Source organism: Haliotis cracherodii, unplaced genomic scaffold (assembly GCF_022045235.1).
Source record: "Haliotis cracherodii isolate W230 unplaced genomic scaffold, xgHalCrac1.p SCAF_9, whole genome shotgun sequence".
Classification (NCBI taxonomy): Eukaryota; Metazoa; Mollusca; class Gastropoda; order Lepetellida; family Haliotidae; genus Haliotis; species Haliotis cracherodii.
Window position 1 is genome coordinate 37,307,072 of NW_027266343.1, and position 69,052 is coordinate 37,376,123.

At 40.2% G+C, this 69,052-nt stretch overlaps 1 protein-coding gene across 1 annotated transcript; it reads left to right on the plus strand.

Moving 5' to 3' along the window:
- Positions 1–20,647: 20,647 nt before the first annotated feature.
- On the plus strand, positions 20,648–55,976 carry LOC139451867 (A disintegrin and metalloproteinase with thrombospondin motifs like). The gene is made up of 14 exons (XM_071233162.1): positions 20,648–20,728; positions 27,176–27,233; positions 28,644–28,867; positions 29,948–30,040; positions 30,690–30,827; positions 33,518–33,709; positions 35,523–35,603; positions 37,610–37,761; positions 38,438–38,472; positions 39,947–40,061; positions 41,199–41,342; positions 46,586–46,721; positions 47,901–48,020; positions 55,692–55,976. The coding sequence occupies exons 1-14, from the start codon at positions 20,648–20,650 to the stop codon at positions 55,737–55,739; spliced, it is 1,617 nt and encodes a 538-aa protein (XP_071089263.1). The 3' UTR covers positions 55,740–55,976.
- The last annotated feature ends 13,076 nt before the right edge of the window (positions 55,977–69,052 follow it).

Consider the following 69,052-nt stretch of genomic DNA (forward strand, 5'->3'; position numbering starts at 1 on the left):
CTGTTCTGTGTAGTAATTTGAAATCTCTGGCTGACCAATCAAATCAGTGTTTGCCCAACACCGCGGTTAAAATTGACGGTGACATCCGGGTAATGTTCACGGGATACTGAAACAGGACAAAGACATCCCAACAGAGAAGAACAAGATCCATAGAAATTCATTTGAAACCATTCAGTGATGAATCAGATCTTGTTACTCGCCAAGCCAATCCTTTCTCCTTGTGAGAATACGGTACGAGGTACACGCCCAGGGAATATATGGTTACATTGTAAAACACGTCAATAAATGTTATTTTTTCGAGAAGTGTCAAGCCTACTTCATCAACCGATGTGTTGTACTTTGCCTATGCGCATGGTTATAAAAGCTATTATGAAACTTCATGTGGAGACCACACACCCAATCTATGACTGGGTGTAATTTTATTGCACCATGCCGATGTTAAACTACACTGCACTCACCCATACTGCAAGGGGTGGGTGGGGTTTAGTTTACGTTGAATGTGCAGTATGACAGCGATTGCCTTCAGGCTATAACAGAGAATTAATATAGGAGAAAAAGGGATACGACTGGCCCAGTTGCCGAGGCCGCCATAGTTCGCTGTATAGAGTTGCCTCCCTTGGTCTTGCCAGAATCCGCTGACAATAGACTCCAAAATTATATCCTGTGCTTCTGGGTTTCGCAAATGTTGTAAACAAGTCATTGTATTAACTCACTGAAAAGGAAATGGAGCTAATCATGTTACCATGAGATTCATGTTACGTACGCGTATCTCACACACTGACAGCAACTTTCTGAAAATACTAAAACATTATATTAATACTATATTGAAACCATTGAATATTATTAACTCTGAAAGATATATATACAGGACTGGTGTATTCGGATTTCTTTAAGTATCTCGCCATATTGACCTTCAATTCTATATGTTCCATATACATAATAATGCTCTTCCGTGCATACATTTTCACTAAGTTAAACACATTGTTTCAAAGTAGCCTGTCTGAACGTTGAATGCCAAATAGGCGGTTACGTTGTTGGCGCAAATGTGTGTTTTGAGTGGGTTGGTTGGAAAAACCGAACCCATGATTTAGTGGTATTTACCACAAACATGAATTTGTCAGTGTTATATCCTTATGAATCTCATGTATGCCTCAGTGCATTTAGGATAGGCTGGCCGTGCGGAACGAAGCACCTTTGTGGGACGTACAGAATCACTTCCAACGTCACGGATGTACTGACTACGTCAACCGTCGCCTAAGCGTGATTAGTAGCACAATTCTTCTTATCTCTTCCTCCCATATTAGTGAGGATGTCAAATTGGTTTAACGCTTTGAACAATATTCATGTTATATCACGACGTGTCGGCTTGATGTAAGAGGAAAGCACGAAGTGATGCAAGTCTTAGACGTTTACCACTTCGGTGAAACCCAAGAGCACGGGTATGGTGCTGACAAACCTCGAAACAGTCAGGATATCTTAAAAGATGTTTTCCATTACTTGATTATAATAATATAAAAGAGACGAAACACATTCCATAATCATACAAAATATCTGCTCAACAGAGTCCATTGAACGACTCCGACTACGTCATAAGCATCTATTTATGTTGCACTCTCAAATAGTCATGATGCCAGGTCTTCGCGAAAATAATTCATGATACATAAGTAATGTTATCTTAATCCATTTGAATATATGTAGCTTAATAGTTATATACTTTACCTTTTATACCTACATCGGATCATAAATCATTTGAGGTGAGTCTGAATATGTAAACAGCTGATGTAGAACTTTCTCTCATGTTTGCCTGATTACTTCCTCTATTTGACATCACCAAATTTCTATCATGTTTGTGGTGGTGTACGGCCCAGTGTCTAGATTTTTAAGCAGCGAAATGCACACGTACCACATGGTATGACAATGGTATGTGGCCCAGTGTCTAGACGTAAACAACAGTACAATGGACAAGCACCTTGTGGTATGACAATGGTATGTGGCCAAGTGTCCAGACGTTTACTGCAGTACAATGGACAAGCACCTTGTGGTATGACAATGGTATGTGGCACAGTGTCCAGACATTTACAGCAGTACAATGAACAAGCACCTTGTGGTATGACAATGGTATGTGGCACAGTGTCCAGACGTAAACAGCAGTACAATGAACAAGCACCTTGTGGTATCATGACAATGGTATGTGGCCAAGTGTCTAGACGTGTACAGCAGTACAATGGACAAGCACCTTGTGGTATGACAATGGTATGTGGCCCAGTGTCAAGACGTTTACAGCAGTACAATGGACAAGCACCTTGTGGTATGACAATGGTATGTGGCACACCCGGATTCTATTCGTCACATGGATAGCGAATGTGTATTGCTGAAACAATGCTAGCGGCTTAATTCCATATTCACTCACTCAGAAGTCCAATGTACAAGTACCACCTGGTATGACAATGGTATGTGTCTAGACTTCTGCTCATTTATCTTTTTTGCAAATTTCGCCCCAGGGTCGGTGACAGTTGGTGATAAGTAGTTTCGAAATAAATGTCATTTTAAATGCTGCAACTGATAAATGAGTTTTACTTCTGCATATAGTTCTCGAGGGAATCACAGCTTTTCCGCTCGAATAAATATTGATGTTTTTGACGATGTTTGAAACGCTTTGTTTTTCAACTGTTGCACATAGAGGAATGTTAATGAGTGTCAGTGAGCACAGGATAGTGGATAGAACAAAAGTGTGTTCTTAAGGGTGAGTTTTAATGTATATATGTGGTGATATTTAATACATACCTACACTTTTTTAGTGGAATGTGTAAAATAATATTCGCTGACTATTGGAATAACATATTGAAATTAGTTCCCCAATGATAATGAAATATAACTTGTTATATATCTCACCTAATCGACTGACATAACGCTACAATTGGATTGTACACACATCAATGATACCTGCCTCTAACATGAAAACTACACTACAATCGTTTTATTGTTATATGTCTCACAATTTTTTTCCAAATATCTGCCAGAAGCAGAGTCGATTTTACCATTCCGACTATATCATGAGCATGGGTTCGCGAAAAGGTGAGCATATCCTGCCCAACCGGTGGCACCGTCACAAACACATGCAAAGGCAAGTCAATTTCTCGTCCGAAAAACATGGGAACATATGGTACAAAATAGGGACATACACGTTACCAACATTTTACACCACTATATACAATAAGTTCTGACTAGAAATACAATATGAAACTTCCTACCTCAATCTCTATTTATGACAAAGACACCCACTTTGTGTCCTATACGAAACAAATATATATTATTATTTCAAATACCTCAAAACCCATCCTTAGTGACTCAAAACACATCATACAATCGTTTCCCTGTTTTCTTTTTCAAATACGTTGATTTCCATCCAGTGTTATGAGTCAACAAGTACAAGACATTCACCTGCTGTAGCATTTATGTTTTCATCAACTTCTTAAAGCAATATGTACTGCTTGAATCCTTCAAATCTTGATATTTGTTTTGTTTCAAGTAAAAAACCAATTGTTTTATTCGCTAATGCCTATCATTCATCATCAACAAGAGAGCCATACCCCTATAAACCTACGTCTCAGGTTGTCGTGTTTCATGAAGCGTGTTATAGTGTCAGCTGTATGTCTGTGTTACTTATTCAGTGGGTACTTCCTCGTGTACAGGGAAGTAAGAATTGTTCAAGGAGACATATATTATCTTTTAAATTGGGCGTAGTGGCGGATAATTTGTGTATTATGTTGGAGGTATGTGTAGGTACATGTATGAGTAGATAAAGTAAATTAGTTTTACTTAGCATAATGTATATCAGAAGTAAGAAAGAGATATAAGATGACATTTATTTTTGTGTCGCATTCTCAGCCCCTGACGGACAGTTGTGTGACAGTCACGGGATGCGTGGTGCAAACATGTCACAGGAATGCATGACAGCAGTGTTAACATGACAGAATTCACTCCCACCATGGTGCAACAGTTCATAAAGGAATAAATACTGATAAATATGACGTGTTAAAACATGGAAGGTATGTGAACAGACAGACAGACAGAATGACAGGAAGATAGACAGACAGAATGTTTGGAAGACTGACAGGCAGAATGACAGGAAGACAGACAGACATAATGACAGGAAGATAGACAGACAGAATGATAGGAAGACAGACAGACAGACAGAATGACAGGAAGGCAGTCAGACAGAATCACAGGAAGACAGACACAGACAGAATGAAAGGAAGACAGACGGACAGAATGACAGAAAGACAGACAGACAGAATGATAGGAAGACAGACAGACAGAATGACAGGAAGACAGACACATAGACAGAATGACAGGAAGACAGTCAGAATGATAGGAAGACAGACAGAATGACGGGAAGACAGACATACCGAAGGACAGGAAGACAGACAGACAGAATGACAGGAAGAAAGACAGACAGAATGATAGGAAGACAGACAGACCGAATGACAGGAAGACAGACAGACAGACCAAATGACAGGAAGACAGACAGAATGACAGGAAGACAGACAGACAGAGTGACAGGAAGACGGACACAGACAGAATGAAAGGAAGACAGACAGACAGAATGATAGGAAGACAGACAGACAGACAGAATGACAGGAAGGCAGTCAGACAGAATCACAGGAAGACAGACACAGACAGAATGAAAGGAAGACAGACGGACAGAATGACAGAAAGACAGACAGACAGAATGATAGGAAGACAGACAGACAGAATGACAGGAAGACAGACAGACAGAATGACAGGAAGACAGACACACAGACAGAATGACAGGAAGACAGTCAGAATGAAAGGAAAACAGACAGAATGACGGGAAGACAGACAGACCGAATGACAGGAAGACAGACAGACAGAATGACAGGAAGACAGACAGACAGAATGATAGGAAGACAGACAGACCGAATGACAGGAAGACAGACAGACAGACCGAATGACAGGAAGACAGACAGAATGACAGGAAGACAGACAGACAGAATGACAGGAAGACAGACACACAGACAGAATGGCGGGAAGACAGTCAGAATGATAGGAAGACAGACAGAATGATAGGAAGACAGACAGACAGAATGACAGGAAGACAGACACACAGACAGAATGACGGGAAGACAGTCAGAATGATAGGAAGACAGACAGAATAATAGGAAGACAGACAGACAGAATGACAGGAAGACAGACAGACAGAATGACAGGAAGACAGTCAGAATGACAGGAAGACAGACAGACAGAATGACAGGAAGACAGACAGACAGAATGACAGGAAGACAGACAGACAGAATGATAGGAAGACAGACAGACCGAATGACAGGAAGACAGACAGACAGACCGAATGACAGGAAGACAGACAGAATGACAGGAAGACAGACAGACAGAATGACAGGAAGACAGACACACAGACAGAATGATAGGAAGACAGTCAGAATGATAGAAAGACAGACAGAATGATAGGAAGACAGACAGACAGAATGACAGGAAGACAGACAGACAGAATGACAGGAAGACAGACAGACAGAATGATAGGAAGACAGACAGACCGAATGACAGGAAGACAGACAGACAGACCGAATGACAGGAAGACAGACAGACAGAATGACAGGAAGACAGACAGACAGAATGACGGGAAGACAGACACACAGACAGAATGACGGGAAGACAGTCAGAATGATAGGAAGACAGACAGAATGATAGGAAGACAGACAGACAGAATGACAGGAAGACAGACACACAGACAGAATGACGGGAAGACAGTCAGAATGATAGGAAGACAGACAGAATAATAGGAAGACAGACAGACAGAATGACAGGAAGACAGACAGACAGAATGACAGGAAGACAGTCAGAATGATAGGAAGACAGACAGACAGAATAATAGGAAGACAGACAGACAGAATGACAGGAAGACAGACAGACAGAATGACAGGAAGATAGACAGACAGAATGACAGGAAGACAGACAGACAGAATGACAGGGAGACAGACAGACGGAATGACAGGGAGACAGACAGACGGAATGACAGGGAGACAGACAGACAGAATGACAGGGAGACAGACAGAATGACAGGAAGTCAGACAGACAGAATGACAGGAAGACAGACAGACAGAATGACAGGGAGACAGACAGACAGAATGACAGGTGCGCAGTGTAAACAAGAGCAAAACAAACATATACATTTTTATGTGATACGTGTTAACTATTTTAACCCAACGGTAAATTCTGTATATAAAGAAGTAGTTTATAGCGCATATTCGGAAATATAAGTCTAGAGTGTGGTGATCAAAGTCTGTTGTTCAAGGCCCACTTCCACAAAGCTGTCTTAGCGCTCAGACAAGTTTGACCCCTATAGTTTAACACAGACCTGGACTTATCTTTTTGGAGAACACCTGGTATCTTCACTGATTTTCTATGAACCATTTATAAAATTATCCCGACTATTTTGCCTTATACGCCCAATAAAATCTGTTATTGGACAATAGAGACTGTTTATAATCTAGCGTTTACGTTTTATATTGCAAAACTTGTATTGCGTGAATGCTTTGTGCAGTTTAGCCCAGGTCAATAACGAACTTGTGATATAACGAACTTGTGATATAACGAATTGATTTTGCTCTTTTAGTACGTTATAACCGGAGCTAATTGTAATCACACATGCACAAAAGACACTAATGTCATAACACCATAGTCACCGAACTTTCCCTTATGTGGAAGACCGGAAGCGGTTTTAAATTATGAGCATATTATGGCGGTAACATTGCTTAAAGCGGCGTAAACCCCCAACACACTCACTCACTCTAGACGTAAATGACAACAGCTTGGTAAGTGGATGATTTAGGTATTCAAAAAGGCAATTTGTGACATATTTTCACAACGACACGATCTGTATCAGCATGTATATTGGTCTCGCATCAGATTCCAATCGGAGTCCTGACTCGACTTTGGACGTCGTGCATGTCGTACCCTTGTTTCACTGAGGTCAGGTCATAGTTGACCTCATTTGATTGATACATCTGGGTCACATGATCTATGTAGTATATGTCTTGTCTCTACTCTGTGCCCTGGGGCCATTTATGTCCATCCAGGCTGGATCTGTTTGTCACACCTTTAAATGCTGTATATTATCTGATAAAGGTGTCTCACAATGTGAGCAAAGGTGCACATTTTCGATATTTGTTTATCCCCTTTTGCTATTTAGGCATCATCGGTAAGTCACCCCCACCCTCCCCCAAATGTATACCATTGTTACATAATTTAAATATATATATATATATATATATATATATATATATATATATATATATATATATATATATATATATATATATATATATATATATTAATCATTATATAAAAAATTAACAAAGCTGCTTTTTTAATTCTTATAGATTCACAACATTGCAGATATAACGATATAATAACGTGTACATCATTTATGAGGAATTAAATATGCGAATGGTATAAAATGTTTGATTTTTTAAAATTGCGACTAAACCTTTCCGCTTGTGCAATGACATAAGAAATATAACATCATCCTTTTCAAAAACTTATTAGTCATTGTCCTAAACGCGCTAGCCCCACTCAAATCACGACTTGGGTTGAAAAATATCTAAGAGGCACGCAAACAGCCGACATGTTTTTAGCATGTGGAAACGATCCTCCCGGCACTGCAGCTCAGTGTGAAGTAAACCGGTAATAAACTAGATACAATAGACTGGTGAAAGATTGACAGCTTTGACAGACCGTCAATCAGCTGTTTTTGTACGGAATGCCTCCTCACCTGGTCGGGGTCACGAAGTAATCTTACCCACGTGTTTGGGCTTTTGGAATTAATCGTATTAATCGTCTCAACAAACAAGCTTCAACAAACACTCCGTGTTTGGATGAGCTGAATGTTCTTTATATGTGTACCATGTATGTATTCCGTGTATTAAAAGTCACAGATGAATGTGCCTAATCGGGCTTTCTGCAAGCGGATTTGCAAATCTTTGTCATGGTACATGCCAATTTATATATGTCCTCTTCAAGGTAAGACCACTTAATTACTTCAACCGCCATAAATTCTGTTTCAAGGATATGTCTTTTTATGAAGTTAAAAACTCTACATTAAGATGTTTGTGAAATTTAAGTGTAGTTATTACATTAGTAAATATGTCCATGTACCTGAACAAAACATACTTAGAGTTTGGTTTCTGTTTGTCAGTTTTGTCACTTTTATTGACACAAACCAGATTTATTTGTCTACTGGTGGTCATTTTGACTGTCACTAACTTGGCACCATTTAAGTATAAATGTTGAACAGACAAACTGTGTTTGTTTACAAGAGTGAGACTGTTTGGGTCAGTGCAGTGAAACTGTCCATGGGGGTGTCCCACGAGAAACTTTGCCACCATGAAACATCTCGACGGTCAAGCTAACTGTGTTTGTTTACAAAAGTGAAACTGTTTGGGCCAAGGCAGTAAAACTGTCCATGTACATGTATGTTGTAGACAGGCCTGCTGAAACATGTCGTGTGGTCCTTCGGTAAATTATGAACACTACCTATGTTCAACACAAGGCAGCTCCTTTTCCAAAACAAATACTCATTAACTAACTTCATTAAAACATGTTCGGTAAATTTGGAGGACATGTTTTTGGGCAATAGGTCTACATTCAGTATTATTTTCATCAAGAAATTGTGAAACTTGTCCTATAGTTACAACATATTCTGAATTCAGATCTAACTTTGATATGGCTAAAACGTAGTCCATTTGTGTATACCAACATTTCAGTTATACTATTCATCTGATAGCCTTGCATGTAGTCGACCTTGCAGGATGTCCGTTGAAGAATAATAGATTTGATGGTTGTGTTTAGCTGTGCCATAGCTGTAACGACAAAATGATAGACTTTGGCAGTCTTTCTAACTAACATGTATTGAGTGTGTTTCCTGCATCCCAAAGACGCAGCCATGGTAATAAGAAACCATGGTAATAAGAAGGCCAAATGATACCATTGATTTGGAAGATGTGTTTCCCCAATGGGACTGTACAGAGTACAGAGTAAGAAGAAAACTATACTTTTGCGTCGTTGAAAGAACATACGCGACTCCAGAAACGTTTGCTGATAGATGGGTCAAAAAACGGAAATCTGTCCATGGGGATGTCCCATGAGAAACTCTCCGATCATGGAAGCTAACTGTGTTTGTTTACAACTAGGGGAGGTAACTCTAAATGATACATTCAGTGGAGATTTGCCACGTTTACACTCGTCATTTTACGAGCGCCTCAGTCATTTGCTGCCTCTGATAATCACTACAAATAAACCCACAACAATCTCCACTGCCACAAAACCATGTGGATTCTCAAAGATTTAAAGGATTTGCTTGAATGCTTGCGATCACAGATTAGAAGTTGAATTTTGTCAAAACATTTGATTTTTAATTTTTTTAGCAAGAAAAACACAAGAGACCAACGAAACCGCATTATCTGTTTCATATTTAGATCTATGCTTAAAGATTCAGAGTGGCCAAAAAACCCTCATCAAGTCTGTATGACTAGACTCTTCAATAGTCAACTTTCCCTTCATGTCGAGCAATATACCAGCATCTCAAGCCTTTGGTGTCTACATTTTTTAACCGTCGTCGACAATTGATCACGATTTCAATGGGCGACATACGACACTTGCTCAAATTGTTTTTGCTCAGGGTTCGAACTTTCAAGGCCATAGTAAAGCTTTCAAAAGGCGTAAATGCTTATGGTAGGAGGCATGCTTATGTGGAAGATCTCCTTTTGCAATGTATCTATTTCTAACGTATATGTGAAACATTGACTTGCCCTTGCATGTGTTTGTGACAGGTGACACGTGCACCGAACCTCTGGTACCATCACTATTTAAAAGTAATTCATAACAACATTCTCGTAACAAACTCGGATTCAAATGTTAATATGCTAAACATGTAATAATGTACTTTCAATTCCACTGGATTGACTTGTAGAAGTGGCACATCCTTTTGTTGGTTAAGGACCGCCTCCGTGGTCTTGTGGTAGAGCGTCCGCCCGGAGAGCGGAAGGTCCAGGGTTCGATCCCGGGCCGCGTCATACAAAAAGACGTTAAAAGATTGTACTTGTTGTTTCCCTGTCTGGCGCTCGGCATTAAGGGGCTAAAACAAGGACTGGTCGGCTCGGAGTCAGTATACTGTGTCTGAGTGGGGTATTCATGTTAAACTGCGGCATGGTATCTCAGTGAGCTAGCACTATAAATCGGCATCAGTCCGGACTAGTACAAGCAGCCACACACACACATACACGTGCATGCACGTCGCTATATAAGTGCAATAATCTTGGACGCGACGTTAAACCCAATTTCACCTCACCTTTTGTTGGTTAAGACTGCCTCCGTGGTCTAGTGGTAGAGCGTCCGCCCGGAGAGCGGAAGGTCCGGGATTCGATCCCCGACCGCGTCATACCAAAAGACGTTAAAAGAAGGTACTTGTTGTTACCCTGTCTGGCGCTCGGCATTAGGGGTCTAAAACAAGGACTGGTCGGCTCGGAGTCAGTATACTGTGTCTGAGTGGGGTATTCATGTTAAACTGCGGCATGGTATCTCAGTGTGCTAGCACTATAAATCAGCATCAGTCCGGACTAGTACAAGCAACCACACACACACACACGTGCATGCACCTCGCTATTTAAGTGCAATAATCTTGGACGCGACGTTAAACCCAATTTCACCTCACCTCACCTCACCTCACCTCACCTCACCTCACCTCACCTCACCTCACCTCACCTCACTTCACTTGTTGGTTAACGACTCACATTCACGACGAAGTTTGAAAGTTCCTTTGACCAATCTGACTACATGTGCTACTTTGAACAATGAGAAATGTGGCGAGAGAACTCTGTGGCTACAGAAGTAAAAATGGAATAAAGTAAAACAACGTGTGAATATTGCGAAAGTGACAATTTGGCCAAATGTATCATTAACCACATTGTCATAATTTAACAAGGAAATGTAAAACACTAACAATGACACAATGATCTTCTGAAATAAGAATGTGTGTGACAGTAAGATAGTACCACACTAACACTGTATGCCCCGTAACATCGCTTCAGTGCAAGCACATATTGCTTCAAATATGACATGGGGGCACAGGTGGCCCAGTCGTCTAAGGCGCCGCGATTCGCTGTGCAGAGTTGCGTCCCTTGGCCCCGGTTCGCCCCGATTATGTTTCTAGGTTTGTCAGCACCATACCCGTGCTCGTGGGTTTCACCGAAGTGGTAAACGTCTGAGACCTGCATCATTTCGGGCTTTCCTCCCACATTAAGCTCACACGGCGCGATATGACTGGTATACTGTTAAAAGCGGCGTTAAACCCAACTCACTCACTCACTCACTCACTCACTCAAATATGAAAATGATTAGAGGAGGTTGGTGCTTTCAAACTGACACTGCGATCTTAACCAAAACTGGGCAATAAAGACAAATTAAAGGTCGAATTATTAGCAATAATAATCTTCAAATCCACATTATGCAGTTTCCATCCTCTCCATCATTATTTATTAAAATTGAAGTTATTCTTCTATAAAAACCACTGAACCATCTAAGATGGCTATACTAGTTCAAGGCTATTATAATCCACGTTTTTCTACATGTGCCCGTGAAAGCTACTTGTAGCTAACCACTGAAGTTTATATTACTGTATATATTATTGTATGCAATTCCTATAATGATTAGAAACGTATTTAATGTTAACCTGCACGGAATCGTTCCAAAATTATGTTATTTATACATGTATATCTTAAAGACTTAAATATCTAATCTAACTTCATTCAAGTGTGTTGTGGTAGATGAATAACCGAATAAATTGATAAGCCATACTGCACTTTATAGTATCGTGCATCGAATGTACACGGAATCGTTCCAAAATTATGTTATTAATAGATTACATGTATATCCTACAGACTTAAATATCTAATCTAACGTCATTCAAGTGTGTTGTGGTAGATGAATAACCGAATAAATTGATAAGCCATACTGCACTTTATAGTATCGTGTATCGAATGTACACGAAATCGTTCCAAAATTATGTTATTAATAGATTACATGTATATCTTACAGACTTAATTATCTAATCTAACGTCATTCAAGTGTGTTGTGGTAGATGAATAATCGAATAAATTGATAAGCCATACTGCACTTTATAGTATCGTGCATCGAATGTAGATCTCACGCTGAAATATTTCAATTTTTTTTTGTAAACGTAACCTAAGCTAGATGGACGTTTGTCTGACACAGCGGACAACGCTGCGTTGTCCATTCGTGACGACTCACTTGATCTGTAGCCATGACATCATAACACAAAGTACAGTACGGTGTAATAAATTTATAATGTAGTAGTGTCTTTTACATCCACATAGCAACAGTAGTAGCGTCTAGAACCATTTTAGGGGGCGGTCGGGTAGCCTAGTGGTTAAAGCGTTCGCTCGTCACGCCGAAGACCCGGGTTCGGTTCCCGACATGGGTACAATGTGTGAAGCCCATTTCTGGTGTCCCCCGCCGTGATATCGCTGGAATATTGCTAAAACCAGCGTAAAACATACTCACTCACTCACTCACTAGAACCATTTTAACGTTTTCAGATTGCAATCACGACATAACACGGTTACATAAAATTACCCCAAACGTTTGAAAATAATAAGATATCTATCCAAGAATGAACTTGACCCGAAAGAACATTTCTAAATATGTATTGTTCACATGTTGGAGTGAACCTCAACCAGGGAGCCTATAAAATGGGTGTTAACATGCCGAGACCGTCACTCCCTGGGGCAATGTCGGCACCATCCGACGGTGATTCATGACTTGGAAACACCCTCCCTTTAATTCACAACACCAGGGCAGATCCTTTAGGATACTGTAAAACATTTGCTTCAACGATCGTTCAAATACCCTGAAGGATATAGTTAATTCAAAACGTAACCGTCAAGAATAATCAGCGCTTTCCTATCAAATACGCAATCTACAGTCGAGCTTTCCTCGGCGATCAAATAATGATCTCTCATTTGAAAAGAGCCTAAATATATTACAAACATGTGATCATCTGTATGGCTGAATAGATGTCAATTGTGTTACTGCACTTTATTGTTATCGGTCTACTAGACATGTACATGTTGTTCTTTTCAGCATAAATATCAATTACAATAATTGACTGGGATAGCATAATGATTGGTAATCTCCTGCTCTGCATCAAAAGCTTGATTCTATTGCCCACACTGTCCCTTCATATAAATATACAACGTCAACTCCAGACAATAACCATCCTCGATTATCTGCTGAAACGAATTCCACTGGTCGTGAAAGGCAAAATAGTGATACAAATTATATGAATAGATCACTGAAAAGCAGTTATGAGTGAGTGAGTTAGTAGGGTTTAACGCCGCTTTTAACGGTATTCCAGTTATACCACGGCGTGTCAGCTTAATGTGGGTGAAAATCCCGAAGTGATGCAGGTCTCAGACGTTTACTACTACGGTGAAGCCCACGAGCACGGGTATGGTGCTGACAAACCTAGAAACATAATCGGGGCGAATCGGGATTCGAACCCACAATCATAGGTTTCTGGCGTGCCCAAGGAACGTAACTCTGCACAGCGAATCACGGCGCCTTAGGCGACTGGGCCACCCGTGTCCCCGAAAATCCGTTATGACACCAGGTGTTTGCGAAGGAGTAAGTATTTTTCAGCTCTATCAGTAGCAGCCATCACTCACATAACTTGCATAATAAAAGATATGTGTTTGTTTGTTGCCTGATACCAAGCATATGGCTGAAGGGACGTTCAAATACATTTAAGGATAAAGTCAAACATATAATTGAACGGTCGTTCAAATAAATTTTAAAATACTGTCAAACATATTTCTGAATGGTCGTTCAAGTACCTTTTAGGACATACTCAGACATACTTGAGTGTCCTTACAAATAGACTCTATCTAAACATCATTATGCTGTGGACGGCTCATGCGGAACCACTGTCATTGATATATTACCGTTGGCAAAATATAGCATGGGCCTATTAATGTTTATGTCCACAATAAAATCCGGAATCTGTCTGTTCATCATATGCTGACATGAACTCCATGTTTGAGTGCACATTCTATTCATGCTGTTTCGCCAGTACCTGGTGTATCCACACCTGCCTGACAACGTAGACTACTTCGTCTGATATACATACTACTACTGCTACTGCTACTACTACTGCTGCTGCTGCTGCTGCTGCTACTACCACTGCTACTGCTGTTGCTGCTGCTACTACTACTTCTACTACCACTGCTGCTTCTGTTACTACTACTGCTGCTGCTGTTGTTGCTGCTGCTACTACTTCTACTACCACTGCTGCTGCTGCTGTTACTACTACTGCTGCTGCTGCTGCTGCTACTACTTCTACTACCACTGCTGCTGCTGCTGTTACTACTACTGCTACAACTGCTGTTGTTGTTACTACTTCTGCTGCTACTACTGCTACATATGCTGTTGTTGTTACTACTTCTGCTGCTACTACTGCTACAGCTGCTGTTGTTGTTAATACTATTGCTGCTACTACTACTACTGATACTACTACTTCTACTGTTGTTGCTGCTGCTACTACTACTTCTACTACCACTGCTGCTGCTGCTGTTACTACTACTAGTGCTGCTGTTACTACTACGTCTACTACAACTACACTTACTGCTGTGGTTATTTAGTCTTTTCAAGAGAAAATACTGTCGCTTCTAGTGCTGTCAGCCACAGACGCTACTCAGTATTGATACATATTACTGAATATGGACACAATTAAGATTGTTTCATGCAAACAATTATATGCATATGATTTGTTACAATGTATTTACTTAGAGTTGTTCGTAAGTATTAGGTTATTAAAACTTGCGTCTGTGACAATACAGTCGTGTTAGCGTATTTCAAATGCATGACACTACCGATGACATCATACCTATGTTGCTGTTTTTTCTGGTATATGAGTCACATCAGGAGACGATAATGTATTTACAGCTGCCTTTTGGGGATTAAGTTTGATCAAATAACATTGAAATAACTAACATATCTGCTACAAGGGTCTCGTAAAGAGAAAGTTACATTCGGGACGTTCTCTGATCATCACAAACAACCATGGTATCATTCATCAGAACATGTACTTCATCAGAAAGAACCCGTAGGCATTGGAGTTGAGATCCTAACATTAAAAATGTAAAACATATTCCCAGGAATAGTTCGTGCTTGAGAATCTCCATGTTTACAGTTTCCCATAGAAACATGTACACTTTCATTAGATATAACGCGTCAACGTCAGGGCATCATTGGTCTCAATTACCGATCGAAGCAGAATCCATTGGGCGCAAAAGGCAACATGGTGATGGGAACTATATGGAAATTATATAATAATAATAACTTATATCTGCAAAACAATATCTTCTTCTCGTGTCTTTATTTATAAGTATGGTGCATACTTGGTTATCAATACATACCACTGACAATAACATCAATCAATAAAGACCAATGTGAATCATATTATTTACCTTCAATGGGATTCCTGAATTTCCCTTCAGTAAGGAGACAATGGTATAGGCTTCTGTCTGGTTTCTTGGTCCAATTATCCAATTATGAACGCCGGTATCCACACAGTTGTATACACCAGAAGAGGCGCCACGCTTCCACAAGGTAGGCTTGTCTTTAACTATGTAGACATACTCTAAGGTAAGGCTACAAGACATTACAAGATCTCTTTTTCTGCCTAAGGCCAAGGGCTTGTCATTCATTGACACTATAGGGGGCGGAGTTGGAACACCGCGCCGTTTTATTGTCTTTAGGCTGAATAAAAATATGCTTTTTTATCGTAAGTTCATATGAATATTGCCCAGAGCGAGATACACCGTAACATTGCTTGAATTATTTAGTAGTCTGTGTCGACCGGGGATGGTAATTGCTTGATATTCAAACAGGAATTTCTGTCACATCTTAACTGCTACAACAGGGCAGGGATCGTTACTCATCGGATAACACGAGAATGGGACATGTTTTATCAAAGGGTAACACGTTGTGGTTGAAGTAACCGACGTTCTTAACGTTCCTGTCAGCATTTAATAACGGGCGGCTGGGTAGTCAAGTGGTTGAAGCGTTCGCACGTCACGCCGAAGGCCCGGAGTTTGATTCCCCACATGGTTACAATGATGAGAAACCATTTCAGGTGTCCCAAGCACTGAGATAGCTAACAGCAGAATAAAACACTAATCACTTAACACTTAAAATTCTATATAGGAGCAGTTAGGACAGGAACGTTTGATTAACTCTATTTCTATTTACTACAGAGGTAAACTTTGCAGTATGTAATACATATATAACTCGGTTCGTTTTGGTCTTGAAGAAAACGCTTCCGAATTGTGCCAGTGAATGAAAATATTTGTTTTAGAATGAGTTCTTTTCTATTTTTTCTTTTGTTTTATTTTTTAGGTTTAATGTTATATTGCATGACGTTTAAGTGGGTTCTCTAAATCTTTAATAAATTTTGATCAAAATGTATGACTCCATCTTGACGACCCCATTTTGCATATAAGCATTTTGGGGATGGTATAACATACACATAAGTGTAACACTGTGTTGCTCTATATGTAAAAAAGATACAAAATATGAGTAATTAATAATAAAACGTCATAATAGTAGTATGTCTTTGACTTTGGCGATACATGCCTTGACTACCACTTTGGTACACGTACACTTTACTATATGTCTAGGGGCGGCCGGGTAGCCGTGGTTAAAGCGCTCGCCTGTCACGCCGAAGACCCGGGTTCGATTCCCGACATGGGTACAATGTTTGAAGCCCATTTCTGGTGTCCCCCGCCGTGATATTGCTGAAATGTTGATAAAATCGGCGTCAAACCATACTCACTCACTTCTAAATGTCTAAGTCGATGCATGTGGGGTAGCTGGCACACACTGTCTAAACATGCGCTAGCGTGCCATAAAAAGGATTAAAGTGTTTACAGGAGGATTAGGAAGATCCACAGACTGATAAACGGATATGTGAGGTAGCTATAGTGTGGAAAGGTTAGCTGCTCGCATACAAATTCTACTTGTGTTCCGTCGCCCGTTATGTCATCACCCGACGTCGCCAAGACGTGGGAATGTGGTCGGCCACAGATTACCAGAAATAGTTATTTCTTGTTTCCACAAGTTATGATCAACTTGGGGGCACGGGTGGCCCAGTCGTCTAAGGTGCCGCGATTCGCTGTGCAGAGTTGCGTCCCTTGGGCACGCCAGAAACCTATGATTGTGGGTTCGAATCCCGGTTCGCCCCAATTATGTTTCTAGGTTTGTCAGCACCATACCCGTGTTTGTGGTTTTCACCGAAGTGGTAAACGTCTGAGACCTGCATCATTTCGGGCTTTCCTCCCACATTAAGCTGACACGCCGTGGTATAACTGGAATACTGTTAAAAGCGGCGTTAAACCCAACTATGATCAACTTTGTAATAAACTCGACCTTCACTTACCAAGATATTTTAGTTAGAGCTGAATATGGTGTTATCAGTTTTATTTTACAGTGAACCATTACATGGAATGTTGTCGGTTTATCGTTTTCATTTGTTTGGACTGTTGCAAATATCAGTGGATATACCAATCGAGCATTGAAAATTTGGTCTCTCATAACTAAAATCCATCAATCCTTTCCAAAGCCTCACCTGAGGTGGGGTCAGGTGAGATGAGACGTCGCATTCAATACTACTACACTTATATCATGTGTTATGGGGTTTAACGCCACTTTCCAGGAGACAACTTTTACCTCAGGTTGCAAACAAAACTGTATTGTGAAATAAATTAAGACTTGGGCTTTCATAGCAGTGGACGAAACCATATCCTCTCTTTAACAAACTCGTTAAAGAATAAATTAACACCAGAGAAAAGATTGTTTGAAAGTAGAAAGCAAGTTAAACAAACAAAATTGAAATTGGAGTGCATTATTTTTATGAGACTTAAGGATTTAGGCCTAAATTATATATGTCACTGTAAACGAAGACAGATTGTCCCCTATCTCAACACATCCAGGCACTGAGCAAGTGACTGGACAGGAACACACCTCTCATAAAAAAAAGAAGGAATTTCCCCCCAACACAGGACAGGTCGTGAGATTGACAGATGACAGCGCTGGTGAAGTCTGGTCCGAAGTGCCGATTTGATTCATGTGCCTTCACTTTTGGCCTTCAGGACCTGCTTGCCCTCTTCGCGAACACCTGGTGTCATCACGGATTGTCAGTTATACATTCATATAATTTCACCCCTATTTTGCCCTTTACTCCCGATGGAATCTGTTTTGCCGGATAATCGAGACTGGTTATTCTCAGGCGTTGACGTTTTGCATTTGCTACCAGTCTCATATGTCTCAAAACAGGTATACCGTATTTCCTGGAAAAATTATTTAATTACATCTAGCCATGACAATGAAATCGTCCTTACTTTTATACATAATGATTACAGCCTAATATTATGTCATATACTTCTATTATATGTATGGAATATGGAGGAACATCGACTATGCATCTAACATCTATTACAAAAACCTATCACCTATTACAAAAACCTATAACCTATTACAAAAACCTATCACCTATTACAAAAACCTATTACCTGTTACAAAAACCTATAACCTATTACAAAAACCTATAACCTATTACAAAAACCTATCACCTATTACAAAAACCTATCACCTATTACAAAAACCTATCACCTATTACAAACAGACCTATCACCTATTACAAAAACCTATCACCTATTACAAAAAGACCTATCACCTTTGGTTTGTTACGTGTTCATTGAGACAACAGGTTATATCTACGTAAAAGAATTTAGTGTGAAACCAAAAACAGCAAACAAATGGTATACACGCAACAATTGCATTACATACTTAACTAGGTTTACAAATCAATACAAATTACTGGCAACAATTACAATGGCAGTACACAGTAGAGTGGTAGTGCAATATGCAATGGCGGTATACATTGTGAGAGTAGTGGAAATGATAATAGCAAGACTAATAATGACATCGCACCAACAGTTGTCAAGTTTCCGAGAAATGCCAAGGCTAAGAAACCAGGATGAAATATTATCTTCACACAAATATTGGTCTTCATGTAATATTAGATGAAATGTGAGATGAGACAGGGACACGCCCGCAGCAACAGTGGTCAAGCTTCCGAGAAAGGCCAAGGCTAGGAATCCAGGATGAAATGGGATCTTGAAACAAAAACTGGTCTTCGTGTAATATCAGATGAAATGTGAGATGAGACAGCGACGCGCCCGCTCCACTTTTATAGTGTAACCCGCTTCCCTTACTTTCTACACAGTACCAGACCAGTCCAGTGTCTCTTGGACTTCACAGAATATTCCATGCTTGACATCTATCCATACTATTCCGAACGTTTACAGATGATTCGAGCTTCTAAATATAATAACTTCCTCACCACTACTGACATTAAGTAGTACCACATTCCTGACAACTAATCATCGTCCAAACACAATGCAATAAACTTCAAGTGAATCTCAACAGAAACAATGTAATACAGTTACAATCATTGCTTAGCAATAAATTACACTGCCATATATATGGTTCTAATCACATGTTTATGTTTCTAGATTTGTCAGCGCCATATATGTGCTCATGGACATCACCAAAGTAAAGGGCTTTCCTCCCACACCGAACTGCTGTGATATAACTCTACCACTGTTCAAAGCCCTGTGAAACGAAATTTCACTCAGTCTGTCCAGTATACCAGCATAGTAGCAAACAGTCTTCTGTTGCACGCCACTTCAACGTCCATCACAGCACCATTTGCCGCCTGAACACACAGTTCAATTCCACTGTAGACCGGCAGACCAAAAGTTACCACCCCTGCACAGGATCGCTACATTCGACTTTTCCACCTACGTCATGGCCATAGCTACGGAGACTGCAGGACGCATCCCTGGTTTGAGGAGGATACTGCACCAGACTGTCAGGGACCATCTTCGAGAGGCTTGAATCCGACCCAGAAGACAAGTTATCTTCTCTGTTTTGCAACAGATCCATTGACAGCAACGCTTGCTTTGGTGCCATATCTCACAGCCTTGGAATTTGAGAAACTGGAGACGAGTGTGGTTTAGCGATGAATCACTATTTCTTCTTCACTGGTGAGATGGAAGACAACGTGTTTATCGTCGTCGAAATGAGCGTTGTGCCCCAAATTGTGTACGTGAATTCAAGAATTTTGCCGGCGGTAGTCTCATGATGTGGGGGGTCATATCCTACACCAGGAAATCTGACAAGATTATGGTTCAGAGAAATTTGACAGCAAATCGCTACAAATTCTTCAATCTCACCTTCTTCCAATCATTGACCGCCAGAGGGAGCTGTTTCAACACGACAATGGTCCATGCACACCGCTCGTGTCACGGAAGACTACCATTCGTAATGCCAACATCAACGCCTTGCCCTGCCCGTCAAGATCTCCAGATCTCAACCCAATCGAACAACTCTGGGATGAACTCGATCGGCGTGTACGTCAACGTCAGAATACGACGCAGACACTCCCACAACAGGCCAACGCGTTACAAGCAGAATGGCGCAGAATTTTGCAGAACAGAATTCGTACACTTATCCAGTCAGTGCCGAGAAGATGAGGAGCCCTGATTGCTGCCCGGTGTGGTCACACAAGTTGAGCACAACTGTGTGGCCTTATGTGACATGACAACGAACAGTTTTTAATGCCTTTGAACAACGACAACATGTGACCAAAGAGTTCCAAAATTTGTATCTTTGATATTAAATTAAAATATATCGACTTTATTAGATACAATAAATTTACTAAAAATCTACCTGTGCGTTTCTTTTTTATTGACGAGTGTAAAAGATTAACTGCCAAATTTTATAGAAGCATTCATCCTACAATCATTATAAGCTATCGGTCAAAGTTCAGGTATATACACATACTCACGTAAAAAAACAAATGTGTTTCAGATAAACTTGTGTAAATGTTATGTTTTTTTAATATAACAACATAATACTTGGTCATTCGTCTGATCAATGTTTTATCAGAACAAATTCATTGACAAATCCCATACCTGGTCGCTGGATACAGGGCGACCTGCCCTAAAAGAGGGGTGTGTAACAACTCAATTAACAATGTCAACACGGGCGTGACTACCATTTGCACTTTGATACAGGCGAGGCAGATGTGGTTCATTGCAGACACCAGATGATTAATTATAACCTCGGGGAAGTAGAGATGTCTTTATGAATATGTATTGAAACATGCATTATTTAATTTCAGAATAATTTTACTTTTGTTTAGCTTTATGGTATGCATGTTTACTTTTTCCGTTTGGGTATATATTTCTGAACTTTAACAGATTTTTATATTTGCCCACATAGGTATAAAGCCTGCATAACCTGAAAAGTATGATATTTGTATTACCGATTTAGATATTACAATTTGTATCTCCTCCAGAACAGTCCTAGAATGTTCCATACAAAACTACATGCACTGCAAATTAAGTCTGCCTCATGTCGCTACTCAAAGTGCATGTGCAGTTCCTTCAATCAACAAACCTGAAACATAGCTGCTTGATTTGTTTACCTACAATTGTGTAAGTCCTGCGTGGTAATGGTTATTAATGTCGTGTGTTGATATAGTTGAGTCTCCGATAGTCGCATATGAATCTAGTGTTACCCCCAAGGACTAACGGCATATATATATGATATAGTGCATGGATACCTAAGACCTCATTTCCATGCAATCTGACCAAAGGGCGAAAAAGGGGCGGGGTACAGGGGACATATAAATGTACAATGTGCATATCGTTTGTAAAATGAATAAAATGTCGATGGTACTGATTAATGTAAAAAAGTCTTTTCAATGCTCCTGTAATCATTCAATCGCCACAAAATACACCACAGTTATATAATCTATTAATGAGAATCAATACTCTGACAATTTATTAAATAAATATGAGAGAATGATTTATAATTAATAATGTACAAAGGTAATTATCAGCACAAGGGACATGTTCCTATTAACAGTGACTGGTTATACTTACATATGTCTACGCTGACTCATGTCTGTTCAAGAAAAATAATGTCATCCATTAATTGAATTATGTCAGGGTTTGTAATGGTGATAGTGTTACATGACTGTCAGAATCAAATGACAGATGTGTTAATGGGACACACATTTATCAAACTAAGACTGTAATAAGGTGTGGTTCATATATACCTTATACAACATCTCCCAATGTCAATGTGGGCCTGATTGTTTCTAGACAGCTAGCCCAGGGCTTGATTTCCAGAACTTGATTTGACTTACACCAAGTGTAAGTGTATTTGACATGAAAACGTAGACACCAGACAAAACCAGGTTGCCCCCTGGTTCCATAAGTTTATCAAATCTGAAACAAACTTAGGCCGATTTGCTGCCAGTGTCACATAAATTAATGACATATTGCTGTGAGGCGTAAAAGGAACACGTGGTTTTGGTAAGGGTCTCAATTATCTGTGTGTCACTGCTAAATTCTACTAAATATCACTACTAAACTCTACTAAATATCACTACTAAATTATACTAAATATCACTACTAAACTCTACTAAATATCACTGCTAAATTCTACTTAATATCACTACTAAATTCAACTAAATATCACTACTAAATTCTTCTAAATATCACTACTAAATATCACTACTAAAGATCATATACAGAAGTGTATATTTACTAAAGGGGCCCATCATCTTTATCAACATAAACTGCTGGGCAGTAGAAAGTGTAGAATTGAACATTAAATTCAACCAAATATTGCACACGATATCAAAACATTCCTAGGCTGAAACGCCGAAACACTGCACACTTAAGGTCCAAAACGCAATTAAGATACCATCTAATAACCATTTCTTGTTTTGTTTTTCATTTTAAGCCACCTTCTAACAAGGGTGTAAAACTTTTTTCCCGGCTGTTTATAAAGCACTTCATCATAATACACATATATTAGATCTGACGTGACAAGTCTGGACATTCACATAATTTTCATCACGATTTTACTGTTTACACCCAATGGAATATGTTGGCAGATGTTCAAAATGTCCTCTGGCTTCTCTTTGAAGAAGTGTTTGTTGTGCAAGCTTCAGAGATGCATTCAAAGTACTTAACTCATAGTTCAAAGAATGTAGCCAAGCTATTATCAAATATATCATGTCAATTAAGGTCAAACAAATAGTTACTGCACGAGTGAGTGAGTGAGTGAGTGAGTGAGTGAGTGAGTGTTTATCTTTTCACAACATTCCATCCACTTCACGACGGGGAAGACATGAACAATGGGTATCATCACATCTTGTCTCCTTGTGTGACTAGCCAAGGCTTTAGCCAAACAGTTTCTCCACCTAACCACTCTGTGTCCACAGCCATTGTAACATATCAGGGAAAATAACGTTCATTTTAGCTATATTGTATACGTTTATTACTTCAAAACAACAAGATCTGTTACTCATGATGACAGAGAGGGTGTTCCTTTCAGTTGAAAGATAAGATTTTACGACTGCTTGTAAATACAAATGTCTCCTACTTTTGACGAATGACGATATTCTTTGGGCATGCTGGTGATTGAGAATGGTTTTATGCCGCTTTTAGCCATATTCCAGCAATATCACGGTGGTGGCACCAGGGATGGGCTTCACACATTGCATCCATGTAGGGAAAAGACCCCGTACCAACTGCTGACGAGCGTGCACACACATCATTAGCAATATAGGCCATCCAAATGTGTAGCTGCACAATCATATACACAATGTACACTCTAACTTTACCTCGGCGATCAAATTAGGATCTCTCATTGGACAAGAGCCATTGTTTCACAAATAAAGTCATCATCATCATTCTTGAATAAATGATATATTACACTTTACTGTCATCGGTCTAGGAGACATATATATGTTGTTTTCTTCACGCCTACATATCAATTACAACAATGGACGCCGCGTAGCTAAGATATATATATAGCTTAATGCTTTGCTCCTATCGTACCATGCATAAAATCTTGGTTCTTTTACCCACATGGCCCCTTTACGTAAATATGAAACGCCAAAGTCTCGATTGTCTGCCGAAACAGATTCCATTGGGCGTAAAAGGAAAAATAGTGGTACAGACTATATGTATAGGATAAAACACGTCCGAGGGTTTTTATGATATTTAAAACCCGCATCCCGAGGGATTTTCCGAGGGAAAGGGTTTTAAATATCATAACAACCCGAGGGGAAGTGTTTTATCTTACTTATAAACCGATTTTGAATTATTTTTAAAATTATCCCCAAACTAAATTTCAACCCATTATAAGTGTACAATAAAGCACGTCCAAGGGTTCTTATCACATTTAAAACACGCATCCCAAGGTTAACGGTTTTAGATATCATAAAATATCGAGGGGAGCTGTTTTATCTAACTTATGAACCGAAAAAAGAAACTTAAAACAACATTTATCAACATTTTTATGTTTCGAACATACTTTCCATGAACCTTAGGAAACGAGCGTAAAATATCTGTTGCTGGCGTACGGATCTTGGAAAGGACATTCTAAAAAGCAGTGCGGCTTATCAACACCTCTGTAGCCTTGTGGTACACTCACTGGGCTACAGATATGACGTCTGGATGACAGCATTGAAGGTTTATGTGAATGAATCACTGAAACTCAGTGATAACACCAGGTTTTCGTTGAAAGGGAAGGCATGTCCTGCTCCGTTACCACCCACGACTCACACACAATTTGCTTAGAAAAGTGTTTGTTTCGATGAGGTTATCGGTGTCACCCTGAGCTGTGATGTTGTCGCCTTCTGAATGAATAGTTTCGTAAAATATTAACTGTTCAAATTAAATTATAAAATATAAATTCGTGATATACAACTCTTAGGTTGAACGCTCCCTTGAAGAATTATAATAAACTTCTTTAAAAATAATATTTTAAAGGTCGCAAGGTCGTTGGCTATCTGGGACTGCAATCTTTATTCTCGGTGAGAGATAATGTTTGATTCGAGATAATGTTCCAGTCACCCATTGGTAAACATGCGAGAACTATTTACCATACTCGTTTTACATATGGTAAGTATTTTATTGCTAACAAGTTCGTAAGGTGAATATTATTCGTTTTCGTTGAACTATTGGTATATGTATCATCGGGAGACCTACCATCTCCACAATGTGTCTAATTGTGGCCACAGAGGCGTCTTCTATCACATATGCCGGGAACAGAATGAGGCCAGGCAGTCTTCACAGTACTGATAAGAAACAAAGTCAATTCCTGTTGGGAACAAAAGCGACACTTAAGGGAATGGTCATATATTATGGGTGGTGTGTGTGTGTGTGTGTGTGTGTGTGTGTGTGTGTGTGTGTGTGTGTGTGTGTGTGTGTGTGTGTGTGTGTGTTCGTCAGTGAGAATAAGGGGAGGGGGGTCACCCCAATTGTTTTTTTTAAACATGACAGTCTCTTGGGAGGGTCATAAAAAATAACACACATATTTCGGGAGGGTCATGATCAAAAAGACATTTTATAATAAAATATAAGGTTGCTTTTGCATTTTGTCTTTTCAGAGAGGGCCAGGAAAAATATGTACAAGGACATGGGGAGGGTTATCCAAAACATATGACAAGCATTAGGGGAGGGTCACTATTTTCAGTACATTAGTACGTAAAAAATCCTTGAAACCCACAGAATGACGTGCCCTTAAGTCACTTAACCATTTTTACACTTTTCCTTGGCTCATTAAGTGAGGGGTTTAGGTAGGGAGGTAAGTCGGCTTATTGGTTATTGAGAGTAAATATGTCGGAAACACAACGATAAAGGGTTGTCTAATATTGCTCTCTGTGCTTTTCAACATTTGATATTTTTTTGTAAATCACCGATCAAAAGTAAGATCCACATCTATTTTCCACAAAGTACGAAATTATTATACTCGTGATGGCTTTGTTTTAATTGTGTAAATTGTGTTCTTGTGAGTTATATTGATATCTAAGCGATTCATTTGGAAGTTATATAAAAAAAGTATCCCTCAAAATAGTACCTCCCGCCACCCCCAACCCCCTCACCCACACACGACGCACGCACACGTATACGCACGCACGCACACACACACACACACACACACACACACACATTCGTATAAGACGCGGTTAATGAGATGAGGTGGTCAGGCTAGCTGACTTGATTGATGCAAGTCATCGTATCCCAATTACGTATGTCGCTGCTTATGATGTCAATCACGAGATAGCCTTGTCCCAACTCGATAATTTACAGACCGCTGTCAATCCGTGACTTCAAACAACAAACACACAGCATGCACGTCGATGGCGAAGTGGTCACATGTACTGCAACTTACTGCGCACACAGTTACATCCCTTTGTCCAGTTCTCGTTAGAATCCAAGGTTTACGCCTACACGCCCGTGTGTAAGTGTGTGTGTGTGTGTATGCGTGCGTGCGTGCGTGCGTGCGTGCGTGCGTGTGTGTGTGTGTGTGTGTGTGTGTGTGTGTGTGTGTGTGTTGTGTGTGTGCTTGTATAAGTCCGGACTGATGCCCATTTATAGTTCTAGCCCACTGTGATACCATGCCGCAGTTAAACATACCCGCTCAGACACAGTATACTGACTCCGAGCCGGCCAGTCCTTGTTTTAGCCCCTTAATGCCGAGCGCCAGACAGGGTAACAACAAGTACCATCTTTTAACGTATTTTGGTATGACGCTGTCGGGGATCGAACCCCGGACCTTCCACTCTTGATGAACATTGCTTGTCGTAAGAGGCGACTAACAGGATTGGTGACTTGGTTGGAGCATGTCATCGTATCCCAATTGCGTAGATCGATGCTCATGATATCAATCACTGGATTGTCTGGTTCAGACTCGATTTTTTTACAGACCGCCGTCACATAACTGGGATATTGCTAGGGTGCGGCGTTAAACAACAAACAAACAAACTATAAACAAGGACAGGTGATAATCCTTTATACACGTGTGTGATGTTGACAGTCATGTTACTTATCCCTTCCCGTTTCCCTGTCGTCGGTATCAGGCGCAATCTCACCCTCTGTACCTGACACAATATTAATTGCATTTTTTTCAGACATTAGGGATACACACAGCCCTTCCCCCACCAGCGAATGACGTCACTCAGCATCACGGTAGGTGATCATCGCACATGTTTATGATTGTCTGTAATGTGCAACCAACCCTTTTTTACATCATTTAAGAAGTGTCAGCTTAAACGCCATTACAGCGCTGTTTCTAGGCGTTTTCTTGTCAACTAGGCCATTGAGAAACATTGGTAAGAAAAGGTTACATTAATGTTAGATTAAATTATACACACAGAAAAGGAATGCGTGTTGTGGGGACAGTTTGGTATGAGGATATAATCCGCAGACTCATTTCGTCATTGTGACTTGAATATTAATGTGGCGACACCGGTGATGACGAGCAGTCAAAAAGTTAAACATATTTAGCGTGGAGTATGTTTGCACTTTACCCTGGAGTATACAAGCAGGTTGTCATGAGCGTCCATTATCTGTGGCAGTAGGGTAGCCTAGTGGTTGAGGCGTTAACCTGTTCATTCTGGGTCCAATTCTAACGAACTGCTCAATTCAATATAATTCTCTCCAGGATCTATGGTACATATACCCAATGTGGATCTGAGTGTTCTGTGTTGTTCTTCGTTCCGAATTGAGGTGGCAAAGACATGATACCGAATCTGTTTTCAAAATTGCCGTCAAGAAAGAAGCATCCTTCATTTGGACATGATGGTTATAGTTCGCTCAGGGTTCACCTTAGGCGACCTCATATGGAGGTTAGAGTGAGTGAGTGAGTTGGGTTTAACGCCGCTTTTAACAGTATTCCAGTTATATCGCGGCGTGTCAGCATAATGTGGGAGGAAAGCCCGAAGTGATGCAGGTCTTAGACGACTACCACTTCGGTGAAACCCACGAGCACGGGTATGGTGCTGACAAACCTAGAAACAAAATCAGGGCGAACCGGGATTCAAACCCACAATCATAGGTTTCTGGCGTGCCTAATGGACGCAACTCTGCACAGCGAATCGCGGCGCCTTAAACGACCGGCCTCCAACCCCCCCCCCCCCCCGACCCCACCACCACCCCCACCCCAGCCCCCACACCCACACACCCCTCCCCCGTGGTTTAGATGATAGAGCGTCTGCCCAGAGAGCGGAAGGTCTGGGTTCGATCACCTGGTCGCGTCATACCAAAAGACATTAAAAGTTGTTACCTTAACTGGCTTTCGGCATACTAAGATAAAACAAGGACTGGTCGGCTCGGGGTCACTATGCTGTGTCTGAGTAAAGTATCCATGTTAAACTGAGGCATGGCATCTCAATGGGCTTGCATAATATAACCGGCGTAAGTCCGGACAAGTACAAATAGCCACATACATGTGCTTGCATGTCGCTATATAAGTAAGTAAGTTAAACCCCATCTCGACACACATCCCTATGCTTTCACGCGTGCACCCAGTACACACCGTTCCTAGTCTGAAGTGATATTTTAGCGTCAATGTACATAACTGCATCCTTTTCCCCTCAGTCCGCGCCGACAGTGATGAAGTGCCTATCTGCATCCCCCCGACGAGTACCTGCTCCCTGAACGACAGAGGCCACCTACAGATAGAGTTCTCTGCCCTTGGTAGGGCCTTCAAACTCCATCTAGTTCCCAGCCACTCTCTTACTTCCGCCTACGGGGATTATGGGATACCAATCATGATCTGGGGAAAAGAGAGGAAGAAAGTCAAGATGCTTAAATTTCACGAGGTTAGAAGCCATAACAACTTAACAACCGTCTTATTGATAACCCACTTGCAAAGATAATCATTTTATTAATTATTAAATAACACTTTCATCACACACGTACTCATACATTAAATCGTATGTTCGTGAACGCCGACGCTATAATCATGGCGGCCGGTTCACAAACGGTCCTGGGTCAGTGTAACAGTGGCTTGAAAACATGAACATCTTCCACGACCCGCATCTTCCCAAGGCAAGAGAGTTAACTGACTATAAAAGTCCAGTTTCCACCCTTGCCGAACTAGGCTGGTATTATGGAGTTACATTTTGGCTGGACTAAGGAGTCTATGCATAGTGCAATAAAAAATCGCGCACCGGAATCGAAATCCGGTTCGTAAACTGTCATGCAGAGTTCGGTCGATTGCAGGATTTGCACAGCATGTGCACCGACAACTCCTTGTCAACAGATATTTTCCAAATCTTTTCAAGTTTCTACTCAAGGTGCTCACGTGATTTTATGCACTTCGCGATGTAAGACCCGTTTAATCACAATATAGATCTTGATTGTCGTTCAGATCGTCTTGACCGGGAAGTGCCTTTTTCTTTTAAAAAAATGCAAGTGATACGAGAAGTGGAATCTGATTGGTCCATAGGAGAGGCATAGAAGGGACATACTCGTAACAACCACTGGTGGCGCTACGATCGAGCCCAGGAATTCCAGCCTAGTTCGGCAAGGGTGGAAACTGTACTTTTAAAGTCAGTTAACTCTCTTGCCTCGAGAAGATGACGACCCGAGGGACGATGCGACACAGTCACAATCTGACACCGATCCTCTTTTTTCTCCTCTTACGACAAACAAATGGGAGCCATATACTCGAACATAGAAAGTGCAGTAAATATCCATTATTGGTACATGGGAGCTTTAGGGAGAATTATTCCAACATGAAAAAGTTACTCCATAAAATATTGATAGAATTGCGACGAATACATGTCATACCTATGTAATGCATTGACACACACATACTGGTTTACAGTAACTATGCAGATAAGAAACCTTTGGAGACTTCAAAAGCGTTCATGTCTTCTTTATATTCGCACATTCAGCACAACATTCACTTCTACCATGACCGTGACACTCTCGGTGCATTTGCCGTCCAGTTCCACGTGTCTGCTAGCGGCACTCAGTTCATATCTCTGGTAAGATTGTTTGTTTGTTTGTTTGTTTAACGCCGCACTCAGCAATATTCCAGCTATGTGACGGCGGTCTGTAAATTCGAGTCTGAACCAGACAATCCAGTGATTGACATCATGTCCATCGATCTACGCAATTGGGATTGATGACATGCATCAACCAAGTCGGCGAGCTGTCCACCCGATTCCGTTAGTCGCCTCTTGCGACAAGCATTGTCGCCTTTTACGGCAAGCATGGGTTGCTGAAGACCTATTCTATCCCGGATCTTCACGGGTATATCGCTGGTAAGACGGGATTTTACGCTGACATAGTGAAAGTCAACAAATGAATCAGTTTTGTTCGGTGGACACGTGTGTTCATTCCATTATAAGAAGTCACTTTAGAATATTGAAAGAAACGCAACGATACAATATACATGTATACTACTCAACATTTCATAGGGTTAATATTCTATTTAAATATACGCTTGACATATCATGAGAATGGAAAGATACAAATATCCCTAGCGGAGTAGTTTACGATAAGATAGGCGTTCAATAAAAAACAGCGACGTATATTTGCGTTTCATCATCAAAGTTGAAAAGCGTTCTTTTGTAATGGGGATGCTTTTAACAGACACGCAAGAAGTACTTTGGAGGATGTGTAATTTTTAAGGATGGCATCCTGCCCGGCATCGACTACGACGTTGTTGTCAGTCCCGTACGGACTTCCGGTTCCAGATGGGCGCAAGATGGCGGCGTCACATCTCTGCACAAAGTCTTGAAGAGAATCCCTGACAAGACTTCACACGCGGTAAGTGTTAGATGCGCCTGTAAAATATCGGATACCTGCCGTCGAGTTTATCGTGTATCAGATGTTTGTATCGGGACATTAGGATTTTATTGTTTAAATAAAAATACATATAGGTATACAAAACACACAACTGAACAGACATGTAACTAATCCTTGCCAATGCCAACTTATAGTAAAGTGAAAATTGAGACCTAGTCCAATATTCGAGATTTAACTATGTATTTTTTATCTCGAATTAGAGATAAGCGGTCCAATTTAAACGAATTTATGTAGTGGGTTGGTCGGGACCGGAGAAAAGGTTCGAGATATCGGTACATTCGTGATAACGGGGTCCGACTGTAACTGCATGGACGCATACAAGTACGCCATTTGGTGCCCTGCTGCTTGTTGTCATTACAATACTGAAGGGGGCACGGGTGGCCTAGTCGTCTAGTTGTGTTCCTTGGGCACGCCAGAAACCTATGATTGTGGGTTCGAATCCCGGTTTGCCCCGATTATGTTTCTAGGTTTGTCAGCACCATACCCGTGCTCGTGGGTTTCACCAAAGGGGTAAACGTCAGGAACCTCCATCACTTCGGGCTTTCCTCCCACTTTAAGCTGACACGCCGTGATATAACTGGAATACGGTTAAAAGCGGCGTTAAACCCAACTCACTCACTCACTATAACACTGAATATTTATCTGGCGTCGCCAGCCTATTGTAAATGTATCCAATAACTGATACTTCTCATCTGAGTATACACAAACATACTGCAACGACCATTACGTCAAGGATGATGTGGTGGCACGTGGTCCTATGCACAGCGACAGGTAACAACAAATCAGGTGAAGTTAAGCAACGTCAGTCGCAGATGGGTGGCCGAGTTCGGCATCCTGGCTCCTAGAGTTTCTAGAAAGTCCTGCCCCACACTGAAGCACATGCAGCACATGTGGTGTCTCCTTGGGCAAGTGACTTTGTGCCTCAGCAGTAAATGGGTACCCGGTAGGATGAGATGTCAATGTGGTTGTTAACCTTCTAGCGCCTAACAGGCTTGGGTTGTATACTCCCCATGGAGCTGAGAATGATTGTTGAGTGTACACTGATACATTGACCGGGGTGATACATATCTAAGCGTTTTGAGCATGCTTTTGCTCAAATTATTATTAGTAGTAGTATTGTACCAGTCACTTGGAGAACAAAAACATGACATGATCAAACAGTGACACTCGTTAAATTACACATGGGAAGCTATTCGACCTTTCAAACCTCATGGGCAATATATTAAGGTCATCTATACATGTACCTTGTAAATAGTGGCGTCAGAACGGATTGTTCTCTTTTCAAATAACGTCTTTCCAAATGTGACGTCAAATGCAACTTGTAGTCTTTGATAGACATTTTGAACTTAGAAGAACATGAATACATGACACTTTATATGGATAATAACTTTTTCATATTCTTTGTCACGACGATTCAGAGCTACTTCTTACTCCTTCATCGGGTAATTGAGCAAGACGTAGTTCTGAAACGTCGTGAAAAAGAATATTTAAAAGAAGTTGTTATCCATAAAAAAAAGTCTCATGTATTCAGATAAAACTTGTATTGCTGATTGGTAAGTACATGTACACCTTTCGTCATTTACTGAACAAGATCGGTTATATAGGGAAACTAATACCCCTGTCGACGCATGCCTCATTTAGGTTAATAAAATATTCACGTGGGTTATATTGATGAACGTTCGCATGACCAATTTACAATTTCATCATATTTATTTTTAGCAAAAATCTGTCTAGACATGACTAGACATTTCTTTTCGGAAACGCATACCATTCACTGTTATCAAGTGCAGGATGTTTGGAGGGAACGCTACCCTCTAACCTTTCTACTGTAAATTGACAAGCGGTTTTTGGTGCTCTAATTTTATGACCTCCCCTAGAAGATTTACAATTAACGTCGTTGAATATAGTTACGAGAGTATTTCAATAACGTGAGAGTATCTGGGGTCCATATTTTATTTTCGAAACGTGGAGATGGTGGGTGGAGTGATTTCAGTTATCGAAGCAATTATTGTCGCGATCCAGCTATTATTGCATTGTGTTGTATTATTGGCAGTGAGATGTATTAATCAATCAATGAAATAGATCCCCTATTGATGCCGAGTGACGATAAACTCGTGGGTTGTGAGAGGGTAATATCAACATCGTCACTTTCGAAATATATTAATAATTCATGGTCATGATTTGTTTGAGTGGCAATGCTACTCGTGAAAATATGAAATCTGACCACATCACTCGATAATATGTACATGATAACCACCTTTAAATATCATCTATATATCAAACATGTTGGTAAATATTGAATGGTATTGTTGTTCCTTTCCGAAAGTCGCTCATGAAAATGTCAAATCTTACCACGCCGCTCAAAGAGGTGGACAGCGCACTGGTCAACGTCCATGAAATATCCTCCATATATTATATAATTTATTAGTGTTACTGTATCATGGAATTGAGGTTTTAATATTCGTGGCTTGTCAGTTCTTACCACGCCGAACAGCATATTTGTCAACGGATTTAAAAAAAAAATTAAAATGATTTTTAAATTATTTTTTTTATTTATTGCATCATGATTCCACGTTTTCACAACCCTATACAATGCCACGTGGAAAGAGAGTGATGAATATTATACCTAGGAATTGTGGTTTCTGTTCAAGATGTCACCCTCCCACCTTGTCCCCCGGGACACACACACAGCCACTGCCTCACCCCCGGGCTCTGTGAAGGGCACTGTAGAGGTTCTAGTGTGGACGGACTTCTCCATGTACCAGTCGTTCCTCAAACAAGTCGGTAGTCAAGGCAACGTAGACATGGAGATCACGTGGTACGTCGCCGTGGTCGTCAACGCAGTAAGACCTTTCCTGATTCTCTGATCGCATTACTCGATAATGAAAATGGGGAACGATATCGCATTAATCGATAATAAAAATGGCGAACGATATCGCATTATTTAGAAATAAACAATGAGTGGGAGTTGTTTATTGTACAATAAAACACTGCAGTAAGAATAAACCATATTCTCCCTGCAGTGTTATATTGTACGATAAACAACGACCACGAGTCGTTTATTTCTTGTATGAGATGTCAACATTATGTACAGCCTGTTTAAGTAAGATGATATAATCTACAAGCTTTAAAACTATTTACCCGTATTTAAATAATGATGACTCCCTCAATAGAATCCGACCTCCGAAATGTCGGACAAGTCCATTTTATGCACAGGTGGGTATTTCCCGCATATTCTCACAATCCTCACATCGATTACCTGTACCTTTCTCCCAATACCGATTGTCATATCTCTCCTGCTTTGGGATGGGATCGTTCGGCCATCGCGTTTGTCTGCGCTGCCCATCTACATCTCTGGGGAACAACTCACTGGACAAACCCCTCTCAAAAATAACGTCGTCATATATACGACGTCATCATTTTGCGAGCGCATGTTCGATTCTCGAGAAATGTCATCACGATAGAACAATGTTTTATCGGGAATTAAACCACGCTTCGATCTTCATTGTTCTTTGCGATTTATCGCGTAGCTATCTTATATTCGATAATAAAATGGGGAACGTTCATAAAAGACCTTTATAATCATCTTAGATAATAAAATGGGGAACGTCCATGAAAGACCTTTATAATCATCATAAAACATGTTTACATCGTGTTTATTCCCTGATGTACATGGTGGCTGCTGTAATTCCAGAATTGTATTTCTTAAAAATACAATAATTTTATTAAAGAGAAGATATTGGGAAGCTTCCACACAGGCGGTTTGCTTCAGCAAATATTGAATTTCAATAAAAGGTTGACCAGAAACTATGCTAAATAATTACCTTTGATTATAGCCTAGACTAACATTTACTTTATGAAATGAAATATTTAACGATGTGTTTGTTTAATTAGCTTTTGATATGTAATGGAAAGGAGCCTAGGTATTGCTTTCATTTTGCTGAAGAAATGTAGACTTGCCAAAGCATTGCAGACTTATTTGTTAGTTTATATATTCCTTTCAGCGTGATGAAAGACACACCTATGCATCACTCGATGGCCAAAATTATCTAAGTTATACTCATATCCATCGGTGGTCAGAGGATCCGGGTTACAACTGGTTTGGTTTGTTGTTTAACGCCGCATTCAGCAATATTCCAGCTATATGACGGCGGTCTGTAAATAACCGAGTCTGGACCAGACAATCCAGTGATTGATATCCTGAGCATCAATCCACGCATTTGGGATCGATGACATGCATCAACCAAGTCAGCGAGCCTGACCACCCGATCTCGTTAGTCGCCTTTTACGACAAGCTTAGTCACCTTTTACGGGAATGCATGGGTTGCTGAAGACCCACATGTATTCTTCCCCGGGATCTTCACAGGTCGGTTACAACTGGTGGTCTTCAGCTGGCCATGCTTTGTCGTAAGAGGCGACTACCGGGATCGGGTGGTCAGGCTCGCTGACTTGGTTGATGCATGTCATCGATTCAAAATGCGTTGATTGATGCTCATGATATTAATCTCTTATTTACAGACCACCATAGAGCTGGAATATTGCTGAATGCGGCGTTAAACAGGAAACACAATCATCCATCGGAGTATACAGTGACTTTAAAGATGGAGGCTATGAGATCACATTGTCTGCAATAACAGTAAACTCTGTTTTCCCTAGGCAGACAAGATATACAAGGACGGTATACGGGACCCTACGCTCAACATATCACTTACTTTGGCTGGAACTATAGTGTGCACTGTAAGTAGAAGCCTCTACCATTGAAGTCGGCTGAGATTACAGTTTATCATCCAAAACTGGCTCCCACAGGAGATATCTCTTGGATGAGATCAAGCGATATCTACACTGTAGATATCGCTGCAATGAAATTACATCACAATGCTTTGCAGACCATTGTGACGTCAGTGGTTACCATGACGTCACAATCAAATGACATAACTAATGGCTCTGCTACTGAAGCTGTTAGGTACTTTTTACACTGAAAACACTGCTAATTACTGTCTACAAATTGAAAAAGTTGAAAGAATGATGTTGGATGATAAATAAAATCTCACCCTCGTGTCTTTTGATATCAAATATATCAACACTCGTTGATAAAAGTGGCAAAAATCCTCGGCAAGCCTCGGAATTTTTCCACTTTTATCAACTCGTGTTGATATATTTGATATCAAAAGACACTCGGGTGAGATTCTCTATTTGACGCAGTACAATATATACTACTCAAAAGAAGTAAAGGACCGCCGAATCTTTCAGGTTACTATATTCAGTTAATCTGTCATTCCTTGACCGATAAATTATGGTAATATGAAAGATTCTGGTGGTCCTTAAATTATTTTGTTTAGTATAGTACGGACAAGTTGCTGATTATTTAATCCGGGATTAATGGGTCAATATACTAAGGGATTCAAGGCTAACAGGTTCCAAAGCGGACAGCCTTACCCACGAGCTGGTTTCTTGACGTAATTGAGACATTAACTCTTGGAGTTACGAATTCTGAGCTTTACACGTTTGGCGACAATGAGATTAAAGGACTAACGGAGTAGAGGTAGTGATCGAGCGGCCTTTCCAAGCGCTGCTTATTTTATCGAACTGCTTGAAAGTGACAATGTTTTTTTCTGCTCTCAGGTCCTAACTGATAGTTAAGACACTGGTGTGTCACAGAAAGGGGATTCCACTGTGACGTATTTACGTCACGTGTTTCTTTAGGTCTTCCAGCCTTTGGGTATCACTCGATGATTTCCTTTAATGAACTACCCGGCTTCAAGACTTACAGCGCTAGCCTTCGTGACTGTTGGTCAGGGACAAACGTCCCAGCGCCCGGTTCAACGAAGCGGACTTAGCACTACGATGATTGTAAGCATACATTAAAGTATGGGAGTTACGATCACCTCAGCGTTGAGATCGCTTTGTTGAACCAGCTCTGGGAATTACGAGATATACGATATGGCTGGCTATAAATAGGTTTACGGATTAACGGGGTGACGAACTAACATGTCTCACGACTAACAGGTGAGATGTTCGGTATTTTGTCTTCACTAAGTAATTTCGATACCAACGGTCTGAAGAGTTCCATGTTTAACACCAACGGTATGCATTCAGTACCTTACAGATATGGAAAGAAACGTCTCAAAATATCATTGTTCAGCCAAATCACCTGTGGAACAAATATCATGTATTAAATTTGGACGTAGATGGATGCTTATAGAGTTTGAGGGTGCTTTCCTTCCATATTAAGCTGGCACGCCATGATATAACTGGAATACGTGAAACCAAACTCACTCACTCACCAATTACGATTAGTTGTACAAAGTGAGGAAAATTATAATTGTGGATATTTTTTTAATAATATAAATGGTTTGTCAGAAATAATTGTAAACGATCTCCGGAAAAATAGATAAATCTCAAGCAGTTTTTATAATTTTGGGGTTCGATCTCCGGCCGCGTCATACCAAAAGACGTTAAAAGATGGTACTTGTTGTTACCCTGTCTTGCGCTCGTCTGTAAGAAGGGCTAAAGCAAGGACTGGTCGGCTCGGAGTCAGTATACTGTGTATAAGTAGGATATCCATGTTAAACTGCGGCATGCTATCTCAGTGGACTAGCACTATAAATCGACATTAGTCCGGACCAGTACAAGCAGACACACACACACACACACACACACACACACACACACACACACACACACACCTCACCTCACCTCACCTCACCTCATCTCACCTCATCTCACCTCTTGTTCATCGCCAGACCCCTGAATGTTCCCGCTTCACCGAGAGTCACCGCATCAACGACACCGTCAACAACCACATCGCTCTTGACGACTTTGCCGTCCAACTGAGTCAAGCCTACAAGGAGACCAGAATTCACTTTCGGTTTGACCAAGCCACAGCATTGACCAGGTATTTGTTGACGAGTGAGTGAGTGAATAAATAAGTCGATTATCCGTAAGTACATGTATACTAGTTGTTGGTGCGCCTATTGACACTATTAGAGGAAAAACCCCTCAGGAAAACTAGAGTTGTCTCCCACTTTTGAAACGAAACGAGGCAGATGATGAACACGTGACACTTCAGTTATGGGTAACAACCAGTTTATTCCTTTCTGGGTCCCTTTATCCGGTGAACCGTGTTTTATATTATATACACCATTGCATGCTGATATGCCGATACGATTAAAGGGACATTTTTCGAACCGATCATATTTCTTTAATCCGGAATTTGTGAAATTAAATTATTTTTATCAACGTTGTACTACTTTAGTTTAGCTTTAGCTTTAGCTTTTGATGTGAAATCAAAGTCTTGACCACCAGTTTCTGTTATTCAGGCCCGAAAACTGACAATATACATGCCCCCTTCCCATTTGAACACCACATGTAGTATGTTGTTGGCAGTAAAATTGACTTAAAGAGGATTTTGAATTTTTGGAAACCTCCCTTTTAAAAATGTTGGATCCACCCTTGCCCTCGTTATAGTTGTAATGGTACTGACAACTGTATTCATAAGCTCACTCACTACAAACTTCTTTGTAAACTTTATGTTTTGTCCCTATAATTCAAATATCTAATTCTTACTTTAGACTGGACATTGTCGACCCTAACGGAACACCTATAGGTGAGTGACTTTCTTCACACCAAATGAGTGAGTGAGTGAGTGAGTTGGGTTTAACGCCGCTTTGAACAGTATTCCAGTTATATCGCGGCGTGTCAGCTTAATGTGGGAGGAAAGCCCGAAGTGATGCAGGTCTCAGACGTTTGCCACTTCTGTGAAACCCACGAGCACGGGTATGGTGCTGACAAACCTAGATATATAATTGGTGCGATTCGGGGTTCGAACCCACAATCAAAGGTTTCTTGCGTGCCCAAGGGACGCAACTCTGCACAGCGAATCGCGGCGCCTTAGACGACTGGGCCACTCGTGCCCCCCTCACACAAAGTGAAGGTACGACACACAACTACGGTACAACTCACGTAATTGTCCGTTTACCAAACTGTAGAGTTGTGTTTCCCGCGTCTGTCTTACACGGTTCGAATTGAAATGGCAAAGTGAGCATATTTTTAATTTGTTCTAAAGTGTACGATCCCACGTCGGAACATAATTGGAACTAATTTCCTCATAAAGATGATGATAACATTGATCCTGGGAAGTCTCTGTAAACCTGTTTTGAAAAAATATGTTCGTGTAACATTATTATTGTAATTTCATAAACATTTCACATGACCATTTTTTCTACAGCAGGGAATTGGTACCCGATGATAGGCGACGTAAAAATCTTCTAGCGCTCCTAGGCAGCTTGGATGTATACTCCCCAGGGAGTTGAGAATGATAAATGGGATGCAAACGTATCCACAGGTCGGCGAACAAATAAAACCGCATTTGAGTAGATACTAATACCTGGAAACCTGCGGTATATAAATGTATAATATAATAATAACAATCCTACTTTAAGTTAGAAAATAACCAGGATACATTTTCTAGGCAATACATTCGTAGTTATGTATCTATGAGTGAGTGAGTGGGTTTAGTGTAGTGAGTGAGTGAGACAGGTTTAACGCCGCTTTTAACAGTATTCCAGTTATATCGCGGCGTGTCAGTTTAATGTGGGAGGAAAGCCCGAAGTGATGCAGGACTCAGACGTTTACCACTTCGGTGAAACCCACGAGCACGGGTATGGTGCTGACAAACCTAGAAACATAATTGGGGCGAACCGGGATTCGGACCCACAATCATAGGTTTCTGGCGTGCCCAAGGGACGCAACTCTGCACAGCGAATCGCGGCGCTTTAGACGACTGGGCCATCCGTGCCCCCAAGTTGAGTGTAACACCGATTTGAATAGTACAGTATCGTTATAGGGTGTCAGCTTAATGTATCTGCAAAGGATGAAGTGATGCAGATGCTAGACGTGTAATACTTTTGTAAACCCACGAACACGGCTTTGGCCACATCTAACCTTAATCAGCGCCAATTCGATCCCATGATCAGAGATTTATGGCACGCCTAAGGCCAGTAAGGGACGCAACTCTCGACAGCCTTGGACGACTTGGTGGGCATGCCTCCTAATCGTCTATTTTCTCTTTCGTTACCGAGGTGTGTCCTTCACGGACAAGATATGCTCGCTGTACGATGGCAAATCCTCCTCGCTGGTAGAGGACCAAGGTGCATTCAGTTGTGTGGGAACAGTTGCTCACGAGCTGGCACACGTGTGAGTAAAAGTCTGTTTAACACGTGTTCCCGAAAAGGTAATGAGTGAGTGAGTGAGTGAGTGAGTGAGTGAGTGAGTGAGCGAGCGAGTGAGTTGGGTTCAACTTTATTTCAGTTCTTTAACGCCAGCACATAAGGTTTCTATGAGGTAAATACCGAAATATGCAGGATGTTTTCTTTGGCGGTAAGGTAGCCCAGTGGTTAAAGTGTTCGCCCGCCACGCCGAAGACCCGGGTTCGATTCCCCACATAGGTACAATGTGTGAAGCCCATTTCTGCTTGCCCCAGGCATGACAAAGGCTAAAACCATCTTCATTCACTCACTCAACTGTGTACATGTTGATGTAGGATTTCCTTTTTAATAATTGTCCATGGAATATGAACTATAACATTGTAAATGAATTATCATTTTGGTAGGGGTAGGGGGGGGGGGGGAGGAAGGGGGATATGGTATCTAAGGTATCTAATGATTCTTGGATCGTCACCGTCATATTCTAAATTCCGGGTTTCACCAAAGTGGAAAACAGTGAGTGAGTAAGTAAGTATGGGTTTTCGCCACTTTTAGCTACATTCCAGCAATATATCATGACTGAGCAGGGGCGGTCGGGTAGCCTAGTGGTTAAAGCGTTCGCTCGTCACGCCGAAGACCCGGGTTCGATTCCCGACATGGGTACAATGTTTGAAGCCCATTTCTGGTGTCCCCCGCCGTGATATTGCTGGAATATTGCTAAAAGCGGCGTAAAACCATACACACTTACTCTCTCATGACTGGAGAAACCAGAAACGGGCTTGGTATCCACACATTGTATCCACACATTGTATCCACACATTGTATCCACGATGGTCCACTTGATCGACATCATTAATACTAATAATGTAACATATACGAACAGTATCGACCCAGTATTCCACACTCTTAATTTCGTGGACAGTGAATGTGCTGTCAAACATCCTTCAACCGGATGTGTTCATTAATAGACAAATGATACTGTGTATCATTAAGTTTTGGATAAAAATTTATTTCAATAACTGTACATGAACTTTGGTTTCATATTACACATAAACCCAGATTGAGTGCATTGTATATTTTTGATAAATAAATAGTGACCCAGGTTTACTGCACTATTTTTCTCTCGCAGGCTTGGTAGTGATCATGATGGGGCGTACCGTGGCAAGTCATGTTCCGCCGCGGATGGATACATCATGTCTCCATTATCACCACTTGTTACGAACGGATTCTATTTCTCACAGTGCTCGATTGATTCAATGAAGAAAAACCTGTTGTAAGTTGATGTACATGTATGTTTCACAAGGCTATTGATATTTCATTGGTTTATTATATTACAAAATCTACATTTCCATTTGGCCACTGATAAAAAAAATAAGATTAAGAAATTACCCAAGAAAGATACCAGTTATGTTATTGAGGGAAATGGTAGTTTGAAATGACACATTCACCTACTAAGAGAAACGATAGTTTGTGTGTTTATTCATCACGTAACATAGACCCAGCCCACCAGAACCATCATCTTGAATCAGGAAATATAACATTAAAATAGAGTTGGCCTGAATACAATTGTTTGATGACAGTTTCAGTTAACATTGAGAAGATTGAATTTGTGCCCTTTGGGGAATATGTAAAAGTGGCTGGAATACACAAACATCTCAAATAAATAAATAAAAGATAGAACTAGAACTTAAGGAGACCAGTGAGACTGTTTCATATTTAGATCTATTCAGAGTGACAAAACACTCTCCATTAGGCTGTATGACAAGGGGAATGACTTCAACTTTCCAATAATGAATGTCGAGCAATATTCCTGCAGCTTCAGCCCTTGGTGTCTTTATTTTACAACTTTTGAGCATGCTCTTTCTACTAGATTCAAAGAGGGTCGTACAACTCTTGCTCAGAAGTTGTTTGATCAATGTTCAAGACTCATTAAAGCTCTAAAACATTTATGGAAGAACATATGTGGAGCTCATTTCCAAATTTGGCGCATCAGTGACAAAAATTGATTCCCTATTTTGACTTGTACCACATGTTCCCGTGTTTTTTAAGGTGAATAATTAACTTGCCTTTGCATGTGTTTGTGCTGTCACCGGTGTGACAGGATACGCACACACCTTTCCGCGAAACCTGGTATCATTACTATTTGATAGTGATTCATAAAACACATGCTCGTGATATAGTCGGAATCGTACAATCGACTCTGTTTCATATGAATACGTAAAGGGTTTTGTCGCTTTTATTATTGTGTATTATGAACTAGTCTCGCTGTGTCCACAATTCGCGGAGCGTCTACGAGCCTTTGGTTTGCTGAAAACTGGCAGAAGTCAGCGTGTCGTAGCCAATATGTTCAATGTTGCACAGTCTGATTAGCAAACTATGGAACAAGTACCAACATACCTAAAATGTTGACGATCGACGTCGTCAGGGGCCAAAGGACAACGACAAGAGTACAGGATCGATTGTTCCGAAACCAGGCTCTACGAAATCGAGCTGAAACGGCGAATCAAATTGCAGCAAACTTTCTTCAGGCTATTGGAGTACAAGTTACGGGTCAGACGATCAGAAATCATCTACATGCAGGTCTCGTGTTGTGCCGCCCCTTACAAATATTGCCAACAGATGTCAATGGTGCACACAACGTCGAAAAAGGTAATCGTCGCTGGTCATGTGTCATAATTTCAGATGAGTCCCGATTTACTTTTCATTTCCTTGATAGGCGAGGTCATGAACGTCAAGCCAATGTCCATCTGAGACCTCATGACAGATTTGGATCGATTATGGTGTGGAGTGGCATCACTATGGCTGCGCGAACCACACGCCATATTGTGCAAGGAAGGATCACTGAACGACATACTGACACCTTGTGTTGTCCCCATTTTAAGGCGTGTGTGTCGACGTTTTGTCTTTGAGGACGACAACGCCCGTGTTCACCGTCCACGAATCGTCCTCGTTCTCCAGCAGCACAAAATCCATAGAATGACATGGCCAGACCTCCCCCACCTCCCCACGCCCCCATTGGACTCGTCTGCGACATGATAGGGAGACGTGTGCGTCAACGTCATTGGCCGCCGACCCCGTTGGCTGAACTCAGCCAGGCGCTGCAATAGGAGTGAGACAGGCGCCATCAAATCTCCATACCAAGTATGCCTCTCCGAGTGAATGGATGTTTGACAAAACCGTGGCGGTATCACGCACTACTGATCCTAGAAGACGTCAACTTTAAAGTTTTCCATCTTACCCCTACAAGCTTTAAGATCGTTGGCGGTCATAACATCTATAAATTAAGACTTCACACATCATGAACTTTGAACACACTGTGTTTCCCATGCCTAACCTAAGCAATGCATATTATCATTTAAAACCTAACTACGATCACCAGGAATACTTTAATTTTCAATGAAAATAAACTAGTCAAGAAGCCGCTCGAAACACGGCCAAACTCCATTAAGGCACTTCCGGGGACTGGACTAGAAACAAAACAAGCGCTGTTGGCCATTAGAGGCCCTCGATGCTTTGAAATGGACATTTGGAATCATAACATGACCTTTTCGTGATAAACCCCAAAGATCATTTGTGCTTCCTCCATTTGGACAAAGCTTTTACATCCTTTATGTGGTGCCTTTTAGCAGTCATTATATTAGAAAATACATCTTGTATTCTGATATCTTCCTTTTGCCATCCCCGGTGTTGTTTAGTAATTGACTTATAACGTGATGCTTACAGATTAAAATGGTTGAGCAACTACATGTAGATGTATGTATAATCCATCGAGTTAACGCGATACACTACAGGATCGGGGGGCACGGGTGGCCCAGTCGTCTTTTGCTGAGTGCGGCGATAAACAACATAGAAGTACGAGTACATTGCGCATACATTCTACGCATGATGAAGAGTATGAAGATGAGCCTTTACTTAGTACCACTGCTACTGTATCAATATAAGTATTTACATCTGTGTCATAAGATATGTGGGGGCACGGGTGGCCCAGTCGTCAAAGGCACCGCGATTCGCTGTGCAGAGTTGCGTCCCTTGGGCACGCCAGAAACCTATGATTGTGGGTTCGAATCCCGGTTCGCCCCGATTATGTTTCTAGGTTTGTCAGCACCATACCCGTGCTCGTGGGTTTCACCGAAGTGGTAAACGTCTTAGACCTGCATCACTTCGGGCTTTCCTCCCACATTAAGCTTACACGCCGTGATATAACTGGAATACTGTTAAAAGCGGCGTTAAACCAAACTCACTCACTCACTACAGGATCCGACGTAATACTCAAGGAAATCAGTTAAATTATGACCTGATATATGTATGCTACCCACACTACTTGGTATTAAAATCGGATCAAGAGCAAAAGTGTCGAAAGAATGTAACCATTGTAATAGACATTGCTATGACTATGATTGCCATACTATTTTGCACTGTGAAATGTTTATGCCTGACAGAAATAATTTCTTCTAATGCTTGATTGATAAACTTGATGTAGATGTATACGTGAAGATAGATATGCTTAACGATGATGATATGCTTTCATTCTTTCACGGTGCAGATGTCCATGACTTGACAAACGAACTTGATTACAATACTTGGCAAAGCATCATAATGTCTTTCTGCCACTTCATATGGAATTTAAAGAAACACCTTATGTATATCTACTAGATACCTTACTGCTCTTAAAATGTACATTGTAAATTATTTATTCATAGCAGTGTATAACAGGATTTCATTGTATATAGTCAAGTAATTTCATTGATGTATTGTAAATAATGTATTTACCCATGTAAAATCTTCGGATTCAACTCTGGAGGAAATAAAGAAATTCATTCGTTCGTTCATTCATTCCATCACTTCCTCCAACAACACAACCTCGCGTACCACTTCCTCCTTCAACACATCGCTTCCTACCACTTTCTTTAACAACACATCGCCTCCTACCACTTCCTCCATCAACACATCGCCTCCTACCACTTCCTCCATCAACACATCGCCTCCTACCACTATCTTTAACAACACATCGCCTCCTACCACTTCCTCCATCAACGCATCGACTCCTACCACTTTCTTTAACAACGCATCGCTTCCTACCACTTTCTTTAACAACACATCGCCTCCTACCACTTCATCCAACAACGCATCGCTTCCTACCACTTTCTTTAACAACACATCGCCTCCTACCACTTCCCCCAACAACACAACCTCTCCTACCACTTCCTACAGCAACACATCCCCTCCTACCAATTCCTTTAACAATACATCGCCTCCTAGCACTTCTTGCAACAACACATCGCCTCCTACCACTTCCTCTGACACAATACCTCCAACCACTTCCTCCAACAACACATCCTTCCTTACCACACATCGCCACCCCCACCCCACCACCACCACCACCACCAATTCCTTTAACAATACATCGCCTCCTACCACTTCCATTAAGAACACAATCCCTCCTACCACTTCCATTAAGAACACAATCCCTCCTACCACTTCCATTAAGAACACAACCTCTCCTACCACTTCCATTAAGAACACAGTCCCTCCTACCACTTCCATTAAGAACACAACCTCTCCTGCCACTTCCATTAAGAACACAACCTCTCCTACCACTTCCATTAAGAACACAATCCCTCCTACCACTTCCATTAAGAACACAACCTCTCCTGCCACTTCCATTAAGAACACAACCTCTCCTACCACTTCCATTAAGAACACAGTCCCTCCTACCACTTCCATTAAGAACACAATCCCTCCTACCACTTCCATTAAGAACACAATCCCTCCTACCACTTCCATTAAGAACACAACCTCTCCTACCACTTCCATTAAGAACACAGTCCCTCCTACCACTTCCATTAAGAACACAATCCCTCCTACCACTTCCATTAAGAACACAATCCCTCCTACCACTTCCATTAAGAATACAACCTCTCCTACCACTTCCATTAAGAACACAGTCCCTCCTACCACTTCCATTAAGAACACAATCCCTCCTACCACTTCCATTAAGAACACAATCCCTCCTACCACTTCCATTAAGAACACAACCTCTCCTGCCACTTCCTCCAGCAACACGTGTACATCGCCTCAAACCATTTCCTCCAACTAAACCTCTCATTCTTCTTCCAACAACACTTCCTCAAAACAACAACCAGTAAGAATATCCTAATGTCAAACGCCTCCAATTACGTCCTCTACTTCTTCTACTACGTTATACTACACAGCGCTTCTGATAGCAATCGGGGCGGTCGGGTAGCCTAGTGGTTAAAGCGTTCGCTCGTCACGCCAAAGACCCGGGTTCGATTTCGACATGGGTACAATGTGTGAAGCCCATTTCTGGTGTCCCCCGCCGTGATATTGCTGGAATATTGCTAAAAGCGGCGTAAAACCATACTCACTCACTCACTTACTCACTCACTCTGATACCTATCTCGAACGATCTGCAACAATTTCGAGCAATCTGACAAGCACATTGATTCTCACATTGTCCTGTGTTGTCTCCTAACAAAGACCGTGTTCGTTTTACAGAAAGCAATCATCGTACTGCATTTACAACAAGGCGCCTGTGAATCACCTTTATGAATCTGTGTCGACCACGATGCCGGGCCAAGTGTACAACGCCTCACAACAGTGTGGTGCAATATATGGCACTGACTTCTGTCTGGTGAGATCACTTGCTAATATCTAGCGTCATCACTGCGCCTCTCCATATATACAGCGCCTCACAACAGTGGGGGGGAATATAGAGCACTAGTTTTGACATCACTAATATCTAGCGTCATCACTGCGCCTCTCCATACATACAACACCTCACAAAAGTGGGGGAATATAGAGCTCTAGTTTTGACATCACTAATATCTAGCGTCATCACTGCGTCTCTCTATATATACAACACCTCACAACAGTGTGGGGGAATATAGAGCACTAGTTTTGACATCACTAATATCTAGCGTCATCACTGCGCCTCTCCATACATACAACACCTCACAAAAGTGGGGGAATATAGAGCTCTAGTTTTGACATCACTAATATCTAGCGTCATCACTGCGTCTCTCTATATATACAACACCTCACAACAGTGTGGGGGAATATAGAGCACTAGTTTTGACATCACTAATATCTAGCGTCATCACTGCGTCTCTCTATATATACAACACCTCACAACAGTGGGGGAATATAGAGCACTAGTTTTGACATCATTAATATCTAGCGTCATTACTGCGCCTCTCCATATGTACAACACCTCACAACAGTGGGGGGTGGGGGGGGGATACAGAGCACTAGTTTTGACATCTTTAACATCTAGCGTCATTACTTCGCCTCTCCATATATACAACACCTCACAACAATTGGGGGGGGGGGGGGGGGGATACAGAGCACTAGTTTTGACATCTTTAACATCTAGCGTCATTACTGCGCCTCTCCATATATACAACACCTCACAACAGTGTGTGTGTTGGGGGGGGGGGGGAGGGGGGGGGATACAGAGCACTAGTTTTGACATCACTAATATCTGGCGTCATCACTGCGCCTCTCCATACATACAACACCTCACAAAAGTGGGGGAATATAGAGCACTAGTTTTGACATCACTTATCTCTGTCTGATGATATCACTGGGGTCGTGAAATTCCCAGAAATCTAAGATTCACCCTGGTTATGTTTCTACACCCACACCACGTGGCCATGGGTTTCACCAGCGTGGTAAATGTCTAAGACCTGTACCACATGGGGGTTTCTCTCACATTAAATTGACATACATTTTCTCACTCGGTCACTCGGTTACACGGCAAAGGCTGTACAAAACATATTACGACCCAACGAATGCTTTTATTTCCCCCTAGAGTACAGGAACATCACTGGCGGATATCTGCCACAAGATGTGGTGCTGGGACCCTCAACTCACCAACGTATGTTCTACCAAGTCAGCTGCAGCTCTCGGAACGTCCTGTGGCCCGAACAAGGTGAGGTGAAATGGGGTTTAACGTCGCGTCCAAGATTATTGCACTTATATAGCTACGCGCATGCACGTGTGTGTGTGTGGCTGCTTGTACTAGTCCGGACTGATGCCGATTTATAGTGCTAGCACACTGAGATACCATGCCGCAGTTACCCCACTCAGACACAGTATACTGACTCCGAGACGACCAGTCCTTGTTTTAGCCCTGCAATGCCGAGTGCCAGACAGGGTAACAACAAGTACCATCTTTTAACGTCTTTTGGTATGACGCGGCCGGGGATCGAACCCCGGACCTTCCGCTCTCCGGGCTGACGCTCTACCACTAGACCACGGAGGCGGTCTTTCGTTAGGATGAGATGGAAATAAGACTGTTAACCTTAAAATATCCGTTGTCAGTTAAATATTTCAATGTTGAGTACCAGTCAACGGAAATATGACAGACACGGGTGATTAAATTAACTAACATCTGAAAATGTAATTATGATTTATATTATGTGGGTCTTCTCTTGTTTCCACTTCATGTCCATAGTTTCCATACCGCGACAGAAACTGTTGGTTCATGAACTTACGATTTTACGATTTATTGCTGCTCTCAAGAAAAATTCTTCAGAACCAGACTGTGTATCGGAGGCCAAACATTGGTACTGAATAGGGGACTAGTTACATTAGCACCCTTAACGGCATAATCTAAGAGGGGTTATTCTGTTTAGATCGGACTAAAAACGGCATAACATTACCAAAGAGGTTTATTACTTTCTACTTTCAAAGTGAAATTTATTTATTTTCAAATATTGATATTAAATAAAACTAAACATATGGTTTCATACAAGAAAAATGTGATATTTTGTGTTAACACTTCCCTTTAAAGTCCAATCTATCCAATGTTATATTCTCAAATTAGTCTGGCGGAATATACCAGGTTGTTGGCACTTTTAAAAGTCAGAGTGTGCGAGGATGCAGTCTACCAGTCGGTCAGCAATGTAACAGAACACAACTAATATTAGTACGAGTCTCCTGCTCCAGGTAATCAGACCTGCGATAACACTCAACTCAACGTACAACAGGATAACAGTATCTCATTAATTTCCACACAACCAACTCTACCATTCCGCGAGGTAATATTTACAATTATAATAATATGATAATAGAATTGAGTGAGTGAGTATGGTTTTACGCCGCTTTTAGCAATATTCCAGCAATATCACGGCAGGGGACATCACAAATGGGCTTCACACATTGTACCCATGTCGGGAATCGAACCCGGGTATTCGGCGCGACGAGCGAACGCTTTAACCAGTAGGCTACCCGACCGCCCCTATGTATAGAATAATTATTCTTCGTGAAATGAAAGCATTGTGTGTCCTCTTCTTAATTTACCGTTCGTGTTTTATTATCATTTTAGTTTCATAGATGCAGTTACTGACCATCTATCTCGTGGGCGGTCGGGTAGCCTAGTGGTTAAAGCGTTCGCTGGTCACGACGAAGACCCGGTTTCGATTCCCGACATGGGTACAATGTGTAAAGCCCATTTCTGGTGTTCCCCGCCGTGATATTGCTGGAATATTGCTAAAAGCGGCGTAAAACCATACTCACTCACCCACACTATCTCGTCGGATCTGGAAGGTACATCAGTCTTGCCTCTTTTAAAACTGACTTTGTGACACCTCACAACAAACGCAGTGCTTAATATGTATGTATGAGAAGTGAACTAAGTGAAAAAGATCTTAGTTTGCATTGTGTGGACTTGCATCAGGAGCTAAAGGTCATATCTATTATACGCCAACAAAAAAAAACTTTTTGGTCCTCGTTCAGAGATACAACGTACCTAGTTGGAGTTGTTTAGGAATAATGCCCCTTCTTAATGAGAAAATGCTCTCAACTAGTTGTACACTGATGTACATTTTTTGTTAATTACACGGTCCATAAATATATTAGGTACATTTCAGAGTTCAATGGGTATGCACGCTGTGAATGGCTTCTTTGGTAATGTCAATGTGTTATTCCACAGCGAGGGCAAGTTCAGGATGATAAGAACCGTCTTCATACATGTATTGTCAACCATAAAGTGTGGCCGTCCCTTCTTGGACACACTCCATAACTATATCGGAATAACTGTACTATAATATATCAAACTCCGTTTCGGTCATATAGCTGTGTTTCATCTTAATGTGGGTAAAAAACCCAAAGTGGTACTGCTATGGTAGACGTATATGACATTGATGAAACCCACAGAGCTGATTAATGGAGATTAATTGATTTCTTCTTTTAATGCGATATATATTCCTTCACATATTTTAAAGTATATTAATCAACTTATCACAAAGATTCTTGCATCAGTAACGAAATTTCACATTGAATGAATCGAAGAAGTTGAAATCCATCTTTCATTGTTTCCACCAGCTTCTAAACTGCCAATTAAATATATGCCAAGGGTATGACTAGGTTTGGGGGGTACAAGGGTGGTCTAATAGGTTCGGGACGCTGCAATTCACTGTGTATTGTTAACACTGTGTCCATTGCTGGCCCGTAGGTTCGAATCCAATGTTTGTCCAGATTGGAAGCCTTGGTCTACCAGTAACATACCATGTTTATTTTATTTTGTTTATTTAAAAAAGGGGTAACCGTATTGGACTTTCATCATACGATCTGGCAAATGGTTTTTTTAAATGTTACGCAGCGACACAGGAGTTATTTTCTCGGTGACATTGTCATATATATATTCCTAGAATTGTGCAACACAACTCGAAATCGCTGATGCTGTAATTAAAATGCGGTATGAGAAAAACAGGAAAAAATCCCAATTGTTTTATAACTTTCTGGCCTTGCAGGCTACATATACAAAAAATGAAAATTTGAGAAAACATATTTCTTCCGCCATTGTATAAAAACAAGCAGACACTCTTGACAGGTAAAAAAATATAGTTTGAATTCAGAAGAATAAAAGCCAACAATGGAAAGCAATACCCCATCCCTCAAACTAACGACAAAAACGCTTGACTTCAAACTTCGTTATAACAACATCGCAATCGCTATAAAAAAAAATGACCGAACAATTACGTACATATATATTTGGTATCTTGATTCTTTTTGTGGAAAGGTGATAGCGCTAGCGTGATTACTGTCGAGTGAGATCACAAATACTAGCATCTAGCGCTTGTGGTGCGCCCCTACATATATACAACATAACAGCGGTGAGCAATATATGGCATGATTTCTGCCTGAGGAGATCACTAACTAATATCTAGATCAACACTAAGCCTCTACGTATATATACCATCTCACAACAGTGGGGAGCAATGTAAGTCGTGCAATAATATATAAGGGAATGGTAGTCTAGTGGATATAGTGGAAGGTCGGGTCCCCGCCCGCGTCATACCTAAAGACGTTAAAAGATGGTACTAGTTGTTACCAAGGACTTGATGGGGAGTCAGTATACTGCAACGTGGTGTCCATGGTAAAACTGCGGTTAAAAATGGTATCTCAGTGGGCTTGCACTGTAAAACCGGTATAGTACGGACTTGTACACGCGGGCGCATACACAATCATGATTATCGCATTTCCCATGACCTTGCCTACGAGTGAATGACGTTTTCAGTGTATACATCATCTAAGGGTCAGTCAAGGCGAACAAGGAATTCCGGGCCAGTCTGAAATATACCGACACTATCTTCCGCAGGAAATTGACTATATTTCACATGTGCATTGATAAAAAGGAATCCATATTTCCTTTTGGGATTACCACTATGAAATATCTTAGGTTCTTGCGTGTTGCTTAAAAGTATCATACAGGTTTATTGATAACGCTGAATCCATAGAACCCTTGATACAATGAGTGCGTATGGTTTTACGCCGCTATTAGCAATATTCCAGCAATATCACGGCGGGGGACTCCACATTGTACTCATGTGGGGAATCGAACAAAAGCCTTCGGCGTGACAAGCGAATGATTTAACCAATAGGCTAACCCCCCACCCCCCACCCCAACCCCTTGATAAATGCTATTTCATAACCCTATGTAAGGCCTTGCAATATCATCTAACTGTTTTATTCATTTTGGCATGTGTAATTCATGCTGTTTGGCATCATAGAAGTTGTTGAGTGAGTAAGATACCGCACAACGTTATGGCTAACAACGGCGGAAGTATCTACATCGAAACGTCGCTAAATGAAATAACCCAAAAGTTACAATATCATCTTGTTTCACTCAGCTTGTATATACCTTCCTTTTTCATAATGTCTTATTTCCTCTTACATTTGTTTACTCCTACATACTTATACTTGCATTATCTTATTCTTCCATAATGTCTTAATTCCTCTTACATTTGTTTACTCCTACATACTTATACTTGCATTATCTTATTCTTCCATAATGTCTTAATTCCTCTTACATTTGTTTACTCCTACATACTTATACTTGCATTATCTTATTCTTCCATAATGTCTTAATTCCTCTTACATTTGTTTACTCCTACATACTTATACTTGCATTATGTTTTAATTCCTCTTACATTTGTTTACTCCTATATACTTATACTTGCATTATCTTATTATTGCATACCGTCCGATATCCTCATATAGTTATATATCACCTGATATCCACATATTATGCTGTATTTGCATATCATCATATCCTCATATATACTGAACCGCCAAGGAAACGTCACTCCAAGAAACATTGCATGAAAAGTTGTCATTTAAATATCTGGGTAATTTTTGTCAACGTTTCTAAAAGTTAACATTACCTTGTCAGGAAAAATGAAATTTGATGATAAAAAAACAAAGCAGATGACAATAAAACCAATCGCCCAAACGCATCACGGCAACGGCCATGGTAACCCGATGCACGTGAGTTCCGTGCTAATTGAAATGCACATGTGTTCCCACATTTCTTGCCGTCACTGTATCTCAAAAGCAGATGGCAGAGAGTCTGGCGACGCAGTGGGGAACACTATTCGGATGCTTGTGTTGTTGGGGTGGAATTGGTCTTGCCCAGAGGGTCGGCCCTGTGGTCTTCCAGAACATCTGTCCAGGGAGAGGCAACGGTGTCACAGCAGCTCGATACATTCTTCAGACCACACGTCATACCTCATTTGACACGTCGCCGCAACCACGAGTTTCAGCATGATAACGACCGTGCCCCCACTGCGAGAGCAACAGGAGACTTCCTCCAGCAGAATGGCACCAGAACCATGCAGTGGCCTGCCCTCAGTCACGGTTTATATCCCATTGAGCACCTGTGGGGCGAGATTCAAAGATGGCTTAATGACGTCCGTCCAAGGCCGACAACTGCAGCTGAACTGCGTCAGGCGTTCCTCAGAGTGTGGTCTCATGTGGGCCTTCATCAACCGCCTCGTCCATTCCATGTATTGACATTACTTTTACCAGTGTGTATTCTTTGGCTTCCAACAGCGGACTCCTAGTTTTCAAGAATATCTTTTGTTCAAGCTGATTTTGTATATAATCATATCTGAATGTATGACAAAGAATTTTCGAGACGCAAAATATTTTTTGATATTTTTGTTTACATTTTTTAAGATTTTGCAAACAAGGAACTACTTTGTAAGTCGTAAATACAAAGGGTAGTGAACCGTCCCTGTGTGTCAGGTCGGCAGAATTTACGTTTCAAGGTTTTGCATTTGTAATAAAATAATTTTATTTTCCAGTAGACACAAAATATCATGTTTCTCTCATCTCGTGACGGGGCAAAAGGGAGACATTTTCATATATTCTTTTCCCCTGTTATTCGATGAGAGAAATATGATATTTCACTCGACACATAAAATATCCTCTATATATTTAAACATGGTCTGAAATCATCACATGATCTTATATTTACATATGGTCTGAAATCATCATGTTATCTTATATTTACATATGGTTTGATATCATCACAAGATCTATATTTACATATGGTTTGATATCATCACAAGATCTATATTTACATATGTTTTGATATCATCACAAGATCTTATATTTACATATGTTTTGATATCATCACAAGATCTATATTTACATATGGTTTGATATCATCACAAGATCTTATATTTACATATGGTTTGATATCATCACATGATCTTATATTTACATATGTTTTGAAATCATCACATGATCATATATTAACATATGTTTTGATATCATCACAAGATCTATATTTACATATGGTTTGATATCATCACAAGATCTATATTTACATATGTTTTGAAATCATCACAAGATCTTATATTTACATATGTTTTGATATCATCACAAGATCTTATATTTACATATGTTTTGATATCATCACAAGATCTATATTTACATATGGTATGATATCATCACAAGATATTATATTTACATATGGTTTGATATCATCACATGATCTTATATTTACATATGTTTTGAAATCATCACATGATCTTATATTAACATATGTTTTGATATCATCACATGATCTTATATTAACATATGTTTTGATATCATCACAAGATCTATATTTACATATGGTTTGATATCATCACAAGATCTTATATTTACATATGGTTTGATATCATCACAAGATCTTATATGTACATATGGTTTGATATCATCAGAAGATCTTATATTTACATATGGTTTGATATCATCACAAGATCTATATTTACATATGGTTTGATATCATCACAAGATCTTATATTTACATATGTTTTGATATCATCACAAGATCTTATATTCACATATGGTTTGATATCATCACAAGATCTTATATTTACATATGTTTTGAAATAATCACATGATCTTATATTTACATATGGTTTGATATCATCACAAGATCTATATTTACATATGGTTTGATATCATCACAAGATCTTATATTTACATATGGTTTGATATCATCACAAGATCTATATTTACATATGGTTTGATATCATCACAAGATCTATATTTACATTTGATTTGATATCATCACAAGATCTTATATTTACATATGTTTTGATATCATCACAAGATCTTATATTTACATATGGTTTGATATCATCACAAGATCTATATTTACATATGTTTTGATATCATCACAAGATCTATATTTACATATGTTTTGATATCATCACAAGATCTTATATTTACATATGGTTTGATATCATCACAAGATCTATATTTACATATGTTTTGATATCATCACAAGATCTATATTTACATATGGTTTGATATCATCACAAGATCTTATTATTTACATATGGTCCATGCTTTGGTGTCTACATTTCACAACGTTTGGGGTACTATCGAGCATGCTCTTTCTACAAAGATTTCAAAGAGCGCCATACAACTGTTGCTCATTGTTTGATCAATGTTACAACATTCGAGGCCTTAGTGAAGTTTTCAAAAGGTTTTATGGGAGACATTTGAGGTCATTTCCAAATTTGACTCCTCAGTGACAAAAAGGATGTTTGATGCAATTCCCTATTTTGACGTGTATCGTGTGTTCCCGTGTGTGTTTTTCAGATGACCAATTGACTTTCCTTCCTGTGTTCGTGACGGGTGCTACCGGTGGGGCAGGCTACCTTCACCTCTTCGCGAGCACCAGGTGTCATCACTGTTTGATGGTGATTCATAACCACATGCTGATGGTGTGGTTGGGGTCGTGCGGAAATGTCTTATGAATATGGGTTTTATCGCTTTTGTTTTAACCAGTTCAATCACTTCTGTCTGTTTGTTTCAGTGGTGTGTGGAAGGAGCGTGTCTCTATGACCGCAGGGCGCCGCTTTGAGGACGTCTCACACGCTACGCGGGGAGAATATCAAATATAACAAGTATGCATTTTGATCGTTGTTTGGAAATGTCAGTTTATAATAAACGGTTATAACGTTTGCTTTGATAATTCACCCATGCCAACTTTATTTCAGTTTCATTCATCACATAAATAGCTGAATAAGCAGTAAGCAGTGGCTGTCGTCCTATTTGGAATATAGAGAGAATTTCAATTTAGCACCATTTAATAACATTGGTGTTGAGCGAGTGTGGTTTTACGCCGTTAATTTGCAATATTCCAGCTATATCACAGCCAGTAACTCTAAGAATTGGCTTCACACTGTGTACCAACGTTCGAACATGGGCATTTGACATGACGTGCCAAACCCTTGACCAACCGTTTCTCATGTCCGTGATCATTCTTGCTTATCCTCTTACACTTAGGGGTGGTCGGGTAGTGGTCAAAGCGTTCGCTCGTCACACTGAAGACCCGGTTTCGATTCCCGACATGGGTACAATGTATGAAGCCCATTTCTGGTGTCCACTGCCGTGATATTGCTGGAATATTGCTAAAAGCGGCGTAAACCATACTCACTCACTCACTCTTACACTTATAGATCCACTTACACTTACATATCCTCTTACACTTACATATCCTCTTACACTTATATATCCTCTTACACTTATAGATCCACTTACACTTACATATCCACTTACACTTACATATCCTCTTACACTTACATATCCACTTACACTTATATATCCACTTACACTTACATATCCTCTTACACTTACATATCCTCTTACACTTACATATCCTCTTACACTTATATATCCTCTTACACTTATAGATCCACTTACACTTACATATCCACTTACACTTACATATCCACTTACACTTACATATCCTCTTACACTTACATATCCTCTTACACTTACATATCCTCTTACACTTACATATCCTCTTACACTTATAGATCCACTTACACTTACATATCCTCTTACACTTACATATCCTCTTACACTTACATATCCTCTTACACTTATAGATCCACTTACACTTACATATCCTCTTACACATACATACCCTCTTACACTTACATATCCACTTACACTTACACATCATTTCACACTAACAAATCATCTTACACTTACACTCCTTTTTCATAAAATCTAATACTCGCACATAATCAAACTGTTCCAAATCATCGTATACCAACATATCATCTCACACTTACATATCATCTCACACTTACATATCCACTAACAAACACATTTCATCTTACACCTACATATCATCTTACACTAACATATCCACTAACACTTACATATAATCTTACACCCACATATCATCTTACACCCACATATCATCTTACACTTCGTATTATCTTACACGTACATATCATCTTAAACCTACATATCATCTTACACTTACATATCATCTTACACTTACATATCATCTTTCAAATACATATCATCTTACAAATACATATCCACTAACACTTACATATCATCTTACACTTACATATCATCTTACAAATACATATCATCTTTTAAAGACATATCATCTTACACTTACATATCCACTAACACTTACATATCATCTTACACCTGCATATCCACTTGCAGTTTCACATCATCTTACACTGTCATATCATCTTACACTTACATATCATCTTACAAATACATATCATCTTTCAAATACATATCATCTTACACTTACATATCCACTTACACTAACATATTATCTTACACTTACATATACACTAACACTTACATATCATCTTACACTTACATATCATCTTACACTTACATATCATCTTACAAATACATATCATCTTTCAAATACATATCATCTTACACTTACATATCCACTTACACTAACATATTATCTTACACTTACATATACACTAACACTTACATATCATCTTACACTTACATATCATCTTACACTTACATATCATCTTACAAATACATATCATCTTTCAAATACATATCATCTTACACTTACATATCCACTTACACTTACATATCATCTTACACTTACATATCATCTTACACTTACATATCATCTTACAAATACATATCCTCTTACACTTAAATATCCACTTACACTTACATATCATCTTACACTTACATATCATCTTACAAATACATATCATCTTTTAAAGACATATCATCTTACACTTACATATCCACTAACACTTACATATCATCTTACACCTGCATATCCACTTGCAGTTTCACATCATCTTACACTGTCATATCATCTTACACTTACATATCATCTTACAAATACATATCATCTTTCAAATACATATCATCTTACACCTGCATATCCACTTGCAGTTTCACATCATCTTACACTTACATATCATGTTACAATTACATATTATCTTACACTAACATATCATCTTACACTTACATATTATCTTACACTTACATATCATCTTACACTTACATATTACCTTACACTTACAAATCCACTAACACTTACATATCATCTTACACTTACATATTATCTTACACTTACATATCCACTAACACTTACATATCATCTTACACTTACATATTATCTTACAATTACATATTATCTTACACTTACATATCATCTTACACTTACATATCGATCATCTTACACTTACATATCATTTTACACGTACATGACCTTTTACACTTACATGTACATATCATCTTACACTTACGTATCATCTTACACTTACGTTTCATCTTATATTTACAAAGCTTCTTTCACCAAGTTGATTTACTTGACATGTCTGTTTAGAAAAGAAGCAAAAATGTCAGTCTAAAAAAAGCAATATTTTAGTTTTGTTTTGTGTCAAGAGTCACACAAGAGAGAAATATAACTAAATAATGACGCATAAGTATTACCAATGAGAGGTTGTGACATTTGAAACGTTATTTACATTCTTGTCTCTATCACAAGGAAAATCAATCCAAACATAATAGAAACAAATATTTTGTGTGTGATAATTGACTTGCCTTTACGTGTGTTTTAGATACGCTCACTGTTTGAGAGTGATTCGTAAACACATGCTAATAATATACCTGTGGTCGGAATGGAACTATGGACTCTGTCTTTCTGGATGATTATGGAAAGGGTTTTTACGCTTGTATTTATTGAATAAAATGTTTTGGACTGAAGTCAATGATATTCAGCATAGTGTCCGGTGTCTATTTCAAATGCACCAGAGGCAAATGTAATGTCCAATACTGTTGGTGCACGATTGCACACAATAACCCAGGTCGCCATACTAGTAACACGATCCATTCTACCCCTTCAATATTATTCAGTACTCTGAAACATAATGCGTCTAATAACTTAACAAAACCATTTGCTGGAAATATTTCGCAATTTTTCCCATATTTAGTGACTCACAAGGGTAATCGCGTACTTTTTATGTCATTGGGGAAAATCTGCTTGTTTTCTGTTGATTGCTTATGCATTAAGTGAATAATAGCATGCTTAACGGCTTATCGTTTAACCAATAGTCTTCCTCGAGTTCTACTTTGCCCGCTGTATCCTAGCATACAAGCCAGGAGGCTTAACACTTCCATAACCCTGATCCTAGTTTCCAGGCACCCCCAACTGATACATTAAATCATTCAATAAATGTCCAGGCTCACGTACTGGAGCTTTAAGGGGTGAGATGTTGAATGTGTGCGTGCATACGAGCGTGCGTGCGTGCGTGCGTGCGTGCGTGCTTGTGTGCGTGCGTGCGTGCGTGCGTGCGTGCGTGCGTGCGTGCGTGCGTGCGTGCGTGCTTGTGTGCGTGCGTGCGTGCGTGCGTGCGTGCATGTCTGCCTATACTAGTCCGGACTGATGCTGATTAATAGTGCTAACCCACTGAGATACCATGCCGCAGCTTAACATGAATACCCCCACTCAGACAAAGTATTCTGCCTCCGAGCCGACCAGTCCTTGTTTTAGAATCTTAATGCCGAGCGCCAGACAGGGTGACAACAAGTACCATCTTTTACATCTTTTGGTAAGACACGGCCGAGGATCAAACTCCGGACCTTCCGCTCTCCGGGCGGACGCTCTACCACCTTACAAAATGTGAAATATTAAGAAGAGATGAAATGTTTTTGAAATTTATGCAGACGTCTCCTTAAAACACATAAACGCCTGCCTCGACTAAACCCCTGTCTAGGGACCTTCCGGAACAGACTAATTCCGGTGTTTGAAGGATTTACGGTAGGGCGTCGTGTCACATAGGCGCAGCCGGATATGACAGGCAAAAAAAGTTAAGTAAACGAGTAAATTGCTTTTAGGTTGTCCATGTTAATACTTTTATTGAGGACAACAGGTGTTTTGTAAATACATAAATTCCTATGTTTTTAAGGTGACGAGCATTTGATATTCTGGGGACTGGAGGAAGCTAAGACGTTTTTGACAAAACTAACCTGTTCCCGTATATGCTGAAAATATACGTTGTCATCAGGTGTTATAAAAAAATATTGAAATATATCGTTCCCTTGACATGCTTTGTGTTCCAGTTGCAGTATTCTGATGACCATAATTAATTGTATCTTCTGCTTTCAGAGAAAATGAATTGTGTGTCTTGAAGCGCTGGCTATATAAATACTGTGTCCTCGGGTTTAACAAAATAAATCGAATGGACTGGACTGAATTAATATTCTGTCTCATATCAAAATTCCAGCCAGCATTAAATGTTCGGCCATTTGTACATTATATTAGAAAAAAATTGAAAATACTGTACCTATGTTTAAGGAAAATTGTAACGAACAAGATTGGGTAATATCCTGCTCAACACAGGGCGAGTTTCGATGAGGATATTTTAACTGGAGTTCTAATGTCTTATCAGCAAATGCGGTCTGTTCTGACTATTCACATAGCTATGTTATTCCTTTTGACTTTTTAAATCATATGTGTATTTCTATATTGTCACATTTGTATATTAATACCATAGAGAGCTATGTCCATATACAACATACACAATTCAACCCTTTTTCCCCGTGGTGACTTACATTCATAGTCAACACATGGAACCAACTCAAGCACATTTGTTTCTTAATATGAGCCTCGATAATACCAATGAAGCAACACACTGCCGTTAAACACTATTCTTCTTCTATGGGTCAGTGTTTTCTCTGGTGACTTGGCTGTTAAGTAGGTGGAAAATTAGAAGCAGGACAAACTTGCATGGCTCTCAAATTGCAACAACTCATAATGGACTTTTGAATAGCGTAAACGAAGGGGACAATAAGCGGATGATTCAACAGAGATATTAATCCCCAACATCCACAGTTGAGGTTAATTGAAAACTCTATTGGACAATCACGTCTCCTACATGGGAAATACCAATATTGTTGTTTAAAATGTCATCTGTGTTGATAAGCAATCTTCATCGGGTTTAAGTCCACGTTATCTGGACAAAAGTAACCATGGTTTGAACTCCTGGTCAGAAAACTATTTGTATAGGGTATGACATTATAAAATCATGTATTTACTGGTAAATATATCGATTTAACAGGTTTGTTGATTGTATAATGGCGGACACGAATTTACTCTGTAGAGGCAAACCATAAAATAGTGCTTCTTGTTTCGACACTGAAATTTCCTTTGATCCTACTTCGCCATAAGGGCGTCATTCTTTTCGCAAAAGCAGTGTAAGAAATTGACACTTGTCCTTTTGTCCTTGCATACCTGCCAATAGTTAATGTATAATAAGGACTAGTAAACAAAAATAAAATAAAATTTAAAAAATATATAAAAAATAATAAGGACTAGTAGTTTGGTTTGTTGTTTAACTCTGCACTCAGCAGTATTCCAGCTATATGACGGCGGTCTGTAAATAATCGAGTCTGGACCAGACAATCCAGTGATCAATGTCATGAGCATAGATCCACGCAATTGGGATCGATGACATGCATCAACTTAGTCGGCGAGCCTGACCACCCGATCCCGTTAGTCGCCTTTTACGACAAGCATAGTCACCTTTTACGGCAAGCATGGGTTGCTGAAGACCTATTCTACCCCGGAATCTTCACGGGTCAAATAATAAGGACTAGTAGAAATTTGCCATTGTAAGGGTTTTGTTATATATTATCGTTATGAGGACTCGTGGATTAAAACTGTTAGTTTCACGCCTGATGTCATCACTGATTTCCAGTGATGCCTTCATATAATGCTATTTGGCCTTTTACGACCAATGGAACCTGTTTCGGCGGATAAGTGGGACTTGTTATTCTCTGGTGATGACGTATATTACCTTACAAGTGTACAGCGTGCCAGTGGCTGATCTTATTATCACAATGGCCATAGTGAAGACCTTTAACCTCATGGCTGCCCGATTCCAGGTTAAAGAAGGCCCCTTCTGAGCCTATTGGAAGAGGCGAGAAAATGGATTGGTTGGACAAGCTCGCTCTGGCTCGGTTAGACAACAAACAAAAATCCCCATGACTCATGGGAAATGTCGTCGTACTTCTGATCCCTCGACTGCCTCAATCGTAGGATGTTATCAACGGCAAACCCTTTACCTCTACTACAGACAAAGACTACTTGTTACGGGAACACCTGATGTCGTCAATGTAAATATGTTAACGTGATTTTCACTTTAGGTACATGGATTCTTGCAGTTTATTTGGATGATTATTATTATGTTCAGATTAAAATATATCAATGCAGCAAAGAGGGTTTGGGTGATCCTGGCAGAGCCAGGCTGGTTAGGCTCATCATCAGCTCAGGACCCTTGCGCCCCTCTACACGTTGCCCAGACAGCGAAAGGGTCTTCTCCCAGGAAGCGCTGCCTTGTCAAATCCACCCAGAACCTTTCGAAGAATGTGTAGACTCCACAAACACAGCATTACCCAGATTGTCAGAAGGGCTGTATTTCGAAAGCGAGGTCATTTGTTTCTGAATCTTGTCAATCAAATTAGTGTCAAAAGGGACAGAAGAAAATCAATAATATAAATGATTTCATTGGATTTATTAAAAAGGACAAGATCAGGTTTGTTGGCCTGGATACGTCCGAGGCTGTATACGGGTGTATTCCAACGAAATTTGTATTGATCATTTTCCATAACGCCTGCTACATACTCTGTGTTGTACTATGGATGGGCCTCTATGTCAAAACTACAAGCATGGTGAAGACGGTAATAAAATGATCGAGCCACTCCTTCTTGTCGCTTAAGATACTGTGTTTGTGCCAAAGGTGGGCATCCACTGGCAATGTGTTTAGCAGTCTCGTTAACTCCATTGCATAATCTTTATTTCATATTTACATTTTACCGTCCAGCGATAAAGAACCATCAACAAAATAAAAATTGACATTGAGATTATATCCCACATCCTTGGCTCGTTTAAGAAAACTGTGGAGTGCCTTGTTTTCATCATGAGTCTTTATATGTTTCACAAGAGTGAAGACCAGATTTTGGCCTCACTGAAAGGCCGAAGTTTATGTAATGCTATCGGTACAACCAAAATAAGATCTGGCCACAGACTAATAGTGTTGAGTGAGTGATGTTACACACCACAGCAGGCACCCGTCTAGAAATGGTGACAAATCGTTCCTGATTCAGACGAATCTTTGTACAGGTTAGAGTATGCCAACTCCCACGCTTGTATCCATAAAAGGTTTTGTGGGCACCTAAATGCATTTTTGATTAATGTTACTTGACCATTAATCAGCGTCACTGGTCACTCAACTAATATCTGCCTTCTCGAAGCGATGACACCAGGGAAATATCGCACATGGGCTACTACATACAGTACAGCGCTATATAACACAATATGTCGACGGTTCATTAGATTAAGGTGTCTAAATTAAGGCATACACTTGTTGACAGGGAATTGCTTTTAAAATATAAAATTCAACGCTAGAGAGCAATCAATCTCGTTTATCTACCGAAACAGATTCCAATATACGCCAAAAGCAATACAGTTGTAAAAATTAGGTTAAATGGATCATTGACAATTCGTGGTGACACTAGCTGTTCGCCAAACTGTTAAGCATGTCTACAATAAACAAAGCTTGAGTGATAGAATGTTGATTTACGCCGCAGCAAGACATATCCCAGCCATATTAGGGCGGCCTGTAGGTACTCAAGTTTGGACCAGACCAGTGACTGATTGCAAACCAACGGCAAACAAATCAACTTTGATCAGTTACACAAAAGGGCTATGGCGCTATTATGTAATTGAATTATGCGATATGTTCTCAACCAAAATGTTTCCTGACAAATCAAAAGGTCAGCTCGGTCATAATCAACGATTTCACGCGGCAAACATGTGAGATCATGAGTAGTCAGGACATTCTGCAACTATATCACGTTTTCTGATCTTCAAAGGATTTCAGCAGGTGCCTGATGGATACGCTAAATATGAACGTCAACATTGAGAATAACCAGTATTATCCGCGTTGAAATTATATGAATGGATCACTGAAAATAAGTGTTGACACCAAGTGTTGGCGATAGGGTAAACACGTCCATTTATCACATTGACCTGCATGATAATCACTTTCAAAAAGACGTCTCTTCGTTTTACCAATGTATTGCACTCCTACATCAAATGTTTATGAACTATTTTGGTCCGTTGATTCACATCCTGTTGTCCTTAAAATAATGATTAATTTCAAAAAAGTATTTCTGGGTGATCAAAACAAGGATGCAAATACACGTGCCTATATTTAAACGAATGAATATTGCATATACACTCTGTGGTATTGACACGGCAGTCTAAGTAATAAATTAGTCTTTTCAACTAATGACTTGATGCTGGCATCACCGAATCACTGGTCGTCTACAAATGCAATTACTACTGTCGCTGAGTGGTCTTGCTGTAATCTATAAAACATCAGTTGTTATCTGACAACTGGCTGGGAACAAATGGTATCATTGGACAGTCTGAGTGGTATGCAAGGTATATTTGGACAACATCTATTTTAAAACGCTCTTGCATTTACTTTATCAGTTCAGTTTGTTTACATTGATTATTCTCGACGAGTGAACGAGTTGACTCAGTCGATATATTTTCTTTTCAAATAAATTTGTATTAAGTAGAATAGAAGCGGTGAGTTTATTTTGATTTTTGATGTCAGAGTGAATTGGTGATTAGGGATTAATCGTCACTTACAGCATTATTTCTGTCACATCACTGAGTGTCAGCTTCAAGTGGCAGGGAAGCCCATCAGAAACGTTGTTAGTGTTTTTGAATGTGGCGAAACCATTTGCTGCTGTCATCCCAGGGATCATAATCGTGCCGGAACTTAAACCTCCGACCAGTGGAATCTTGCTAATGATGGACAAAACAACAAGAAATTAATGTTACTATCACTCGTTTTCCAGCAATATATTGTTAATATTTATTTCTGTCTGTGTGCAACAAACAAAACAAATCTTATGTGACAAAGGGGCGATGACGTACATTGGTGTCTAAAGCATTTGATCGTCTCGTCGACGACTTAGTTCTATTCCTCATATGAAGCCCATTCTTGGTTTCCTCGGCCTTGATATTGATGGAACATTTCTCGCTTCACTATCAGACACAGGAGACCGCCTCCGTGGTCTAGTGGTAGAGCGTCCGCCCGGGGAACTGAAGGTCCGGGGTTCGATTCCCCGCCCGGTCATACCAAAAGATGGTACTTGTTGTTACACTGTCTGGCGCTCGGCATTAAGGGGATAAAACAAGGACTGGTCGGCTCGGAGTCAGTATACTGTGTCTGAGTGGGGTATTCATGTTAAACTCCGGCATGGTATCTCAGTAAGCTAGCACTATCAATCGGCATCAGTCCGGACTAGTACAAGCAACCACACACACAAACACACGTTTAGGCGCGTCGCAACATAAGTTCAATAATTTTAAACCCCATCTCACCTCACCTCAGACAAAGGTAAAGATAACTTAAACACACCACAGCCCTTAATAACGGAACCGTTGTATCGTCGGTAATACTATACTACTCAAAAGAATTTAAGGACTATCCGATTTATTCATATGACTATTGTTAATCTGTCATGCCATAACAGATTAACTACAGAAATATGAAAATCGGATGGCCCTTTACTTCTTTTCAGTAGTATAGATACAATTAAAAAAACCTCAGATGATGAGCGTTTTGCAGTCAGTTATAACATACAAAATAACCACCCCATCGACAAAAGCTAGCATTGCTACAAGTTTGGCTTTTTAATCATCTTCGTTATATCTATGTTGTTAATATCCGACTTTGTGTTGTCCGAAGTTAAATGTAAAATGTTTGTGTTGATGCCTTAATAAGGATGTTCTATGTTTCCGCTAGCAACAGCCATGTTTACTTGGAAGGGTTCTTGCCTTTAAAACTAATTAAAACAATTTAGTCAGTAGCACGTCCATCTGTAAGGGGTTTACGTGCAAACTGTAAAGGTGACGGCTATTATCTCTGGCTTCTTCGTCTGTGACATCGTATACGTATCGTCTCTATCACCAGTGAAGTATAATGTCAACACGGAAAGGGTCCACGTGTCAATTTCCTTGGTATATATATATATATATATATCGATTTTACATGACTGTAGGTAATAATAATAATAATAATAATAATGAATTAAAAACAAAACACAAGACAAGACAACAAAGGAAAAGATTCTCAATCATATTCTTGATTCTCTAAAGGCAAAGTTAAAGATTTGGACAGAAAGAAAAAAAAAGTAGGATAAGAAAAATAATTTCATAAAACAAAATAAATTGTTTGAATCAAATGAAAAACAATTTTACAGGCAATTAAATGCAACGAATGAGACTGATGAGAAAAGACCCACCATGGATTCCAGTGAAATGTTTTGGGAACAGTTGTGGTCTATACCCGGTAACTGTAACCTCGAGGAACCATGGGTAGAGGATTACAATAACAGTGTACATGAGAAAATTAGGTCACCATTGGTGCGTTTCATTCATAAAAAATGTCATTAAAAAGTCCAAATCTAATCCGGCGCCAATGCCTGATGGTATTCGAAACCGGTATTGGAAACTGTTCCCTTGTGTCCAAACGCCATTACTTCACTGTTTTAATTCTCTTGTGGATGCAGGGGATGTTCCGCCTTGGTTCTGCAAAGGGCGAACAATACTTCTCCCAAGGAAAGGTGATCTGACTGACCCTAAAAACCTTCGCCCATTTACTTGTTTGAACACACAGTCGAACTATTTACAGGGTGTCTTATAGATCTCGTGCCATCGTACTGCGCTTCGAATGACATTATCTACATGGAACAGAAAGGAGCAGACAGGGATGTTGGGGTTGTAAGAATCAATTGCTGGTTCAGAAAATGATAAAACTTACCACCGTAACTTCTCAATGTGTTGGATAGGTTACAGAAAAGCTTATGATTCTGTACCACACGAATGGATTTTGAAGTCACTGGAATGTATTGACCTCCCCGAGCAACTACTTGTTTTACTCAAGTCTTTAATGAATTGCTGGTCAACTCAACTTGAGATGTATTCGCAGGGGCAGGTGGTGACTTCGGAACCCATTTCTATTAGAAGAGGAATATTTCAGGGCGATTCTTTCAGTCCTTTGCATTTCTGTTTGTCATTAAATCCTTCACGCTTTTTGCGTAGCAAAGAGGAAGGTTATCATCCTTGACCTCCCCAGCACAGATCCCCAACACCCCTTACTCACCTCCTTTACATGGGTGACCTTGAACTTATTGCCAATGGAGGATCCACACTTAAAAAACAGATTCTCCTTGTCGAGTCCTTTTCTAATGATATCGGCATGTCCTTTGGACTCGACAAATGCAACATTCTTCATCTGAAACGTGGCAAGGTAGAAGAGGGAGGATCAGTCAGTTTACTTGGAGGAGGAGTTATTGATGAGCTCGTGGTAGGTCGGGCCTATACGTACTTAGGGATGCAGATTAGAGACAAACTCCAGAATGCCCATATCAAGGAAAAACTTCTGGCAGATTACAAATGTAGTCTTAAGAAAGTCTGGGGTTTAGAGCTGAACGCTCGCAACAAAGTCAAAGTCACAAATACTTATGCTGTGTCCGTCCTTAGTATTCTTTTGATGTTGTTGATTGGACGAAGCAAGAAATTCAGGGTATTGACACCCTCACACGAAGAATCATGCCAGACAACAGATCCCACACAGCCTCGCTCTTCCCTCAATCGCTTATATCTACCAATCATTATCGGAGGATGTGGTTTGATTTACGTTGGGGCTCTTCATGATAGAGTTGTTTTGTGCACTTTGGCACACACTTATTTGTCTGATGATCATCTTGTGAAGCATGTCAAGACTCATGATGAAAACAAGGCATTTCAAAGTTTTCTAAAACGAGCCAAGGATGTTGGACATAATCTTAATATCAGTGTTGATTTTGTTGATGGTTCTGTCCTGCTGGACGGTACAGAAATAAGTGTCAACCAAGCGAAGTGCCATATCCTGACGGCCCAGACTCAGTTTTTCAAGGAGAGGCTATCTGAACGACCACCGCATCGAGTTTATGTGCAGTGTATTGAGAAGCTTAGCAGTCCTGCAGAGTCCTTTGTTTGGATGAAGACGGCTGGCCTGAAAAATGAAACAGAAGGCTTTCTGTTTGCTGCTCAGGACCAGTCACTTCCAACTCGAAACCGTCAATGTGTGATTTTGCATCAAAATGTAAATATGAAATGTAGATTATGTTATGAATTTAATGAGACTGCCCAACACATAGTCAGTGGATGCCCAGCTTTGGCACAAACACAGTATCTTAAACGACATGATGGTGTAGCTCGATCATTTTATTACCGTCTTCGCCATACTTGTGATTTTGACACAGAGGTCCATCCATGGTACGACCCGGAATATGTAGAGGGCGTCATGGAAAATGATAACTAATTCTTAGGAATAGGCCCATTTACAGCCTCGACGTATCCAGGCCAACAAACCTGATCTTGTCCTTTTTGATAAATCCAATGAAACCATTTATATCATTGACTTTTCTGTCCCCTTTGACACTAATATGGTTGACAAGATTCAGGAAAAACATGGCAAATATCCAGACCTCGCTTTCGAAATGTCCCAAGGACCAAGTTGTCCAACTCCCCATTGTTCTCGGTGCCATAGGTTTGGTACCTCCCAATCTGATGAATGACATTGGGAGAGTACCCAGGTTTGCTACCAGGAATACAGCCCTTCTGACAATCTGGGTAATGCAAAAGGCTGCAGTGTTGGGAGTCTTCACATTCTCCGAAAAGTTATGGGTGTGGGTTTGACTAGGCAGCGCTTCCTGGGAGAAGTCCCATTCGCTGTCTTCGCTGCGTGTAGAGGGGGCAAGGGCCCTGGGCTGATGATGAGGCTAACCAGCCTGACTGTGCCAGGA

Bases quoted from the DNA above. Each gene is read 5' to 3' on its own strand.
- LOC139451867 (XM_071233162.1), top strand. From the start codon at position 20,648: ATGGCGCAGAATTTTGCAGAACAGAATTCGTACACTTATCCAGTCAGT. The intron at 30,828-33,517 runs GTAAGTGTTAGA...TTTCTGTTCAAG, and splicing joins CTGACAAGACTTCACACGCG to ATGTCACCCTCCCACCTTGT. The intron at 46,722-47,900 runs GTGAGATCACTT...ATTTCCCCCTAG, and splicing joins ATGGCACTGACTTCTGTCTG to AGTACAGGAACATCACTGGC.